Here is a 64,139-nt window from a genome sequence, read left to right as displayed (position 1 = left end):
AGGGCACAAGGCAGGAACCAACCCTGGGCAGGGTGCCAACCCACCGCAGTTCATTAAATATATCACTTAAAATATATACAGTAGATAATATTTAGTTCCAGAAGTATAGTTAGTATGTATTTATAATGCTTTGGTGCAAAACCTTGGAAGGACAATATTTGTATGTCCAGGATATCGCATTATTAATTTGTTTTTATCTCCTCCATTGTCAGCTGACCATAATTCAACATGGTTTAATGGACAGATATTGTTGGTTTGCATTTAAGTTAATCAGTTTCTACTTTGTTTTCTGCATGTTTAAAGAAACCTGTGGCTTTATGTGTACTAATTCTGTATTTAGTAATTTGTAAAATGTATCCTTGCATTTTATACTTGAAATTAAACTTGCTTTTTTACGTAAAAACTTGTCATAGCACTCTGCCCCTGTATCTCAGTGAATAATGCTATACAAAAACAAACTGAATTGAATATAATTGTTCTGTCTTGGTTTGTTACATAGTAACTGTGTGAATGATTTGAGATTAATGGATTCCTTAAGCTCTATTAACACCACGACCAGGAAACAATCCTTTCACTATTCTCAATTCAGGACATGTGTTGATTATATCTTGTTTTCCCACTCTCTGGTTCCCTCTATAATAAACATTAACTTTCTTTCTTTCTTTCTTTCTTTCTTTCTTTCTTTCTTTCTTTCTAATTAGTTAGCTAACCTTTGTTATTTTTTCTTTCTCCCTCTTGAACCAAAAATGGGTCTTACTGCAGTACATCTGTGTTTTAATTCCTTCCCAGGCATGATTTCATGTTTGATGTTTAATAGTACCCTCTTTTACAGCCCTACATTTAATAAATATATGGTTTCTTTTAACAGTGGATCTACTACTGATCCAGCTTTCACCTGGCATGCTGTGAAGAGATTTTTGCATGATAACTGTATTGATTTTGTGAGTGACCTGGTCTGGCAGGCTTGTCAGTCAGTCATTTAGTTAGAGAATTCATGTCCATGTAGTACCAACTGTTCCAATGGGATTAATAAGGGTTTCCACCAATATTATTCTGAACTGTCATTCTGCCAGAAGTCCATTCATTCAAGTTTTCTTAATGATTTCACTTCATGAAGCTCTTCACCTCGGATGCACCTGTGACATTAGGGAACGTAAGGAGGTGCTGAACTCCATTAGCTCCAAGAATTCTTTGAGTGTGGATGATTTCTCCAATATCAACACCTGAAATAATACTGCTTTAATAACTCTTCTGCTTAAACCATTATGGACTGCACTGATCTTTGAAATACTAGCTATTATCTCTGATAAACTCAGGTGTCAAGGTCAAAGGTCTATGCACCTTGACTTTAAACTGACAATTCAAACGATACATTTTGACCAGACTATTACAAATTATCACATGTTAAAGAATTTTTTTTAACTTTTTACTCCATGTCATACATGTTGTTCCTTCTCTGCCTGACCCTATTGTAGTAGTCACAAGAATGCTGAGATTTACACCGTCCAAAGATGATGATTTGTTTATTTTATTACAGTGACTGTAGGAACACACCGAGCCTTGTCTTGGCACACAAGCACTCTCATACAGGGACACTTATAAAGAATAAATAATAAAGTACCTATTAAACAAAGAATGCAACAAAACAAATTAAACAAATAACTTGTACACAGAACCCCTCCCCAATTCCACAACAGTGATAATAATTTACAAACACTGCACAATGTGATAACTGTGTTCCAATTGTGTGAAAATATGTAGAGATTAAGAGTGCTCCCTGGATGAAAACGTTCATAAACACAGACAAAATCGCACAAACAAGTAGGTACAGGTCAAGCACTTAAATCCAAAATGAAAGCTTAATCCAATGGTGATTTTATTCCAAAGATGGGGTAAGAAGCATAGAAACAAATACACACAGATGATCGTCTTCTTGGCGACTCTGTGGGTACTTTTAAAAGAGACCGCTTAATTGTTATTCTTCGCAGCAACCCTTGCATGCTCTGAAGCTGCCCAGTGGTGTAATAGTATAGGGTGGTCCAGATCAAATTATGCAATTTACATTACGCTATACCTTATTAAGTTTATTACATAGAAAATCATCCAAAAAATCTTGGACCATCAAGAAGTGTATGAATTGACAACATGAAGAATCATCTTTGCGCTGAACTGGAATTGTCCCCACATAAACCAAAGTCATCCAGATGATCTGGATCTGCATAATTAGATCTGGACCACCCTGTATCGTGGCGGCTTTACTGCACTGCTACACTATAATGCTACTTTATTTGGATGTGAAGAAGATGTTGGATATAATGAACTATTCATTTCTCTGAAGAGTGTTGAAGGTATTGAACTTCAACCCCTCCTTAACAAACATTATTACAATTTTCCTCATTTCCAATTACTCTTATTTCCTCCTTTTTTATATTAGCAAAGGTGCCAGATAGGGCAACCCCCTCTCCACACTACTCCTTAATCTCTCTCTTGAACCCTTGTCAGCTATGATGTGCTCTTCCAGAAACATCTCACCAATTTTATGAATAAATCCCATCAAAAGTGTCCTTGTATGTTGACCAATACTAAAAATGAATGCTTCATCTGACCTGCCACATGTCCTTAATCATTTTCACAGTTTTGAAACTCTGTCTGTTTCTACATTTCTTCCTCTTAACCCACTCCAACATTCCTTTGTCATCCTAGCCTCTATTCACTGGCTGGATTCTTTAAATATCTACGTATAGACACCTCCTCTCACCAGGACCCAGCAAGTCAAAACTACCACCGTGCTTTGAAAGATGTTAACAATTCCATTTCCTTCTGGTCACACATTCCTCTAAATTATAAAGATGATTGTCCTTTCTTGTTTTAATTAGTTAGTTCCATTATCCCCCTTCTTTTCACCCTATCAAGATATTGGTCTAAGGTTAGATCTCTGTTATTCCTTTATTATAGAAAAATAAATGTAAGTGAATCAAACAAGCTAAGCTGATTTGTTCAAAATCAAATAGGGGGATCTCTCTTCCAGATTTAGAATTATACCAGCTGACATTTATGGTCAGTCCAGTCTGGAAATGAATCAACTCACCCACACGTCCTCAATCATGGTTTTCAACAGAAATGAATTCTACTCTCCCATTTCAATGTAAAAAAAAACTTGTGACAGTGGTTGTACCATTATTTCTTTAGTCTTTCACAACACTACTTTTAATATCAGAGAATCTCCTGTCTTTTTTACCCTTAGGGCTGTGCAATGATATTCATACATTCCAAGATGATGTTGGTATCAGAAAGGTCCAGTCCCTCAAATTTAGGTATTTGATTCCCTCAGCTAAGATCAGTCCGGTATTTACCTTTTATTTTTAGGCTATTTTCCTCTTTTCTAGATTCAAACTGGTATCTATTTTATATTCACTACATGTCTTTTCATATTTTTCATACTTTCACATAATATTGGCTAAATTCCTCCCTGCCATTTTTTAATTGGGTTTGTGACTTTCCTAGCAGTCAGTTATAGTGCTGGACCTTCATTTTCCAAAATATAAAAAATCTCTCTATTATATAAAAAAACCCTGGGACAAGATGTGACTGTTTCAGAGAGATACTTTCAAGTCCCGCAAGATGAGACTTTGTGCCAAGAGATTTAACCACGTCCGGGGCTGTGAAATAAAAGACAAAGAATAGATGACAAAGTACAACATTGTAAAGAGGTTCAAAAATGTTGGTGCAATACACATGCAGAGCAGGTTACAGATAATGAAAGTACTAAAATTCAAAAGTCCCAAAAAAATGATAGTAAACATTGCATTTGCACAAACTAATGGAAATTATTACTCAGTGAAATAACAGCACAGCGGAAAGAGATTGAAAATATTGTTCAGATTTAAACTTTAAGTCGGAGACTTGTAGATCATCTAGTTTGGGGAAAAGTAGTGTTTCTTCCCAATGAAGAGGCCTGTCCGCAAGAATGAAAAGATTTGTTGTTTGGTGAAAGCAAAATCCATATATGCGAAATAGCTGGAGTGTAGCGCAGGCTGGGGGGTTGGCGAGGGAAGCAAGCAGGGGGCAAAGCCCCCTAGTACCTCAAAAAATCATAACCACTAATGCACGCAAGTTAAAAACATTGATTATACCCTACTCCACAATGGATCCAGCCTCCAGTTCCTTATGTCACTTTGATACTGCAAGTCTTTTGTAACATTTCTTTATGGGCTTCTCCCTTTGTAGCATCTCTTTAGCCTTTGTTGCAGACTCCCTCTCTTCAATTCCTTCTCCCTGTAACCCATTGTCTCCTCAAATATTCCTGTTGACAGATATTTCCATCTTATCTTTCTCTTCTCTCTAGCAGAGGCTTATAATGTTACACTGGAAACATCATGAAGTTTCCTCTTCTCTCAGTTACAAATTTTCTTCTATAATCTCTTACATTTAGAATTTTCTGTTGGGACAGTTCAATTGCTTATCCTGCTCCACAATTCAGATTTGGACTAATTCAATCCTGTTAGTTAAGGACAGGGAGTGGATTGTTCGATAAGACATCTTTCTTTCTTTTCACCTCTGTCCTCATTTCCCTTTCATTCGAGAGAAGCTCCTATTGTGTCTCAAGCTCCTCATTCCTGTGTTACCTTCTGACCTGAGAAGTAATCTTTTTATTTGTCTCTCCTCAGGATAGGTAGGGCTGTTTTGCATGACTGCTAATGTTACTCTTTATTGCAATATTCAACTAATTTTCTTACTACATACTTTATGTGCATTTGAATATATATTTAACATTCTAATAAAACATTCTAGTAAAACTGTATAACCAAAAAACCCACTGTACTGTACTTGCATTTGTCCCATTATAAAAAGATTGGCCATTTCCTGCCATTGAATGGCATCCTATCTAGGGCTGATCCCTGTCCATCATTCATTATTGTCTGGAAAAACTGTTTACTTTCATAAACCTGCCTATGTATAAAAACTGAATGAAAGGTTTCTCTGCCATGAGCTGTTTTCCTGTAATACATGGTTGTTTTTCCTCATACTAACTGTGGCAAAACAGTGAAATAGAAAATGTAACAGCCTTTAATTGCATAAGCTCTGTGAAAATGCTTGTTAAAACATGTATAATCAGTTCACAATGACTATTCACTGAAGGGGTTTAGAGATAACAGTTTGCTGTTAGAAAGCTTTTGTTTTGGGCCAGTTCAGTTGAAACATAATTAGTAAATGACTGTTCCTTGGAATTCCTTCAGGGATGAAAGTTGCCATACCCCATATTATTGCCACCACTGCGCAATTAAGAAAGGCAACTCCATATAGGATCAAAATGGGGAAACATGTTTGATTACTATGGCAACCTGAATGCCTCATACCTGCCATGCAGGGCAATTTATTTTCAAGAGCTCTGTCCTTCATTTTGATTTGGAAAATGTATCTTCCTACCTGAAAATAATTACTAGGTAAGACTAAAATAAAAACAGCCATGCATACTTTTTTTCTAAAAGTGAAGTTCAGTATAAATAATCAATACTGCCTATTTAAATAACAAGCTTTAACATTTATTCCAGTTTTGTTAAACACATAAATTTATATACTTCCAATTACAGAAAAAATATGTCTGAAAGTTTCTGTTAGTTAAAAGCAGCATACAACAGGAATGGGTATTTTGAGGAAAAGATGGATTTTGTGTTAAGCATACTTTTGAAGATGCATAGTTGTTAATGGTGCTGCCTCTCCAGAGTTATGGGTTTGAATCTGAGCTTAGTCTTTCTCTGGGTGAGGTCTAGTCTTGTTACCTGGTGTCAAACACTTGCTCCTTGGGGAGAGATTCAAGGATGTGCTAGTGGTAATTCCTTGCCAATCTATAGGGGGGCACTATATTCTAATGCCTCTTCCTTCATCTACATACCTGATGATTGACAGCATTACTGCCTCTGACGTTCATCCACCTGGACCTGCCCTTTTCTGCCTGGCCTGTACTTAGTCGAAGTGTCACAATCTTGGAGGAGTCAGTCTTGAGACAGTGAAGAAGACATTTTTTTCCCTTCTTAACACGTTTATACTTTGTGTATGCTTTCAATTATATGGGGTTTGTCTGAGGGTGCCCCAATTCCTTATGCTTGTTTGTGTTTTTTATTACACTGGATTTACTCAAACATCCCAAAGAAGTGAGTTTTAACTTAAAAGGTAACTGTGAACTGGTTCATGTCAGTTTGCATGCCACTTGATTGACCTGACTTTCTTCTATAGTTCGTTCCTGGGTTATGCCCAGTGCTACCAAAACAGACTTGGACTCCACAAGGCCCTAAAATTATATTAAACAGGTTTAGTAAATGAATAAATGGGTAAAACGTGTATTTGTCTCTATAGGAGAATCATTTAATATCATTTCTATTTTAGCCTTTTTGCAAATTACTTGAAATGCTGTTAATAAAATCTGAATATTCAGGCAATGACCACCACAATGACAACCAATTTCAAATCACTTTATCCAATATGAGGTTCATTACTATTATCATGAGCAGCACAGTGGGGTAGTGGCTACTACAGCTGCATCATGAACCCATTGTCAAGAGTATTAGTTCCTCACCCACTTGTTGTCTGTGTGGTATTTAGTGTGTTTCACTGTGAGTGCGTATTTGTTTGTGGACACCTATGATGTTGTTGTCACATCATCCAATAATGGCTCCCACCTAATAATGCCAGGATAAGCACCAGTCCACATCAACCCTGGACTGTATCAAGTGGGTGCTATGATGTTATATGTGTCCTAACATAACTTTCTTCCATTTGAAATCTTCAATTATGGGTGGCAGAGCATTCTGGGACCTCATAAATATTTTATTTTGAGGTCCGGCTATAGATGAATGGAAACATTAATGGAACACCATTCATCTCTTTGTCAATCGTGCATAGTTCTGACTGTAGGCTTCTTCAGGTTGAAAAATACTTTATTGCATTATGGGTGATATTTGTTTAATTTGGCAGCTGCCCATAGATTTGCCACTACAATATCATTTTCAAAATTCAAAATATTTATAGGTTGTTAATGCACCCCTGAACATCCAACCATCTCTACATTCTTTCACTTGCTTTCCTCCCTTAAGTACAGTTTAATGATCCACATAATTCAAGAGCCTTCCTCAAAGTCCAAACAGTTTAGATTTGGCCAGTTTTTATTACCTTCATTACTGTTTGTTTCAGCTATTTTCTGTCATTGCTTCCTAAATTGTGATAAAAAATGGATTGGTAGTCACCCCATGATTAAAAATATCTATATTTTTTTAGCATTTGAGTCATCCACTTAACATGCATTCCATTTAAAATCATTAAAAGCAGCTGCTTCCTGGAATCCCACTGATACACTACCTTATTATTTATTGGATAACGTCTCCTACAGGTGCTTTAGTTAGCCTCCTTTGGGGTACAAACTGGCTGCTCTATAAACCAGGACAACTTTAGCAATGTTATTACTCTGTTCCATTTTTTAGTCAAGTGATAGCATCCAACAGGCTTGAAATAATAACATCCCAAAACAGGCATTTTTGAATATCACTTAGCCATTTGGTTGGTTTCCATAACAACAAGGCTGCAGCAAAGAGGAACAGTTAAAGTGATTCTGTATCTATAAGCAACCAAGTTATTAAAATGAAAAATGTTTTAAGAAGTACATGAAGTACTTGAGAAGTAATTGCGCCTCTAAGATACTGCATGCAAATACATCTGTCTGGTACTACAGCATGTTCCGATCACTTTGTGCTTTCTATAATAAAGCCTGAGATGCATCTTATTAGATCATCCATCCATTCATCATGTTAATCAGGTTTCTTTTCCATTTCAGGATTATATGGCATCAAACATTACACTGATCAGCCACAACATTAAAACTACTGGCAGTTAACATGAATGACATTGATTATCATGTTACAGTGGCATCTGTACATGGGTGGAAGCAAATGAACAGTCAGTTCTTGAAGGTGATATATTGGAAGCAGGAAAAATGGGCAAAATTTAAGGATCTGAGAGACTATGACACAAGCTAAACTGTGATGTCTAGACGACTGGGCCAGAGCATGTCCAAAGCAGTGTGTCGTATGTGGTCTTCCCAGTATATAGTGGGTAGTACCTACTAAAAGTGGCCCAAGGAAGGATAAGCTGCAGGGTCCTGGGCAACCAAAGCTCATTGATGAGTAGGTGAAACAAAGACTAGTACATCTGGTCTGATCCCACAAAGAGCTGCTGTAGCACAAATTGCCTAAAAAAACTTAATGCTGGCCATTAGAGAAAGGTGTCAGAACACACAGTGCATCACAGCTTGCTGTATACGGGGCTGTGTAGCTGCAGACCAGTCAGAGTACCCATGGTGACCCCTGTCCACCACCAAAAGCACCTTCAATGCACATGTGAGTGTAGTAACTGGGACATGGAGAAATGGGAGAACGTGGCCTGGTCTGATGACTCACATTTTCTTTTAGATCATTTACTTGGGGAAGAGATGGTAGCAAGATGCACTATGGGAATAAGGTAAGCCAGCAGAGGCAGTGTGATGTTCTGAGCAATGTTGTGCTGGGAAACCTTGGGTCATGGCATTCATGTTACTTTGACATGTACTGCCTACCTAAAGAATGTTGTAGACAATTCATGACAACAGTATTCCCTGATAGCAGTGGCCTTTTTCAGCAGGATAATGCACCCTGCCACACTGCAAACATTGTTCAGGAAGGGTGTGAGGAACATGACAAAGAGTTCAAAGTGTTGACTTGATCTCCAGTTCCCCAGATCTCAATCTGGTTGAGAATCTGTGGGATGTGCTGGAAAAAACAAGTCTGATCCATGGAGGCCTCATCCTACAACCTAAAGGACTCAAAGGATCTGCTGCTAATTTCCTGATGCCAGAAAAACCAGAAAACATTCAGGTGTCCTCTGGAGTAAATGCCTCAACAAGACAGAGCTGTTTTGGCAGCATGTGGAATACCTACACAATATTAGGCAGGTGGTTTTAATGTTGTGGTTGATTTGTGTATTACAGGAGGGAAAAGGGGAAGAAAGGAACCATGGCCTAGATGGGATGCCAGTCAGTTGCAGAGCACAACTCACACATTCTACCTTGACAAGCAACTGGGCAGTGTTTTTGAAAACAGGAGCCCAAGTAGGAGAGAATGTAGGACAGAACATGCACATTTCACACAGAAGACAATCCATATGGAATCTGAAATCAAGTCAAACCACAGTTAAAAGTCAAAAATATCTACAGTGACACCATGCTAATCATTTGTTAAATTAAATACTTCACGTCTTTGTACATGATAAAATTCTTATTTGGGATCAATTCAGCAGACAGCTTTGTCACTCAGGAGCATTTGGACCCCTGTCTGGCTCCCAGGTTAGATTCCTATTTTTATGATCCTCCCATATTCTCATGATATTTATCATAATTCATTGATATACCATCAGGATGGCTTGTGTTCATTTGTATGAAGTGCATATTGTAAAGACTCAGATCCATTACTAACAAACACAGTAGAACTTTATTGCATTATATCAAGAAATGCACCAGTGCTCCCTGTGAAATGATGTTTAAAAACTGTACATTATTCCGAAAGGAAAACCTTTTCTCCAGTACCAGCATCAGAGAAATAAAAAAAATGATGTGAAGAGATTATATAATTGAATGCCAGCTTACACTCTTAAACAAGAACAGCTGAAGGAAGCCTATTGCAAAAGCTGATAGTCATTGTTCTCTTTGGCCAATCATAAGGTTCAGAACTGGAGTAAGCTTCTTTCTGTTTGGTTTGGTTTCTAGAGTTACAAGGTCAAAAAAACAAATGTTAGATATTTTTAGATCAAAAAAAGTAATTTTCTTCTAAAACTCAACAATCAAATAGCCATAATGAAGTAGGAAGCACTTGTTTCCTCAGCAGCCCCGGGGCAAGATGGAGACTACCATGGGTGTCAGTAGAGGAGGTAATTATAAATGATCACATTTCAAAGAGAGTGACTGCCACTCTATTACATATATAACCTTTGATCATTTTATTTTTCAACAGATGTACTAGAGCTGTGCAGAACTCCTGCTTTATTTTATTGTTGTCCATTTTGCAGATTAAAAAATTCATATACGAAAGATGAAGTAAGTGTAGTTTTTTTTTTTTAATTACGCTCAGTAACTACTTTAAATTACTGGGTTATGATCTGGCTGTCATAAGACTTCAATAGTGTCTGAGAAGAATTCAAGCATGGGGTCTTGCACAACTCCTACCCCTCCAACATACAAAGCCTGTCTTACATTTATTATAAATAAACACACACAGCTCCTCTCTGCGGCTGTAATAGTCCTTACATAAATTGTTTGAATACCTGACAATATCATATTTTGTAGTTGCTTACATTTGGCTTGTATGGTTTAATGATACATCAATGTATAATTTTCAATGACAAACATTTTCTTGTAACTGTAGATATTTAAAAAGAAAAAATCAAAACGTAATTTTGAGATTTAATACAGTGGTGATCCCAAAGGAAATCAATGAGTTTGCTGACACTGTTTCAGTCATTTTAAAAATCAACACATATGAAAAAGCACAAACTAAAAAAATTAATACAGACCACGATAAGCTCCTTGAGCATGGTGAAAGGCACTATATATAAATAAATGTATTTTATTATTATTATTATAAGTGTCATAAGAAACTCAGTTAACAAGAAAAGTACATTTCTCCTTGTAGGACACTACAATGAAGCATTTTAGAGAAGTTGTAGCTATAACAATATCAGTACTAGAAGGTTGGTTAAAAATAATAATCCCTCTTGCCTATTCACTGAGTCATTTATTTGTTTTTGTTTTTTTAATACTATCACTATTTACAGCAAGTACTTTATTGTGATACTTGAAACAGAGAATCAGATCTCTCTATTATTATTGGGTTGAGCTCATATGCAGCTGCATAGCATGTGGACAATGAATATTTAGAAACATACAAATACATTTATCAAAAGTTTCAAAATATTGATTGCTATACTCTTGACTTTCATAAATATATATATATATTTTTTTCCTAGAAACATATGGAAAACAACCACTTTCCAAGTTCAGTGTATGTAGAGATACAACACTATTGTGCCCAGATGGATCAAGTCAATATCTCTGCTCCTGCTGTTATTAATAATAGCAATGAGCAACGGGGTTGTGTGTTACAGATAATCTCCGGATACACACCATATGGCAAAAGGTAGAATGTAAGAATAATGACATCCTTTTAATATTCTTTATCTTTAAGTGTGTAAATGTGAAAAATAAGTTACAGGATAAACCACAGGTCAAGTGAGGTAAGGGTAATGTGAATACTCTGCTCAGTATTTGTAGGTTAAAAGTAAGTAAATGCAACCACTTTAACAATAAAGCAACTTCAGTATCTCTTCTAAAATTAGCCATAGCACAAAAGCCTGTTAGAAAATTGTATGTTTGCATTTTTTCAGTCAGTGGATGCAACATATATCTTTTGGTATCTTTTGAATGTCTCCCATCAGGAGAGTGGTTAACCAGTAAAATTATTACAGTTTGTAAGACACATCTGCTACTTATCTTATTATATTTGGAAAACAGTTACATTTTTAGTTTTCCAGCCTTCTATTATCTTTAACCAGAGGACATTTCTTAGCACTGGGTCCTCCCTTTGACCGTGTGTGTATATATATATACATAGTATATTTATAATATACATATCACTTGTGGGTGGAACAGTAGCACAGTGATTAGAATTGCTGCTTCAGGGATGCAGAAGCTTAGGCTCAGATCCCACACCCCATCATTGTCCATGCCCTCTTCACAACGAGTTTCCTTCAGCTATACTGATTTTTCTTCTGTATCACCCAAATAAAACACGCTGATTACACTGAAATTGATTTGTGATTGTGTTAGTATTGGGGGTGTTCATGAATGGCTCCTACAATTGACTGACACCCTGTCTGGGGTTTGTTTCCTCACAGGGGGCCATGTTGCTGGGTTAGACCCCACCTGTGAATTGGATGAAACAGGTTTGAGAATGTTATGTTATGCTTTCTTCATGTTTTGGCACATGTAACATCATTACACTTCAGGTATTATAGCCAAGCATGTGCTTAGTTATGACATATGTTATGTTGTATATGAACAACTGGGGAGCAGATGTATTTTGTTAGAAGTCTCTTTGATTTCTTTACAGTGTGAGATTTTGCCACTTTTTAGAAAACCAAATAAGAAGAAAAAAATCTGTTAAATATATGAAGATAAATACAGGAAATCTAGCATTTTAAAAAAATTGCATTAGAAAAATTCAAGTTAGAAAAGAAAGGAAAACAGCATTAAGAAAGTAAGAAATAAATTAGAAACATTTGTAGGGTTATTAAAGATATTTATTTTGTGAAAAAAAAAATTGGTGCTTGGTGAGTATGATAAAGAATCAGCTTTGGTATTGTAGCTTTGACCTTAGTGTGCTTTAGTTCATGACTCTGGGCTCTCACATTCTTTAGAGAGCTCAGTGTAAATTTACCTAGCAAAATAAATTTGACCTTAATGTTTATCTAGCATATAGGAAACGTAACATCTGCAATTCAGATAACTGTGTTCAGAATGGAACTCCTTAGATCAGATTTAACTTTAAACAGTTAAAAATCACACAGCATATTTCATACTACGTTTTATGTATTCATAAACTGACATATATATCAGATTAGAGTTGACTCCATATATATCAAAATGCATTATATACTGTATGTTACTTTGGTAAACCCACCATGTATTCTTCTTCGTCTACTTCTTCATTTTTTCCTACTTCTATGTGGGGTCAATGTGCTTGATCAACCTGCACCAAACAGCTTGGTCCTACACCTCCTTGCCAGTCAAGCCCTTTTCCTTCAGATCTGCTTTTACTTTATCCATCCACCTCTGCTTTGGCCTCCATTACTTTCTCTTTTCCCTGTTCTTCCATTCACTCGTTTGCCCACATTTTCCTTGTCTCTCCTCATCACATATCCATACCACTTCAACCTACTTTCCTGTACTTTCCTATATATCTTTCAATTTTTTGTTGTACCTGTGATTGTCTCATTTCTTTCCTCATTCTTCCTCTTTTTGTAACTCCATTACATCCATCTGAACATTTTCATTTTTACAACATCTAACTTCTTCTCCTGTGCTCCATTACTGCTTATGTCTCAGCTTCACACATCATTGCTGGTCTTACCATTGTCTTAAAAACCTTACTTTTAACCTTCACTTTAATTCTTTGATCATACAATACTACTGATTCCTTCTTCTAATTGTTCCATCCACACTGTACTCTATGGGTTATCTCTGCATCTACAGTATGTTTCCAACTTATGAATCTTGATCTGTATTAAACTTCATATATTCTGTCTTCTTCCTATTTATCTTCAGTTCCCTATCTTCCACCTTCCTCTCAACTTCCTTTTTTCTGTACTACAAAAGACAAGGTCATCTGCAAAAAACATGCACCAGGGGGAACTGGTCTTTTGTCCCATGAGACAACACATCCATAACCAGATCAACAAGATAAGAACTTAAAGGAGATCCCTGGTGCAGATCTACTTTAGCTGGGATCTTGTCCGTTAGCACAGCACTGCTTTAAAACTGAGTCCTCGCTTCCTCATATCCTGGACAATCCTAACATACTTCTCTGGTGCTCCTTCCTCTCATGTGCACCTCCAGACCTCTTGACGTGGCATTCTATCATAAGCCTTCTCCAAATCGATAAACACCAAATGAAAAACTTTCTATTTTTCTTCATGTTTCTCTATGAACTGTCACAGATCAAAGACTACATCAGTTGTTCCTCTCTCTGACATAAAACCAAACTGCTCCTCCCCTATGGTGGTCTCTTCCCAAAAGCTTTTTCTCTATAACCCTTTTCCTAATTTTCATTGTGTGTGACATCAGCTTTATTCCTTTATAGTTTCCACAATCCTAAATATCACCCTTCACCATATACTGTAAATGAGTACAATCACACTGTCCCTCCACTCCTCTGGTATTCTCTCCTGTTCATAGATCTTCTGTATTAGATCACACAACACAGCTACCCCATCTTCTCCTACACTCTTTCACACTTTTTCTGGGATTTCATCATCTCCTGTTGCCTTTCCATTTTTCATTCTTTTCAGTTCCTCCTTTACTTCTTCCTCCTTATTCTTGTTCTTAGGCCTTCATTTGGGGCTTCATCCAACCCTACCCTTGGATCTTCTTCGTTCAACAACTTTTCAAAGTACCTCGAAGTACCTCTATTCTTCATCCTATCATGCTTATTTAAGAACACACCTTGCTCACCTTTCTGCTTTATCTGACTAAAATCCTTTCCAGCCTTGTTCCTGGTCTTTGCTATTTTATAAATCAGTCTCTCTCCTTCTTTTGTTTCCAATGTGTGACTTGGCTCTTGCCACTACCCTCTTTGCCTCCTTATTTGTCTGCCTATACATATCTCTATATTCCTCTGTCCCTGATTGGTCTTTTTTGCCTCATTCTTAACCTTTATCATATCTTGCACCCCTCTGTTCCACCACCATGTCTTTTTGGTACCAGGTGGGCTCCTTCCCGTGGTCTTACCCAACACCTCCACATATTCTTAATACAACTTTTGCTGTTATTCTCCTACTATTCCTCCGCACTCTCAAATGACTGCACTTCCTTTAAAACTTTCTTCCTAAACCTGTTCCTAGACCATTCTTCTTTAAATCTTCACCACTTTATCTTAGGTGTTGCTGCCCTGGTTTAATTCTCACATAATATTCTGATTCTGATCTCCTAGTCAATCACCACCATTTTAAGCTGCACTATCACACTTTCCCCATTAATGACCTTACAATTCTTTTTGTTCAATTTATTAGACAAAGAACACCATAGATGGATGAAAGTGTTTTAAATTAAAAAATATCTGTAAGGTGGAAGAGCATGGAAAGAACATAAACTTTCAAAATAAAGTAACCCTGTTTGCTTCACTAGACCCCTCTGCACCACATAAGGTCTGAAATAAATACCAAACACGCTGCTCATCTCCTGCTCTGTCTTACTCTCTCTGAAGTCTGACCAAACAAGTTCTATACCGGAGAAGCCTTTATCCTAAATCAACTTATGAAGTTTGGCTATTATCTCCATGTAGCTTTCTAATTGTCTGCCCTTTTTGATTATAGTGCCAGAACTGGGAGCTTGTCTGTGAGACTGCTGGCCAATAAATAACATCTTTTAGTTCAGTAATTATCATCTGTAACTTTTTCCAAGTAATAACTGCAATGTGATTGATTGCTTACATGTGAAGATCTCCATTTCCTCCAGTGTGTACACCATATTGAACTGTTTTGACATTTTATGCTTGATTCAAAAGGTTTTTACATCATTAAGGAAACAATCTAATTTTATCTATTTTCAAGTACACAATTATAGCCAACAAAAGTGAAATTGTTTTAGAGGCTTCCCATATTTTGAAGATATTCATTTACTCTGCCATGAGTGCAGGGCTGTATGGTCCTAGTTGTCACATCACATCACATCACAGTTGTAAAAAATCTGGACTGCCCTGTCAAAAGTAAGAGGACACATTTACAAACATGCCTGCACTATATCACACAGAGGGAATGACTAGACTACCCACAGAAAGATATTTAATTGGACTGTGTGTCCTGGGGCCTCATATATAAAACTTTGTATGGATTTCCTCATAAAAATATGCACACGGCAAAAAACAGGAAAATGTGTATACTAAAAAAAATCAGACTTATAAAACCAGGCGTATGCACATTTTTGTGCAATTTACCTTTATGAATCATAATTAAATTGTAAATGCGTGTTCATCAACACAACTCAATTCTAACTAATGTCAGACATATGCAATCATGATGCTACAGATGTTCAATGAGACCATGCCATCTGCATTCAAGTGTATCTTGCTGTGCTCGGTAGTTGAGCATGCAAGATCTCCACTGCATTCCACTGCCTCTCCACTGCATTCTGGGTGTCCAGCAAAGGTGTAAGGCACCAGCGTCTGAGCAGGTAGCCACTATCGTCTGGCACATGTAATGACATGATTGCTGATACAATGAATAATATAGGTCATATGAAAACCTGAGGGCTCAATCAGTTACTTTACCAAAAGCCAGCCATTACGTACTGTACCATCACATCTGTCAAAACTAATTTTCCTGGAAATAAATGAATCACGGATTGACCTAACCTACAGAAACAAAATGTTTGTCAGTCTCATCTTGGCATTCACACAGGACTTGTGAATTAGTGAAATGCAACTGTTAACAAAGCAGCTTTATTCTTTCTAGTTACACTTATTGCAATATGAGAGCAATAAGTACTCTGTTTACATTAGGAGAACAGGGCACTGCTGTAAATTGCCATTTTATGTTGGCAAAAATATGTTATATTTTATGTACATGCACCCACACCTTATAAAACTGGATGTAGCGCATTCTTAGTCAGCTAATGGCTTCCAGCACAACGGGCATGAAGGAGTGAAGCTTGGATAAGTTACTCCTGTAAGCCAGTTCCTTGAAAAGACACAACAGGTAGGATATATAAAGTGACAAATAAACAAAAATGTTCTTCAGCACAAATATACAGCATTAGCCCTGTTAAAAGGGAACTAAAATAGGATTTCGTCACTTTTGGTGCATAATTTGCTTGCCATGTTATCATGCATTATAATAATAACTTGGTAATATGATTTATTATGTGCATAACTCATCATTTCCCAATTTCTCTGAAATGTTGCATACGCATTGGTCAGAGTTGCTATAAATATACATAAAATTTTGCATCAAGTTTTATTTTATAAATCCAGACGTTTGCATGGAAACTTCCATACACACATTTCAGGCCTCTTTTTGTAATAATAAATAATAATAATACATTTGATTTATATAGCGCCTTTCCCATGCTCAAGGCACTTAAGACGCAAGCTTTGTAAATGCAGCCTCAGGACTTTGCAACCATCAATAAAACTGTGCCACCATACTGTATACCGTACCCACACTTTCTTTATAGATTTTTGAAATGATATTATCATCCGCAATTCAATTATAAACTAAGAAAACTAAATGATGCCCATTCCATTTTTCTAACTCTAAGAGCAACAAAATATTTTTTCCGCACAATACGTTTGCGAAAGGACTTGGTGGTAATTATTACTATTTAACAGAATCTACCCTTGAGTTTGTAATGAACACAAGGCTGAAGTTAGGTACGTATTGTGCCTTCTTCTTATTTGCTTCCTGGATCATGTTTGCTCGCACCCAGCCACAGTACTTTTTCACACAACTTTTGAAAACAGTTATTCATTCTGAAGGCAAGATATTCTACATTTACCAGTGCCTTTATCCAACATACAACATTTAGACACTACTGGTTCGATTCGCCCAGTGCCCCCTGCACCGCACAGACAGGTGAAGTGACTTATTTATGGTCACATAGTGTCATTATCAGGATTTGAACCCACAAACTCAGTTTAAAAGTGCAGTCTTAAACACTACGCCACAATGCTTGCAATCTACAACGTGTATATTAATTGGCATAATATAAACTTGTCCAGGACAGATTCCATTGTTAAAGCTGAGTTTAACATTTTCAACCCGTTCAAGTTTTGGTTGAAAATCTGGAATATTTATTTTTTCAAATAATGAATCAGTTTGCGGATTAATGTACACACTGTAGAATATTTTGCCTTGCTGTTAATATAGAAGAAGAAGCTGGTTTGTGAATAAGTAGGTGACTGCAAGCTTATACTGGATGTAGCTAGAAGTGAATAAAAAGGCAGCTGAATGTGCACCTAACTTAAAAGTAATTACCACCAAACCCTTTCACAAACAAACTGTGATATGCAAAAGTATTCAATCCCCTTGAAAGTTGTCATACTTTTATGCAAGACAAAATACTTGTACACATATTTATTCATTCCGTATTTTTTCTTATGCTGTAACAAAACATTTCCAAAGTCAAAATAAACTATTTTATGTAGACATTTAATTGAAGAAGAAAATCTCCAAAGTTAGTGTTTACATAAGTGTTTAAAGCTCTGTGCTTTGGAAGCTCCAGGTTTACACCAATGACAAATTAATTACAAAGGTGGCAGACAGTTGACAGTCATATTAAACATAATGAGGTGCTACTTTCTCTCTAGATATAAAAAGCCCCCTTCGTAGGGGCCATAGCCTTTGGTGGACAGTCTGAAAAAATGAAGACAGAGGAGCATTCTGCTGATGTGAGAAACAAAGTTATTTAAATGCACAAGGTAGCAGGAAATAATTATAAAAATATCAAGAGTTCGAATGTTCCATTGCACACTGCTGGATCCATCATCAGAAAGTGGAAGGTTCATCACAGCACCCTGACTCTTACTAGAACAGGCCGTCCCTCAAGACTGAACATCAGAGTTAGACATCAACTGGTGAGAGACGAGACTAGAAATCCAACCGTCACTCGATGTTTGCAATGCTTTTTGGCTGAAACTGGAGTGAAGGTGCAGGGGTCCACAATTTCAAGAGCTTTCCATTAAACAGGCCTCTACAGGCGGGTGGCAAGAAAGAAGCCATTCCTTAAGAGGGTCCACATAAAAGCGTTTTTCTAGTTAAATGTTGGGAGAAGGGTTTATGGTCAAATGAAACCAAAATAGATTTTTTTTCTCAGACTTCAAAGGGGTACAGAATGTGTGGTGTAAAACAAACACTGCCCATGCCACAAGAAACACCAGACCTACAGTGGAATATGGTGGTGGCAACATCTTGCTATGGGGATGTTTTTCATGTGCTGGGACAGAGAATCTTGTCAGAGTGGAAGGGACAATAGATGGGCCCAAATACCACACAATATTGCAGGAAAACTCGTTCCAGTCTGCTATGAATTTAAAGCTCGGGAGAAGATTCGTCTTTCAAGATGACAATGACCCTAAGCATTAGACCAAAGTGACACTGGGATGGCTCAAAAACAGACAGGTGAATGTTTCGGAATGGCCAAGTCAAAGCCCTGATCTTAACCCTGTTGAGAATCTAGGGCATTGTTTGAAAACTTCTGTTCAGCGATACCATCCCACCAACATAGAGGGTACCTAGAAATAACAACAACAACAACATTTATTTATATAGCACATTTTCATACAAACAGTAGCTCAAAGTGCTTTACATATTAAAGAATAGAAAAATGAAAGACATAATTATAAAAAAATAAAGCAACATTAACATCGAATAAGAGTAAGGTTCAATGGCCAGGGGACAGAAAAACAAAAACTCCAGACGGCTGGAGAAAAATAAAATCTGTAGGGATTCCAGACCATGATACCGCCCAGTCCCCTCTGGGCATTCTACCTAACATAAACGAAACAGTCCTCTTTGGATTTAGGGTTCTCACGGAAGGGCTTGATGATGATGATGGTCACGTAGACTTCTTCCTTTTAATCCGTCCATCATTGTTGGAGCATCATGAAGCTTTGAGTAGGTGGAGGTGGCGCAGGCCACCACCACAAAGAAACCGGAAAAAGAAACAGAAAAGAGAGTAGGGGTCAGTACCGATTTTAGAGCCACCATGAATAGTTGTTATGATGAATTGAACATACAGAGTATCAGGATTAAGTTAAATTACGATTAAAATGAAGTTATAAAAAGGCCATGTTAAAGTAATGTGTTTTCAGCAGTGTTTTAAAGTGCTCTACTGTATCAGCCTGGCGAATTCCTATTGGCAGGCTATTCCAGATTTTAGGTGCATAACAGCAGAAGGCCGCCTCACCACTTCTTTTAAGTTTTGTTCTTGGAATTCTAAGGAGACACTCATTTGAGGATCTGAGGTTACGATTTGGAATATAAGGTGTCAGACATTCCGATATATAAGATGGGGCGAGATTATTTAAGGCTTTATAAACCATAAGCAGAATTTTAAAGTCAATTCTGAATGACACAGGTAACCAGTGTAGTGACATCAAAACTGGAGTAATGTGTTCTGATTTTCTTTTCCTAGTTAGGATTCTAGCAGCTGCATTCTGCACTAGTTGCAAACGATTTATATCTTTTTGGGTAGTCCTGAGAGGAGTGCGTTACAGTAATCTAGTCGACTGAAAACAAACGCGTGAACTAATTTCTCAGCATCTTTCAGTGATAAAGAGGTCTAACTTTACTTATGTTTCTTAAGTGAAAAATGCTGTCCTAATGATCTGATTAATATGTGATTTAAAATTCAGATTACAGTCAACAATCACCCCTAAGCTTTTTACCTCCGTCTTGACTTTTAATCCTAATGTATCCAGTTTATTTCTAATAGCCTCATTGTATCCATTATTGCTGATCACTAAAATTTCAGTTTTCTCTTTATTTAACTTGAGAAAATTACTATTCATCCATTCTGAGATACTAGTCAGACATTGTGTTAGTGAATCAATAGAATCGGGTCATCAGGTGCTATTGATAAGTACAGCTGTGTGTCATCAGCATAGCTGTGGTAGCTCACGTTGTGCCCTGAGATAATCTGACCTAACGGAAGCATGTAGATTGAGAATAACAGCGGACCCAGGATAGAGCCTTGTGGAACACCATATTGGATATCATGTGTCTTCGAGTTGTAATTCCCACAACTAACAAAATATTTTCTCCCTGTCAGGTAGGATTCAAACCAATTTAAGACACTGCCAGAGAGGCCCACCCATTGACTAAGGCGATTTCTAAGAATGTTGTGATCAATGGTGTCAAATGCAGCACTCAGATCTAAGAGGATGAGAACAGATAAATGGCCTCTGTCTGCATTTACCCGCAAGTCATTTACTACTTTAACGAGTGCAGTTTCTGTGCTGTGATTTGTTCTAAAACCTGACTGAAATTTATCAAGAATAGCATGTTTATTTAGGTGGTCATTTAACTGCATAATGACTGCCTTCTCTAGAACTTTACTTAAGAAGGGCAGGTTAGAGATGGGTCTAAAATTTTCAAGAGCGAGGGGTCAAGATTATGTTTCTTAAGTAGGGGTTTAACTACAGCAGTCTTAAGACAGTCTGGGAAGACCCCAGTATCTAGTGACGAATTTACTATGTCAAGAACATTATCAATTAGCACGCCTGATACTTCTTTGAAAAACCTTGTTGGTATCGGGTCAAGGACGAGGTGGAGGGTTTTAATTGAGATATTATTTTTGTAAATCAGGTAAATCTATCCTAGTGAAAGAGTTTAATTTGTTTATAACAGGATGTTGGGGTTTAGGGGATCCTTAGTGTTGGGGAGATATACTATGTTATTTCTAATATCATTAATTTTTGATTGAAAATACAGCGACAGCCTCACAGGTTTCACTGGAAGCACTTAGGAGGCATTCCTTTGAGCTACCTGGGTTTAGTAGGTGATCAATTGTTGAAAATAAGACTCTAGGATTACTAGCATTGTTATTTATAATATTAGAGAAATAGCAGCGTCTCTCAAGACGGACAGTGTTATTGTATTCTGTTATTTTGACTTTTAATATTTCGTGGTGGATAGTAAGTTTACTCTTCCTCCATTGACGCTCAGCTCTACGGCATGTTCTCTTTAAATCAGACACTCTTTGGGTCTTCCATGGTATACCAATGCTAGAAGATTTTTTCACTGTCTTTTCAGGTGCAACTATGTCAACAGCAGCTCTCACTTTAGAATTAAATCTTTCCACCTTACTATTTACATTGTCCTCGCTATTATAGCTGGCACTATAAACGGACTGATTGCTTAAAATGTTTGTAAGTTTTAAAGCTGCTGCGAATCAAAGAAGCGTTTTTAACAATATGCTTCTCATGAGTGTTTTTATCATTATTTCTATATTAAAAGTAGAAGAAAATGGTCTGATAGACCAATATCAATGATCTGTTTTATATCAACTTTCAGTCCTTTAGTAATCACTAAGTCTAATGTATGACCTGCTTTATGTGTAGGCTGATTTATGAGTTGTCTCAAATCAAAAGAATCCAGGAGGTTCATAAATTCTTTTACTTTTAGATCACACTGATTATCTATATGAAAATTAAAGTCGCCAACTATTAGGAGTGTGTCATAATTAGTAATTAAAATTGACATTAAGTCAGAGAATTCCTCAAAAAACGACGCGTTATATTTAGGAGGTCTATACACGGATAGTATTAGAACTTGAGAATCTCCATGAATAACAACGGCGAGATACTCAAAGGACTTGAACTTACCAAAACTGACATCTTTACATTTTAATCGGCTCGAGTAAATGTTAGCCAATCCGCCCCTTTTCCCTGGCGGTTTGAATGAGTAAAACTGTAATCCGGAGCGCAGATTCGATTAAAACTGACGCGCATCTGAATTCAAGCCATGTTTCATTTAGTGCAATAAGATCTATTTTTTTTATCACTAATAAGATCGTTGATAAAAAACGTTTTGTTAGTTAAAGCTCTGACATTTAATAGTGCCATATTTAATGTTTCGGAGGTGCAGAGATGAGTACTATGTGCGTTATTGTTATTTGGAATAGGAACTAAATTATTATTATTAGCGCGCTCTGTGTATATTTTTTGTTTAATCTGTGATCTGTTTTTATAGTTTTAATACATTGTTCCTCTAAAATAGTGATTTTAATTAGATTATTGGAGTTTATGCCGTATTTCCTAGGTTTTCTACGTGCATTGAGATTGCTTATTACAGTATTAATGGTGTGAACTTTAACGGAAGACTCTATTAAACATTCATCATGTCCTGGCACAGCAGTATTATTTCGGAAGGGGTTAAGAGCAGAGATAGATAGTCAAGAAAAACGAATTACCTTCGATATGTTTTCGGAGAGGACCCGGCCGAAACTGTTCGGATGCAGGCCATCACGCTTGAAGAGACGCGGCCTTTCCAAGAAGAGATTCCAATTGTTGATGAAGCCGACATCCTTCTTCTTGCAGAAACCCTGTAGCCAGTTGTTCAACCCTAGCAGACGACTGTAGTACTCGTTGGATCGTCTGACGAGAGGTAGTGGACCAAACGAAGATCTTTGCCGATGGGGTCCTCTCCTTCGTGTCTCTAATCAGAGCTGCGAAGTCAGCCTTCAGGATTTCTGATTGTCGGTGCCTTATATCGTTTACGCCGGCATGCAAGACGATTGATCCAACTGCCCTCTCCTTGTGTTTCGTAGACTGCTGGCGCACGTTTCATTACATCTCGGACACGAGCACCGGGAAAACAAGAAACAAACGATTTTGCATTAGGGCATGCGACATTAAGGTTTCTAACGATGGAATCACCTACCACTAATACATCACCAGGTGCCGAAGGCGAAATGGGGACGCGTAGAGGGTCAAACCAGTTCTGAGATAAAATGCTCGCCTGTGCCGATGGAGGTGCTCTGGCCTTGAACCCCCGCCTGCATAGCTGAAATCCACCGAGGTCAGCAGCGGCGTCGCTCCTACGAGACGCGGGGGTGAGGTCGGCACAACGCGGGGTTGATGTTTCGCCGGTTCCAGATGGCAAGGACGGTTTATCCAACAGCCGGGCCTTCAGATTTCTCAGGTATTTCCGTCGGGACAGGAGTTTCTGAATCTTTTCATCAAGCATGAAAAATCATGCCAAGAAGAATAGGGAAGAATCACGCCTGAGCAATGTGCAGAACTAGGGCATATTTACATACCCCAAAAGAATGAAGGCTGTTACTGCAGCAAAAAGGTTCTTGACAAAGTATGAATATGCTGGGCTTGAATACTTAAGCAAACAATCACTTTGGAGTTTTTCTTTAGTTATTTGGAGTTTGATAATGTTTTGTTACAGCACAAGAGTTCACTTTAAAAATACCAAATGGATAAATATGTGGACAAATCTTTTGTCATGCAGAAAATTAGGATGACTTTTAAAGGGATTGAATACTTTTGCACGTCACTGTATGTTTGTGAAAGGGCTTGGTGGTAATTATTTTTACCAGTATTTTCCCTTAATTCTGAAATGATCACAGGGCTGAAGTTAGGTACGCATTCGGCTGGCATTTTATTCACTCCCAGCTACTCCCAGTATAAGCTTGCAGTCAGCTACTTATTCACACAGCTTTTGCAAAGCAGCTTCTTATTATATTATAACAGCAAGGCAAAATATTATACAGCGTGTACATTAATCGTCATCATTACAGACTGATCGATTATTTGAAAAAATAAATATTCCACATTTTGGTCCTGCACTGGTCAAAATTGTTAAACTCTAATTTAACAAATGAATCTGTCCTGCCCAACGTCATTTAACACTTTACAGTGTCCATTAAATATCACAGTAAATCCCATTTATCTATATTGAAGTGGGAATACTTTGTCAGTTTAACCCTGATACTCACACTGGGCAGAACAAAACTCCGCTGCATCTTAAAAAAACTTATCTGTCTTTTCACAAAACTGTGAAAGGTAAGGTGGCCCAATATGATGTAACTGACCCATGCAGGTCCTAAATGTTAAATGTTCAGCTTTTCAAAGAATGGACACGTTTAGTCAATTAATATACACGTTATAGATGTGCAAGCATTGTGGTTAGGGCTTTGCACTTTCAACCCTTTGTTCATGGGTTCAAGTCCTGGGACTGACACTGTGTGACCCTGAGCAAGTCACTTCACCTGTCTGTGCGGCGCGGTGCGGGGTCATCGGGCATAATAAATCTAACTAGTAGTAACTAAGTGTTATGTTACATAAAGACGTCAATCGTAAATGTTGAATATTTTGCCTTTAGAATAAGTAACAGTTTTGCAAATACTGTGTGAACAAGTACAGCTGCGGGTTGCAAGCAAGCATGTAGATGGGACCGAATAAGAAGATGGCCGAATACATACCTAACTTCAGCCTTGTGTTCATTACAGACTCAAGGGTAGATTTTGTTAAATAGTAATAATTACCACCAAGTCCTTTCGCAAACGTATGGTGCGGAAAAAATATATAGTGCCGTTTAAACGCAAATGTGTCACCTAGACACATCACTTTACACTCCATGACTCTACCGGCCCTTGAGTTCCTGTTTCTTGCTCCGCCCATTTCCTGTGAAGATCACGTGAACAACCAATATAGTTCACACGTAGAACCGATATAGTTCATACACAGAGTTGCGATAGGGTACGCATGCATAACAAATATGTTTCATACGCAAAACCGAAATAGTGCACACATACAACCAATAGAGTTCAAGAGCAAAATCGACAGGTTACCCACATGAAACCACTATAAGACGTGCATGAAACCAATATAGTGCATACGCAAATCCATTGTTAGACCGTCACAGAACGCAAGCCAACATAGTTCAACCGAAAACCAATGCAGTTCACTCACAAACCAGTAACAAACGTACTGGAACCAGTGATATACACATGCAAATCAATATAGTTCATATGCTAACCAGTGATATGCACGTACAAACGGATATAGTTCACACACAAACTGATAATATACGGACACGAACCAATATAGTTCATATGAATGAAACCAGTATTGTACGCAGGCAAACCAATTAACTATGCATGCAAACCGATAGTAAATATTCATAAACCAATAGTGTTCCCACGTAAACCAATAGATTACACACAGAAATGTATGATTTATGGCCTGTTTGGCCCCTCATAGTAATAGGTGCTTCAGAGGACAGTAGTTTTGAGAGCAGCTTAAGGGTGGTCAAAGTAAGAAGTTGCAACTGTAAAGAGAAGACTTCAAACTGCAGATTTGACAGATCATGTGGCAGTAAAAAAGCCATTTCTAAAATTGCAAGATAAGAAAAAGAAACTTGCCCCAGTGGACTACTGAAGACTAGAAGAAGGTCTTGTGGACCAATTAACCAAAATTTGAGACCCTTGGTTCATCATTCAGGGTTTTAGTATGTTGTTAATTAAGTGAAAGAATTGTTTCTCAGTAGGTGACACTAACTGCATGATGGTCTGGTGCCTTTTGCTGAATCCGCAATCGGCAACTTGCACAGAAATGACTGGCTATTAGTGTATACCTGTTTGATTAGGGGTACTACAGCAATATAATGACCCCATGCATATCTCCATACTATGCCAGAACTAACTTAGAAGAAAAGAACAATACCAGCAGGCTTCAAATGGATAGCACAGTCTCCATACTTAAACTCCATCAAGCTGGTTTGAGATGAGCTGGACAGATTAGTAAAAGCAAAGCAACTCATTTGAGGGAACTTCTGAAACAGAACTAAAAAGAACCTCCTGAACAATATTTGATTTCCATTGTAGAATAAAATGTCATAAGTGTGCTACTATAGTGGCTGCTATAATGAGTTAAAATATTAGATAAAATTAAGATTAGATTAAGTTAACCAAAATTATTCCAGGATTTCTTTTTCATATTTAATTGTTTATTTGTCCTATGCTTTAATTTCAGAGTACATTGAGGCATTCAAATGTGTAAATTTCAATTAAAATTGAAAAAGTGGGGGTGTTGTAAAACATTTGATAGGTATTGCATATAAGCTAATATATATATATATATATTATTGGATTACACACATGGGCTCGTATCCTGGGCAGGACTGAAAAGGCACCTTTACCCAGGTGGGAGATCAGTGCAATGGAAGGACTGGAGGAGATGAATATGGGTGAATATTTTTTTCCTCAATACGCTAAATGTCATCACCCCTGGTTTAGCATTCCCATACGTACAACTGCAGGGCATGCTGGGACCTGTAGTCTAATACGGCAGCCCTGTTGAGATCTGTTGGGTCATCCAAGGCGAGCTGGGTTCACAACCTCTATGTTTAGGGACTTCCATTTGACCTGGAGGTTCTTCCAGTAGGCTAGATGTAATGCCTGAAGAAAGGGCCTGAATTCCCTCGAAAGCTTGCATATTATCATCTTTTTAGTTTAACCAATAAAAGGTGTCATTTTGCTTGACTTCTCACTACATTCATAATGGCTAACACGGTACAACTCCCTAGTACTAATGTCAACAACATGAAACCATGGATCCATCCAACAGTTCAGGAAAGTGATGGTGGTGTAATGGTGTGGGGGATATTGTCCTGGCACACTTTGTGCCCCTTAGTACCAACCGAGCATTGCTTAAATGCTATAGCATATCTGAGTATTGTTGCTGACCATGTCCATTCCTTTGTGACTGCAGTGTAGCCATCTTCTGATGGCTATGTCCAGTAGGATAACATGCCATGTCACAAAGCTCAAATGATCTCAACTGGTTTCTTGTACATGACAATGAGTTCACTGTACTCAAATGGCCTCCACAGTCGCCAGATTTCAATGTTGTGGAATGGGAGATTCGCATCATGGATGTGCAGCCAACAAATCTGCAGTAGATGTGTGAAGCTATCATGTCAATAAGACCAAAATGCCTGAGGAATGTTTTCAGCACCTTGTTGAATCTACGCCATGAAGAATTACGGCAGTTCTGAAAGCAAAAGGAGGTCCAACCGGCTACTAGGAAGGTGTACCTAATAAAGTGGCCTATGAGTGAATATATATTGTATATTGCTTTCTACTATATATACAGTATACATCTCTTTTGAGGTCTGCTGGTATTATACTACTGTCACTATTCTGATGAGACATGCAAGTAAAAATGTTATTGCGCTAGGTACACATGACAATAAACTTCAACTTGAACATGTTTTTGGATGAAAAAGGAATCTTTAAACCTCTGATGTCAAAATCACAATTGAATTTAAGTCTCAGTACCATTTATTGTCTTTGATTCCAGTCAAATTATTTTAATGTCTCCTTAAAGAATATAATTTGGGTTGTTGACCAAACCTACAGATTGGGATAGGGAATCTTTATATTGTTAGGGTGGTTCCTATATAACCTTTATAGCTATATTTTTGCTCTTCTTACTATCCAGTTATGTACATTGCGCTACCAAAAACATGAAAAGCATATAGCATTTTTTTTTTAAATCCTTTCCTCTAAAGTAGGAATCAATGATTTGTAAGCACTGGGAGTTGCTTTCTCCTCTGCCTTATACCACATAATCCCAGCCTTATCACTCTTGGTTTACAGTCCTTAAAATACATTGTGGGTTTCAGATTTCCGTTTCCATTTCAGGGGTTAATTTTAGAAATAATTGCTAGGTGTGTTATTATGGAGTTGCCAGCACGTTTTGACATTGCTCCGCTGAGAGGTGTGCTCTTTTGGCCCAGGACAAGCTATTGATTAAAATCTTGCCCTGTCTGTAACAGCAGGAGTTGCTTTTTCTGAGAGCATACAGAAACTGCTCATTAAAATGGATTTAGAGGGAGTGACAGCAATGTGCATATGCTTCACTATGATACTAAAATCGGCCGCCTCATAGCTAAACTGTTTAATTACTGCCTATGAGGCATTCACTCCTTCACTCCACATTGAAGGTTTTCTGAATCTATGAGGAGGCTGAGTAAATTGACTGTATGTCTGACTTTATTGGTTGACTGGAGTGACGTTCACTAAATTCCCTCTGAATTTTTTTATTCTTGCCTTTCCTTTCAAATTGTTGGTGTGACTTTCAATTTTTATTTAAAATATATTTCATTAAAGTATTATAGTATTTTTGTCAGTATTTAGAACAGCCGTCATTAACTGGTCAATGCCGGTTATTGTTAAAATGATTTTATTTTTTTTTCCTCTCATAGTTCTTGATATGAAAGCTGCTGATTTTTAAAAAAATCTTGATTTGTTGTAGGTTTTCTCCAGATTTTTACAACATCTTAAGGATATGCATGTTAGGTTTTTTTTTTTTTTTGTAACTTGGCCTGGTTACGAGTGTGAAAGGTGGTTGAGAAACATACAGTATGTCAGTGTCTTATTGTGAATATTAATGAATGGAGGTAATATACACATGCATATAAGTTACTAGAAATATGATAAAATTGATAGGTTTTTCTGCCCCTATGCCAAATATTTCTGCAATAGAAGGGAATGAACTAATTGTACAATGGCTATTAAATTTTTTTATCACATGTTACACTTGTACATCAGGGTGTCTTCTTACACCGTCAGAGGTAATTACAATTACCACAGGCCACGAGGGGGCACTGTTGCTGACTAACTTGTCTCTTTTTCCACCAACAGCACTAAGAAGTCACACAATGAGGGTAGCTGAATCCACTCCTACCAGTCCAAGGACTATAACAGCAGCACACTCCAGGAAGGCAGCATCTCGTTTGGGTACACATTACCCACCAGACGGAGCTCCATCCTGAAACCTGACTGCTTTTCAGAGCCTTATCATTGTAGCCAGCAGCAGAGTGCATGTTTTGTTCTGTTTTGTGCCACCAGACGCCTGTTATTTTGCTTGAACTTACTATTTTAATAAATAGGTCAACCTGGTTGGCACCCTAACATTTCATGTGGACTTGGTTTATTCTCAGTTGACAACTCAATGTAAGCTTTCATTTAAAATAATGGTGTTTGAATATTGCTTCAAATTTGTTATACAATATCTAAATAAATAAATAAATAGCCTCTGGACTTTTTTCTTTTTTTTTTTTCTGTCCACCCTGGCCATCGGACCTTACTTATTCTATGTTAATTAATGTTGACTTATTTTTATTTTTTATTGTGTCTTCTATTTTTCTATTCTTCATTTTGTAAAGCACTTTGAGCTACATTTTTTTTTGTATGAAAATGTGCTATATAAATAAATGTTGTTGTTGTAAACAGGTTTACCAAGGATGAAGTTTTGGTGAAGTGCAGTAAAACATTTGCATCAGTAAAAGAAGAGAAACGTGGATAGTAGAGAAATTTGTTGTGCCATAGTATTAACCATGGGTACATTTAGAATAAGAAAATTAGAGACTTTCAATATGTTTAGTCATGGCAAATATCTATAGGGATTGTTTAAAGCCACAGTAATGTTGTTAACATACACAAGTGTTTCTAAGGTTTTTGACCTTTCATGTTCTTACTCTCTCTTTTTCTGTTGTAAAATTCAGATGCAACTACATCTCTCCTTCCTAGGTGGAAGATGGACTCTACTTTAGGTGTGTCATGTTATATTGTAGTTTATAAGGATGAGCTGTGCTATGCCCAGGTTGCTAAGGCTTCTGGTCTTTCAAGAAGTCTACAGTGTTTCTCAATACCATAGTTTAGCAGCAGTGAAACTGGACACCAAAACTCTAGGGAAACAGTGGCAAAAACTGGGACGTCAAAAACTAGTCTGCTTTTTGATTATTAGCCATTACTGTGTCTGTGCAATTGTCTGTATAAAGTCAAGCTGTAATGACATGTACTGTCTACTTAAGCTGTTATTATACAAGTTTCATTCTAAAATATCATTTGCATTGTAAAAATCCTCTGACTTTTGAACAATGTGGCTTTCAACCTGCATAACCGATCTTGGAATCTTCTCCTCTACTAATTTTCGAAGGCCAACCTGGAAATTGATTGGAATTTGCTCTTTCACACACAACAGGGGTCAATGATATTCACACATGGAAGCTTCTAAGATGTTCAGAGTTGGGGGATCATTTAAGGTTAGCAAAGGTCTGCAACCGAAGGCGGCAGTTTTTTTGTTTGTCTGTAAAATAGATTGGTGAGCAGTGATGCACAAAGATGTATTTAAGACACAATGGCAACACTATGGATTGAGAAATGAAAGTCACCAGAGCCAAATATACAGTAGCAAATATACAAAGACACAACAATACAAAGATTTATGCTAGTGCACATTTGCTATCATGAACTTACACTAACTGCAATACAATGTATTTCCTGTATAGCCCAGAATCACACAGGGATTGCCTCAATGCTCTTTAAAGGCCTTGACTCCCTGTGAAGACAACAAAAAACTTCCAAAAAAACCTGTAGGGAACAAAATTGGAAGAAATCTTGGGAAAGGCAATTCAGAGAGGGACCCCATTCCAGGTGGGTTGGGCATGCAATGGGTGTCAAAATATAGGGTAAACACAATGCACAAATGTAAAACACAAGTAATCCTCTTTGAAGAGCTAGATGGCCACCTCAGAAATACAATACAATCATACAAACTACAAGGCAGTATTTCAAACTAATGTTACATTATTGTTCATATTTCAAATACATCAACCTGGGAATTACATTAGGTCTGTACCTGAGAAACTGCAGATTGACTTTGTTTGGCTTATTGAATTAGATGTATACATGCATACACTCAAGTCAGAAATTTACTAGTAAATTCTTGATGGCTGCCTGTGACATGGTTGATAAAGGTGTTTCCCTAAGGCACTTTTGTGGAATTAGTTGACGATGGACAAGTGACCAATAGGGCTGATGGTTTATGCTTAAGGTTGCTTAAAGGTGTGTTATACTGGTTGGAGCACAGTGTTGACCAGTAGCATTGGTGATCACACGCATGTCCATTTTAACTAAAACACCATATGTGATAATAGCTTTACTGTGCTTTGAAAAGGGTACTGGGAACTACTGTGTATGTATCTCTCTCATTAAAGATTTAAAGGAAAGATAGTCAAGATTCAAGCCAATATTTATACCGAGTAGTAATAAAAAGTCTGGAGGCCATTTTTCTGAGTTCTACTCTTGCTCACAATAACATTTTATGAATATCAGAGTGCAAAAAGATGATGATATCATGTTGATGAAAGTTAACCTTTAATTACATGATGGATGACGAGAAGAACCTTAGTTACTTTCAAATTGCATGTTTGTATTTACTTTGGAATAATTTCTTTCATAGCTTTCTTCTATATATTAGATCTAAAAAACTTTTATATGATCCATAATTTTGTTATAAAAATTGGGGAAAAAGGATTATTGCCAGAATTGCACACGGCTTTTCACTTGCCAGTTCTTTTCAATCCAGTTATTAGTTAGAAGTGGCAAAATTCATTAGTCCTGGCCAAAAAGGCCAGTGAATGATTTGTAGGCACCATTCACTCTGAAGATCAGCAGTAAATCAAAACTTTTAGAAAATAGTCATATTGGTTTTTTTTTCTGCATTTATATTTAAGATAAGTGAGTTTGACAGTCACAAAGGGAAGCCACAGGGAACACCACAGTATATAGGAATATGAATAATTCTTTTTTACATACAGTATTTCATAACTCTTGAGCGTTTCAATGAAAACAGAAGGACGTCGAAAGGACAACAACTCCATACTGAAAAAGTTATTTTTCTGCTTATTGCTTATATTTTGAGTGGCTTGATTGGTTGATTAATTGATAGACAAATACACTGAGGGCACTTAGAGGTTTGTGGAGACACTACTGGAAATAACACAGAAAGCCAGGAGATAACAGAGGGTGTCTGGTTCTTTAAAGACAAATGCCATAGATCAGGAGCATCACATGCACAGAGGCACATGACTTGATGGCCCTGTTGACCCCATAGCCTACTTGGAGTGCCTGAAGGAGCCCCACTACAATTATTTCTGTTTGTTGGCATCATTTAAACAGTATAAAACATAATTTTTTTTAAAGCAGTCTGTATATTTTGCTGTAATAATGGAACTGCCTGACAAAGGGTCCTAGTCCATCACCCAATCCCACTCAAATACAATCCATACTTTCTTTTTGTACGTGATCCTAAATTAAGTCACCTTTAACACCATTTTGTAAAGTAAATTTAGTTTTTTTTCAGAGCGTTTTCCACTGGGCTTTAAAAACAGAGTGCAACTGTACAAGTGGTATGAAAACAGTGCTAAGGGGCACATAAGGTAAGCTGCTTGTGCTTTTAAATCACAAAATTAAATTATGTTTTTTAACACATTCTTCTTTATCATGGTTTAGAGAACAATGATGTGTTGCATGTTGGTTGAACAATCAAGTAAGAGTTTAACTGCTTTTTTTAGGGCAATACATATAACAGTGGCATTTAAGTATTTAGGGCGGGTAGGCCACTGTGCTACCTTTCCCCAAGCAGATGGTGCTGTTTTGCAAAAAATGAAATAAGTAATTTGCTTTTGTCAATGTTATGACGTTTCATAAAAATGTTTATAGCAAACTCAACTTAGTTGTCAAAATCAAATTTGTACAATTTTCCAGGATATGCTGAATGCAATTTCTCATCCAGAAAAATATTTATTTTTGGATTTTTCTGTGTGGCTGCTGTGGCTAGTTTATTTCAGCAGTAGCAAAAAATGAAATCTAAGCAAGTAAAAAGTATTTATATTGTTACATTAAATCTTGTTTTCCTTATTGAAAGAATTATTGACTAATCAAAAAATTTGTGTTTATGATTATTTAGCTTACTTTAAGAAAGTAAATATTGCTTGCCCCATTGGTGGATTTTTTTTTTGCTAAATAAAAGCAAAACAACTCCCACTTATAGTTTTTTGTCTCGTTTTTGCATATGTATTTTTTGTAGTGTGGGTTGCTTGAGTGGGTTATTCAACCCAGTGTACCTTTGCTCATGTGTGCTCATGTGCGCTCATGTGTAGCCTGAATTTTTCAGTTTTACTTTGGGGCCTGAAGGCTAAATGTTTAAAAGCATATCTCACTATTTTGGAGTAATCGTCGTCACATCAATTACTTATGTATAAAAAAATTGGAAATAAATTACTATTTATTTGTGTATCTGTTTTCAGTGTGGAGCATTTGTGGTTGATGTTATGTTTTAACTGTTTTTTAGTGTCTGACAAAATGTTGATAGATCAACATTTAGTGTGACTTTGTTATGCCATTATTCATCTGACATTTTATCATTACTCATGTTGGTATCTTAGTACATCGTGAAACAGTTTTTTTTCTGTCCCTCTATCCCTCATGCAAGACTTACCGGAGGCTGCCTCTCTTGAATGCAAGCAGCCACTGCTCAATCTTCCACAACTCCTTTATCTGCCACGTCAACTGTCTGCACCTTCACATCACCAGTTCCACCTCACAGCACTCACTTGAGGTCAGAAGAAACACCATCTGTACTTATTTGCCCCAGCTTTGCGAGCCAAAGGAAGCCTAGATCCTTCCCAATGTTCAACAGCAGCCACATAGTGAGGCCAATGGATTTAAGTGGAGGAACTGATCTTCAGGTGTAAGGGCTTTACTTTAAGGGCTTTACCACCTCTCTCTGTCTTTGCCATTCATACACATACATACACACAGACACACACATCCTCTGCACAGCTTTTCATGATGGCTCTACCCCTTCTGACAGTGCCACTGTCTCTTCCAGTTCTTTAAGTCTCCACTATAACTTTTATTCCAAAAATGCCATTTACAACAATACTACTAGTGCTACATTACCATATACCGATGATGAAGGCTTATTAGTTTCTCCTATTGACGTACACAACATTATGAAGAACTAGGATGCCCCTTATTTTTAAAATGGATAAAACTAAAATGTAATTTATTGCTTGGTCACAAGACTAAAGCTTCTTTGGGATGAAGAAGCTTAAGTCTTATTACTGCAAGAACTCAGCTGAGTCCCAGTATACAACACGCAATCACAATTAAACAGTTCAATCTGTCCCCTCCAGGAAACACCCGCTTCATCCTCCCACGTCAAAGAACTGCATATGTGCCCAACCAGCTGATCTCATTCAGGACAGAAAAGAAGGCGTTTTTTATTGAAGCCTATTGCACCAATTATTTGATTCCTATTATTGACTCCTGTTGCTACCTTTCAAAACACAAATGTGAGACACCAAAGAATAATATTAATAACTGGATACATTTCACAGTTCAATAATGTACAATGTGATCTTGAGAAATTTTAAATCAAAACCTAAGGTTCTTCACGCTTATTCTGCTTTAGGACAAATGTTCAAACTGTGCAGGTCTACTGGGAATTTTCAGCCTTTACCACTAGTCATATACTCAGAATCCAATGATTCCCTTGACACTTTTCAGACATTATGTTCTCTTCATGTCACAAAAGGTAGCTATTATTAGCTTAAGTTGTGCAGAACTGCAGATATGTTTAAAAAGGTGATAAAAATGATAATCATAATGCAGATTGCCTGAGAAAATCAAATCAGTGCCCCCCGAGATTTCGTGTTTCCTTTTTAGTCGTCAGTGATGTAACATTTGGTAGATGCTCTGCAGGGCACCAATTTGCAGGGTGTGGAGGAGGATGAATTGAATGCTGCTGTTCTGCTGTCAGCACAGGTAGAACTGGCAGAAATGATTAGCTTTCACCACTCGGAGTTCAAATGATTGTTTGAGTATGAATTTGTGCTCTTTACTCAGAGACACACACAAAGAAGAGACTTCCTGGGAAAATGTAAGCAGTTCTTCATGTAAGAATCCAGTAGTTTTATAGTGCTTGAAATACAAGTTTTACACAGTTACATGCTACAGTATAGACAGTATAAAAATAAATTTTTAAAAAGTCCCTATAATAGAACAGCAGAAATACAGGACTTAATAGAAACATCATTTTTCTACCCTATGAAAGATTGTGTGCAACTTGAAAAAAGAATTTCTAACCGAGTAGCAAACTATCCTTCCAATTCTTTCATCAGCTCAGGTTTGTGAGAAAATGGCAGTCTCCTAATTGTAACATGTAGGAAAATCTCACAGACATGCATGGCATCAATAGAACAGCATGACTTACAGAGATTAACTCTGCTTCGAAGACTTACAACAACATTTGAAGCATTGAACCAACTTGGAAAAATGATGTGCATGTGGCTTTTATATTACTGTGCTGTTGTAAAAATTAATGTGTGGTGGATACTTTCATACATCTATATCCATAACATTAATCAATCTCTTTTCAAATACTTTAAATTCAGTTCAGGGTTGTGGAAAGTCAGTGCTTGTCCTGGCAGCATTGTGCATAAGGCAGGAAAGAATCCTGGATAGGTTCTCAAACCACCAGATACTAACAGGTATACCCACACTCACTCACACCAGGCCAATTTAGGGTGGCAACTAACTTAACATACACTTCTTTGGGATATGGAAGAAAAACCTGGTAGAAAACACAGACACGGACACTGAAGAAGGTCAGTTCCCTTAACCTGTCAGAATGGGATATGGCTTTAGACTAAGAATGCAAATGGATGCTCTTGTTTCCATAGCATAGTCAACGGAACTGCACATTTTTGAAATGAACCAACTTATTAAAAAAGTTTGAGCATCACTCTTAACAGCTATTACAGGTTGTCATGTAAATATAGTAGTTTTAGAACATTTTATTAAAAGGGAAGACACAGTGTTGCAGTGATCAGTGCTGCTTCACAGTAACGGGAACATTAGTTCAGTTACTTGCTTGGTCACTGTGCATACTCCCACATCCAGCACATGTTCATTGGCCATCATGAATCGACTCTATGTGAGTAAGTGTGGGTGTAAATGAGTGTATGTGTGTTCTGAGATCTCATGTGTGTTCATTCCTGCCTTGTGCCTGTTGCGTCCAGAATATGTTCTGAATCTCCAAAACCCAGAATAAGGGAACTCAAATGATACATCTATGGATGGGTAGATTATTAAGTCATTTTCATAGAATATTTTGTTGTATTATTTAAAAACAATTGTCAAATAAATCAAAAAATGATTAAACTACTTCCAATGTCAGACTAAAAGATTCATCCGTCAAATCATTTTCAAACTTGGAAAATCTGGACAGCAAAGGGCAAAAGTCAGAAAACAATCCTGAACTGTGTGTCAATCCATTGCAGGGTGCAATCACACAGACAAGGAGACGTACCCCACTGGCCTACTTAAAGATGTAGATTTAAATTGAATAACTAAATTGTATACTCGATTTTGGCTTATAGATGTAAGCCAATGAATTTTTATTTCATTCAGCAGCCTGCAAAGTGAATCCTATCATCAGTAAATGCGGAAAACAATATGGTATGAGACAATGTTTTTGTACCTGCTGCAATATAAATAACTGAATGCTAAAGAAAACAGTGCATGTCAGATCAAATGCCACATCAAAATACCACAACAACCTCAATGTTTGGATCAAATCTTTTAAGGCTACTTGCATTGCATTGCTAATTGTATTGTACAATGAAATCTTCAGTTCTATGTTGCACAAACACTGCTATCACAGGTTAACACTTCCGCATGAGTATTCTCTGCATCTCCTCTCCAGAAAACATGATCTCAAAAAAGTAATAATTTTGTTCTACGTATGAACTGTTTAAAGCTAACATCCCAGGTTTGTAAACTTCCAAGCAGTAGTTAAGGTTCCTATAACAGTGATACACACCCAAACAGATACATTATGCCCATAGTCTTGTTCTGTATTTATTGTACAAAAAATAAAATAATTAGTTGTTATTTAGAAACAACAGACATTAAAGAGTTTAACAGGGGCAGGGCAGCCACACAGCAATTCTCCAAAGGAGACAGAAAGAAAACACCTACTGGCAATGAAAGAGCAGTTCTGTATGTCAGTGTTGGAAGATTGGGACACTAGGGGGCGGCAAACCTTCTCACACTGCACATGAGAGCAAGAGATATATAATTTACATATTCATGTTTTAAATAGGAAAGATATTTGAAGCATGTTTTTTCCCTCATTTTTATAATGAAGATAAGATAGCAGAACCGTTATTTCATATACCTTGACAAGATTAACAAATGTGCTTTATTATTAACACACTCTTCATTTAATTACTAGGTGTCATTCCACCACCTGTTGCATAATTTTGCCCACCTAAATAATTCACTCTTATGTTGCTTTTTTAAACCAGTCGCATTCATTGCTAGATGATCAATATTTATTGCATCTATAGTGACATTTACATAAATACAAAGTATATAACAAAACAGTCAAAACAACACCAAGCATACAAATTGAAAACTGCATAAAGGGTAATTACGGAAAATCAGACAGGGATACTGGGAGACTAGTGCATAGCACTACACATTGAATGGAAGAAGACTGAGATATCTGTGATGAGTTGTTCAGTGGGCAACAGGTTACCAGACAGAAAAAGGTGGCACAAAACATGGAGTTTAAATCGTTTACTGGCCAAAAAGAGGGAAGCATATAATCCTAACACAATACTGCGGCCATGCTAGTTTTTAAAGGCAGTCTGGCAGAAATCTAATCATTGTAATCCAGCTCATTAAGCAACAGCACATGGTCCCCAAATGAAAGGAGTTCTATCATGTGGCCCTTTCAAGAAAAGCATCGCAAAAGCTCTGTCATCAGAGATGGCTATGCTTTGATGGCCTATAATGTTGTGAAATCACATCACAATCCATTCCAGTTGGAGCATTTGCACTGTGGTTACTACTGGTGGCCAGCCGTGACCCCAAGACGTCTGGTTACAAAGGCCCTTATAAGTAGTGGTGGGCAAATTGTGAACAATTTGTTCTTTTTGAATGACTCTTTTTAGTAAATCATATGAATTGATTCATTATCGCAAAAGAAGTGCAAACCTGTTCTGCATGACACTGTCATCATCTTCCATTTTGTTGTTGCTACCCACTGATGGATGTGCGCAAGAACCGCCTGTCTCATTCGTTAACAAGTCACTATCCAAGAATCAATCTAATGGTTCGCATTCATTTGACTCGTCAATGAGTCTAACAATTCTCATTTATTTAATTTGTGAATGAGTCAGTACTCAAAAATCAATCTAAAGATTCTCGTTCATTTCATGGACAAATAATTGCAACTGCACAATTTTCATTTGCTTGTGATTCTGTAATGTAACGTCATATTTTAATTATCGTAAATGTGTTATCATGCTTTGTGTATAGAAACAGGGCAACGGCATATGCATTATCATGTTAAAAATATAATGAATTATTTTTAGACATAATTAATAACAAGCAACATACCAAAATCTGAAATGAATCTATAAATCATCACATTGTATTTTTGTGATGCGATCAGAGGGGAACACCCACCCCCTGGAATTACTACAAATGAATAATGAATCAAAAATTAATCAAATGAATAAAAAGTTTATTCACTTAAACTGGTAATTCGAAATAATTAATTCAGTAAATTGAACCAAAAGGCCTATCACTACTATCTGCAGACGGGGCTGCCTTTCTTATGCTGTGAGCAATAGGAGTTCTCATATACTCATCTGTGCAAGGACTGCTAGTAAGCGTTGCAAGCATAGTATTTCCTAGTAACATCAACTGAACTCTCTTCAACTCAGTCCCCGCCGATTTGTGCAGCACTGTTACTACACTCCAGCCATTCACAGTGCAAATCCTGCTGACTATGCCAAGTATTTTGTCATTGAATTACATCATGATCCATCCCAGTTCAGACATTTGCACTGTTTTCCACCTATAGTTTACTGAAATTTGGAATCAGATGATGAAACACAACTGGAAGATGAGCCAATCACCAAAAATACACCCTTAATACATCCTTAATCAAACCAAAAATTTTAAACTGTTACCCCAAAAACTATTATTAAGAAACAAAAACAGATTTTCTAAAATGAGAAATCTAATTGAATCATGCACCAAATAAACAGTAACTTGTTTGCTATTGTCAGGAATGCCAGGGGCGACGACCCGGCCGGGACGCCTTGAAGGACTGGAAGTGGGCGTGCGCCCATCTGGGATCACGTGGGGGCCACCATCCTGGTTGCTTTGGGGGCCACGGGTAGAGGGCTTGGAAGCCCAACCCTGTAGGGACCCGTGGTCACCGCCAGGGGGCGCCCCAATGCCTTGGGGACCCTGGACCACAGCACTTCCGCCACACCAGGAAGTGCTGGGGGGAAGAAGAGGGACACCCGGAGAGCTTCCGGGAGAACAGCCGGCATTTCCACCACACTGGGGCGTGTCCAGGAGGGAATGCCGGCAAGCACCTGGAGCTCATCCAGGACCAGATAAAAGGGGCCGTCTCCCTTCATTCGGGGCTGGAGTCGGGTGGAAGAATGACGAAGCAGAGAGAGAGTGGAGGCGGCTCGAAGAAAGGCATTGTGTGTTGGCCAGGACTTTGGGGACATTTGGGGGTTTGTGTGGCACTTGATTACTTGTAAATATTGTAAATAAACGTGTGGTGGTGGAATACAACATGTTCGCCTGTCTGTGTCCGGGCCGGGTCCACACTATGTAATTACGAATAACCCAGAAACCATAGGTATTGACCCTTATACTGTCATTACACCTTGCTGTTATATTTCTACCAGGATTCCACTCTAGATGTAGTTTACATTCTTGTTTGATGTCTGTTTTTTTCATTTTTGATCATTTTACTAGGCTGACCCTCCTTTTAAGGCGACCAACTTTTAAGTTGACCACTTCTTAAGGCAATTCAATATGTAGATCAATTTGATATTTTATACAAACTCATTAATTTGGTTATATTGCATTTGAGCGGTATTACTTTAATACTCGTAGTTTCTGTTATTTTTGTGATGAAATTTAAACTTTTCTTCTATATTAAGGTCGCCCTTTTGAACCCCCCTGATATTTACTACGCGGTGTGGCATTTGTACTCCATTAACATTAATTATTTCCAGAGACATAATTTTGTCTATTTTTCCAGCGCATCGCACGCAAAAAGCAAATGAACGATGGGAGCACCAGATCACATCATGTCGCTTCGTACCGTAAGCTGCAAGTAGTAAGTCTGTGATAAGCCGAATACCGCTACACTTTCCACTCACGGGACGGAAGGACAATCCCGACCGCTTTTATATAGTAAGAAAGAAGAAGATATCGCAACAGTTTGGAGTAGAAAATCATCTTTTACCTGGAAAAACGAAACTACAAATCCCATCGTGCATTGCAAAATGGACGGGGCGTGTGTGAAACTCTGCGCCTGCGTAGCACTCACGGGACGGAAGGACAATCCCGACCGCTTTTATATAGAAGGATGTATGTTATTGTTACTTTTGTTAATTATTCGCATTATTCTTTGTTTTTGATTTTGTCTGTAAGCCTTTGTAATGTGCCTTTTGTTTTGTGGGTGGTTCCCCAAGCAGAGGCCAGGGATTGCCCTCAGCCATATAAGGGCGGAGAGTTTTCCACAGTTCCTTTGAATGTGCTAGGCAGCCAGTGAGTGTTTATTGTGTCTTTTGCTTGTTCTTATTGTGATTACTGAAGTTTGACCTTCTGTCTTCTTGGTGTTTTTTATATACACCATTGGATTACTGTATTGGGACTTTGTGTGCTTTTATATTGCCCTTGTTATAGGCAACTCCTTTTGCCTTGCGTGCTCTAGGGAGCTTTCTTTTGTTACAGAGCATTTTTGATGAATACATCTTTTTAATTTTTTAAAGAGGATGGGTTTGCCCTTATATCTAGCCAGTATTTGATTGTATACCCCTCCCCCCTCTAGTGAGCATTTTTGGAACTGTTTTGGACTGACGTAATTTGGGACTCTTGAATATCATAACAATTGTGTTTCTCAGGCTGGTTCGTATGGAGACCATGGGGTTTCCTTAATGAAAAGAAAATGGAGTTGGAAAAGGCATGAAGATTTAACATCCTTAAACCTAATCCAAAAAATGATACCAGTGAAAGGGAATAAAAGCATGCAAAATAAGCTTTGTTAAAAATTAATAAAAATCCTGATCTTTAGCACAGTGTAGTAACTGCTAACCTGTGATGTCTGGATTACAAAGGTTCTCTAAAGCAATTTCCTACATCAATAGGAGTTCTCCTACACTTGTGGGCACAGTAATTGCTTGTGTGGTATATGGCCAGCAGTTCAGTACCACCAAGCTGCCAGATGGAGCCTTCACTGCGACATGGAAGGGCCCGCATTTCAGCAGGGTATCATGGACAATGGAGTTTTACTTCACAGTCCTGCTGGATACCCTGGAGGCTGCCAGGGGACGCTGCAGGGAGGCTCAGGGACGTATATTTTCCATATAGCCCAGAGTTTTGATCTGACCCGGAAGTTCTAGAAGGGCACATGGACTGAGGGGCAGAAGCACTTCCAGGTCTTTAAAAAAATCCAAGGACTTTAAAAGGACTCTGGGAAACCCCAGCAAGTTTAGCTGATTTGGGAGGATGGGTGATTATTGTTATTGATCATTATTATTGAAGATTGTTTATTGAGTATAGTGGAGGTGGAGGTGCTTTGTGCACTATATATTCCGAATAAAATAATTTATTGGACTTTTATCTGGTGTCTGGTCTGAGGGTTCAAGGGGACGACAGCACCTCCTATCTGTCACACTTGTAAGCACTGGAAACAGAGCTCTTCTGTCATTGTTTAGCTTGGTAAATAAATCACCTTTCCGTCTCTTGTCAGGACAGCTTCCTTGTGACATCAGCTGAGTTCTCTCTCATTCTGCTACTACCTTTTCTCACAGGACCACCAAAACAAGGTCTCAAGAATTTATAGACTCACTCCTGTTCCTGGAAATTCCTGGAAAGGAATTCATGTCAACCTGTGACAAGCAGTCCATTGAGGCTAAAGAGATTAGAAGAGGTTGGGCAGGTGCTCATTGGTGGAAAAAATATAGGCCTATAATGAAGTGGGGAGGAGAGGGGAGAGATGGGAAATAGGTGGTGGTTTCAGACCATAGCTTTTTGGTGCTTTTTGAGATGACAGCAAATGGACTAACCACTTGACACCAAGATTGGAGACACTGGGGGCAGCCCCAGACAGGGGTAGATTTGTACTTTTCTTTCATACTTTTCTTGTTCTCACTTTGTTGTGTGCTTTGTATTCTTATCTTCAGCACTGGTTTTATACTTATTTGTTTCATTGGTGTTGTGGCATCCGGCCGGGGCTGGAGGCCGTCCGGGACGCCCAGGAGGACCGGAGGAGGGCTTGTGCCTCCTCCAGACCGCAAGGGGGTGTCCGCCCTGGTTATGTTGGGGGCCTCGGGTAAAGGGCTTGGAAGCCCAGTCCTGTAGGGACCCGTGGCCACCAGTGCCTGAATATCCCTGGAGCCCAGCACTTCCGCCACACCAGGAAGTGCTGGGGGAAGACGACAGGGGACACCCGGATGGCTTCCGGGTGCGCAGCCGGCACTTTCGCCACACTAGGGTGTGTCTACGGAGGAGTGCCGGGAAGCAGCTGGAGCCCATCCGGGTTCCTATTTAAGGGGCCGCCTCCCTTCAGTCGATGGCGGAAGTCGGGTGGAAGAGGACGGAGCTAGAGAGAGGACTGGAGGCGGCCAGGAGAAAGGCACAAAGAACTGTGAGGCCTGGACTTTGGGGGAACGGTGCAAGAGGCACTGGGACGTGCACTGAACTCAATATTGTAAATATTAGTAAATAAACGTGTGTTGGGTGAACAATGATGTCCGTCTGTGTGTGCCCGGGTCCGAGTCCACAGTGTGAATCTGGGTTTGGGGTGTGCCCACTACTGTTACACATTTAACACAAGCCCAAAGTTGTTGGATCTCAGATGTATAAAGGTCGTGCTGGAGACAAAATTTCATTTTCCTAACTGCCATTGAATAGATATGACAAGTATTAGGATGAAGGATGAAAAATCCCTTTTATAGATGACAGAGAAATGGACAGAAATAAAAGCAGAGTTTCCATATCCTTCAGTCTTCTGAAGTCTTCACAATCACTTCCTATACCTTTCACAGTACACCCTGTACTCAAAGAGAAATGCATGAACCGCATGACATTTCATAAAGAGACAAAGTCTAACTCAAATTGAAGGTCGTGGAGTAAGGGGGCATTGCTGGACCAGACATGATGAGTTTGTTCACCACAGGCTTATAACAACAAGTCTAATCGTTGAGCCACTGAGTGACACTCTAATATGAATTTAAACATATAAAGTTGCAGAGCAATTATCCTCTTTAAGAGAATTCATACAAAGGTCAAGCCTTATCTTAGCTGGAAAAACATAATAAAAAGAAGTACAGTTATGGAGCATTTTGGAAGCCTCAAAATGCATATTTCTTTAATTGTTTACTATATGACATTTAAAAAATATATGTGACAGTACTTGGACATTTGTGGCTGCGTGCATATTTTTGACTACAGCATAGCAATGTCACATAAAACATCATTCAAATATTCCATTTTGTTAAATACACAGTTAATAAAAAGCCATGGTGTTATTTATGTAGCTCTTCATATTATTTCACATTCTGAAAAATGAGTTTTCTGATCAAGGAATTTTTTTGTCAACAGAGACACCTAGTGGCTAATTTTATAGTTTCATTTTTCAGTTAACGTGGCCCATAGACTGCCATTGTAAGGTTTTTTTTATCATTTATAATTAATATTTCTGTTAAGAACAAAAGTTATTGGGGCAAATCAATACGTGTGAAAAAAATGCTAATTTATCCTGTAACTAGCACAGCAGTAGTCAAAAAGTGACTCCATTTCGCAAAAAATACAGGAAGCCAATGAAAGCGTTGTTCCTGATTTAATGAAAAATTAATATTTGAGCATACTAAGATTTTTGATATTAGGCAGCACTAAACCATCAAAATTAAGATGAGGCAGAGATGAGTTTGAAGAAAACAGGTCTATGGGTCACTTTTTGCTGGAGCTTCAGTGAGGAAGATTGCAACCTTGGTTTAAATTAAGTGGATTAAAAAAATGAATGAATGGATGATGACTGGAAAATGAATCTTATATAAATGTATCCATATGTCATGCCTTATCAAGCAGAAAGTAAAACAAAAAAATGTCATTTAAATGTCTTCCAGCAGAAATACAAAGATAAAGCCAATTAAACATCTCTATTGAACAGTGTTAACAGATTACAGAAAACTGGCACATTCAAAACATTTGAAGTTTTTTTTTTCTCTTTACAAGAATTATGCAGCTGAAAGTATAACGTACAAAGACTGCTATTTCACCCGGAATGACCACAGGAACTCTGGTACAGTAGAAGTTTTTTATAAAGAATACTGAAGCAGTATTGTAGGGCATTTATTATGTCATCAGACTGAATGTACCGATTATTAGATTGTGAGCAAAAGGATGGAGGCAGCCTTTGAGTCTGAGACTCAAAGCCCTAAGCTGTATACTTTCTTCAGTCCCAATTAACAATCCATCCATCTCACACCCTGTCCTCTCCTTTCACAGGCAGTAGGGGAGGTTTGGTTTTATGGTGAGGGGGAGTGAGGCTCCAAAGAACAAAAGAAGAACAAAACGCACTTTCATTCAATGGAAAGCTGGCACAGCTACACCCCAGTATTAATTAGTATATTAGTAAACCCAACACAGTATTTTTTAATTGAAAAAAGCAGCTTGCTTTATGCATTCTTATTTAGTAAACATATCACTAAATAGATTATTCAAAATATTTAAATTACGTGTGCGGGCTCACAATAACACTGCAAATATGAATAGAAGAATCTATTGACAAGAAAACATTAAGACTTGAGAATCGTGTGTACACAGCAAGTGCAGGCTTTGATTTGTTAATCACATGCAGATGTCTAATCTGTGCATAAATGGCATATCTTTTAAGTTAGGCCTTTATTAGTGAGGGGTCTGCATTGTTTCTTTTTTCCACTACAGAATTTACCAGATTCACAGCCCATGTTGTAAGAACTGCTAACGGTCAGTATTATCCATACTTAATTTCCCTCCATACCGTCTCCTGGAATAATGATCTTGACATTATGAAAGTACATGGCCCAATAAACCTTTAGAGATATTTTGGCAGGACACTTCTGCTCCTGGACCAGAGAGACCAAACTGAAATGGATTCCTGTGATAGTTCAGGCAAAAACAAGAATTCCCCATTCAGCTTATGGATGCCAAGGCTCATTCACAGAGCCAGGTCATTGCTTTTGTTTATCAGCAAGCAACTAGCACATAGCAGAGCTTGAAAAACCTGCATGAAGACACCATGGGAGCAGGCTACTTGTGAAGTAAAGGGTAATGGTTAGTTAAGGTTGACTGATGTTTGGCAAAAGGATTGGTTGTGTCCCAACACATGACGGTCTTGAACTCCAATGTGTTCTTTGATTCAATGTGGGCACATTACCATGATTGGAACTTCAAGGGGAGAATCAGCCCAAGCTCTGTGATATTAGGAGACCCCCCTGAGTGAAATTTTCGATGCATCCTCCTTTGTTCTCCTTTCCTGCTTTCTGCAATAGACTCTTGCAGTGGAGCTCCAGTGCTCCACTCCATTGAGAAGGTTGTCATTTTATGTTATAAATAAGTGATAGCACCTGGTTGCACTATGATTAAGATTAGGGTTGGGTTGAGGGTTATCTGACTCAAGTCAAGTAAACCAAGAGACAAGAACCTGCAATCCAACTGGCTATCAAGCAGAGTTACTGAATTGCAGAGCTATGGAGTTCTGTACCTTGGCCCATCTTGCTTTCTGTGTACTTGTTTAGCTACTTATGAATCGGGCAATCCTAGATGTGATGTCCTTCAGGTGATGGACATGTGTGGGACGTCCAAAAAATGATTATACCAAGTGACAGGAATATAAAACACCATTCTATTAGCAGAAATGTTTGTGCAAAAGCTTAGAATTACTGGTTAAATATGGTCAAAGTGAACTCAGGATTTATGAACATACCAGCTGTAACAGCTGTAATGTATGGGCTGTGAGAGTTTTCCCATTTAATCTGGTCTGTCTTGTGTGGCAACTCTTGATTGCTCTAGAGCAGAGATGAGCAACATCGGCCCTGGAGAGCCTCAGTGGCTGCAGGTTTTTGCTCCATTCCAGTTGCTTAATTAGAAGCCTATCATTGTCAATAACAACAAATCTTATTTAATTTCATGGCTGGTTAGAGCTTTAACTCTATCATGTCAAGTTGTTCTTATATCATACATTTTTTACCTTTCCAAGCATATCATCCAAATGATTTGGAGCCTTAAACAGATTAGAAATCTTAGACCTTCACTTTTTTCCCTTCAGTTTACTTCCACATATTTTATTAAATGAGATTGTTCATGATGAATATATACAGATGTAAGTGCTAACATGTTAGATGGAGAACTGCTGGTTCCTTTGTCATTTGCATTTTATTGATAATAAGTAGCAATTAAAAACATTGAATGCAGCTTTTTAAGACTAAAATAAGCAATTAAGGGTTGGAAATGTTAACAAGAGAGACAACTAAAATGAAGCATTAAAATGTTTGAGCATTCAGTGCTGCATCAGCAATAATTGACCTCTCATTAAGAAATCAAGTTGGAACTAAAACCTGCAGCAACCGCGGCCCTCCAGGACGAACATTGCTCACCCATGCTCTAGAGCAGGGGTAGGCAATGTCGATCTTAGAGAGCCACAGTGGCTGCAGGATTTCATTCTAACTTTTTTCCTAATCAGCGAACAGTTTTGCTGCTAATTAACTCCCTTTTCATTCATTTTAATAGCCCTGTTTTTAAGGATTCAGTCCTTTGAATTGATTTGTTTCTTCATTAAATGACAGCCAAACAGAAATGAGATGTGAAAGGAACCAACAGATGACCAGCTAAATTGGAATGTCAAAACCCAGCAAATTTCACTCCAACCAGTTTTTTAATGATAAGCCAATTCTTGCTGTTAATTAAAGCCATTGTTGAATATCATGACATGTTGCTGCTCTCGTTCTGCCACAGCAAAATGTTGATTTTTTGTTATTTCTAAGACCACCATCAAGATGTTTTGGTGACTTCAGCAGACTAACATGACCGAGACCTTCACCTTTCTTTATTTTCAGGGGGGTATTCCAGAAAGCTTGGTTAACTTACCATTTGGTAAATCATAACCTCTGGGTTGATTTACCCCAAACCCGCATACCATGAGTATGTCGGTTTCAAAACACCTGAGAAGAGTAAGTTCAATCAACCTCCTGCTGGTTACCCAGAGTTAATGCGCGTGCACCGTGCATACATAAAGACGTTTTCAATGGATCGCCGATTTCACGAGTCCAAATGGAAGATCAAGGAGAAAAAAAGCGAGCGGCATATTTCACAGAGGTGGAGTTGGAGGTGTTAATGCAGGCGTTTGAAGAATTCAAGCCTATCATAATGAAAAAAAGTAATACGGCTGCATCGGCTAAAGAAAGAGAGTTGGCTTGGCAAAAAATAACGGACAGAGTAAATACGTGAGTGTATTAAATTGCAAAATTGACATCGCCTCCCTTTTAATATACTGTAAAATAATGAAACACCCCTTCCGCACCCTTTTCACTGTTAAATCACTTTGAATGCATTCACTTTTCCTGCCATTCATTTCTTTAGGTTAAAATAACAATGTGTATTGACTAGGAATATATGGTTTCTTATTTAATAAGGTGTAATCCGTCTGGATGCTGAAGAACTTTGAGCCAAGTCAAAATGAAACATAAAAACATACTGCAAAAAGGTAATAGTTGATTATACAATCACTGAACTATTGATTAAACACGATTTAGTATATTCTGTCTGTCATGTAGCTAATAGAAAGCAAGCTGAAGCCCGTCTAACTGGCGGGGGCCCACCACCACCTCCCCTCACCCCATCTGAGGAGCTGGCTCTGTCCCTTACTAAAGGGCGACCAGTGGTTGCTGGCATTCCAGGGGCACGTCACACACACCATGCACCACAAGTAGCATGGTGAAATGTAAGTTTACCACTATGATTTGTTTTCATTATATGACTTAATAAATTACTATATCTGTCACTTAAAGGCTTCTTCAACATGCTTAATGTTTTTATGCAGGCTGACTTTATTGAACTGCATATGCTGTGTAGGCTACTGTGTGCTTAGTTGTATTACTGTGACATGTTTTTTTCCTGCATTTTTGGTTTTTCTTTGATAATATTGAGAATTTTATGGGTTGTATTTTCCTATAGATACTGATAGAGGGATTGTATTATTGGACCCTACAGAAAGGACACAGTCTGTCACAGCTGTAAGTGTTTTGTTGTCAGGTACCTTTAGTTGCTTTTAGATATTTTTTTTCTTTTTGCCAGATAATGTATACTTGCATATTTCCTCTATAGGTTGAAGATGACGATGAAGAAACCACATCTGCTGTGACAGAAGTGGACAATGCAGGTGGATCCACTGAGGTATGATGCATACCATTATAATGCATGCCCCCTTTTTACATTAGAGTAACAAACTGTCATTGTCCTTTCACAGTACATACCTGGGGATTTGCCCACAGATGACGGTCCTTCAACCTCAATGCACGATCTAAGCAGTGTAAGAATTTATGTGCAGTTGTCCATATTTTAATGTTATTGTCTGACAGAATCTCATTCATTTAATTATTTTTGGCTTCCTAGTTGCCAGCAAAGGAGCTGTATAAGGTCCATCTTCAAAAACAAATAAGAAAAAGTGACATGGAGATGGACCTTATACAGCTTCAAATGGAGGCGAAAAGGCTATCCATAAAAAAAGCAACATTAGAAATAGAATTACTGGAGCATCGCCTTAAGGTGACAACTTGTGTGATTATTAATCTGTTGCATGTTAAACGTGTGTGTATGTGTGTGTGTATGTACAGTGGTGTGAAAAACTATTTGCCCCCTTCCTGATTTCTTATTCTTTTGCATGTTTGTCACACAAAATGTTTCTGATCATCAAACACATTTAACCATTAGTCAAATATAACACAAGTAAACACAAAATGCAGTTTTTAAATGATGTTCTTTATTATTTAGGGAGAAAAAAAAATCCAAACCTACATGGCCCTGTGTGAAAAAGTAATTGCCCCCTTGTTAAAAATAACCTAACTGTGGTGTATCACACCTGAGTTCAATTTCCGTAGCCACCCCAGGCCTGATTACTGCCACACCTGTTTCAATCAAGAAATCACTTAAATAGGAGCTGCCTGACACAGAGAAGTAGACCAAAAGCACCTCAAAAGCTAGACATCATGCCAAGATCCAAAGAAATTCAGGAACAAATGAGAACAGAAGTAATTGAGATCTATCAGTCTGGTAAAGGTTATAAAGCCATTTCTAAAGCTTTGGGACTCCAGCGAACCACAGTGAGAGCCATTATCCACAAATGGCAAAAACATGGAACAGTGGTGAACCTTCCCAGGAGTGGCCGGCTGACCAAAATTACCCCAAGAGTGCAGAGGCGACTCATCCGAGAGGTCACAAAAGACCCCAGGACAACGTCTAAAGAACTGCAGGCCTCACTTGCCTCAATTAAGGTCAGTGTTCACGGCTCCACCATAAGAAAGAGACTGGGCAAAAACGGCCTGCATGGCAGATTTCCAAGACGCAAACCACTGTTAAGCAAAAGAACATTAGGGCTCGTCTCAATTTTGCTAAGAAACATCTCAATGATTGCCAAGACTTTTGGGAAAATACCTTGTGGACTGATGAGACAAAAGTTGAACTTTTTGGAAGGCAAATGTCTCGTTACATCTGGCATAAAAGGAACACAGCATTTCAGAAAAAGAACATCATACCAACAGTAAAATATGGTGGTGGTAGTGTGATGGTCTGGGATTGTTTTGCTGCTTCAGGTCCTGGAAGGCTTGCCGTGATAGATGGAACCATGAATTCTACTGTCTACCAAAAAATCCTGAAGGAGAATGTCGGCCATCTGTTCGTCAACTCAAGCTGAAGCGATCTTGGGTGCTGCAACAGGACAATGACCCAAAACACACCAGCAAATCCACCTCTGAATGACTGAAGAAAAACAAAATGAAGACTTTGGAGTGGCCTAGTCAAAGTCCTGACCTGAATCCAATTGAGATCCTATGGCATGACCTTAAAAAGGCGGTTCATGCTAGAAAACCCTCAAATAAAGCTGAATTACAACAATTCTGCAAAGATGAGTGGGCCAAAATTCCTCCAGAGCTGTAAAAGACTCATTGCAAGTTATCGCAAACGCTTGATTGCAGTTATTGCTGCTAAGGGTGGCCCAACCAGTTATTAGGTTCGGGGCAATTACTTTTCACACAGGGCCATGTAGGTTTGGATTTTTTTCTCCCTAAATAATAAAACCATCATTTAAAAACTGCATTTTGTGTTTACTTGTGTTATATTTGACTAATGGTTAAATATGTTTGATGATCAGAAACATTTTGTGTGACAAACATGCAAAAGAATAAGAAATCAGGAAGGGGGCAAATAGTTTTTCACACCACTGTATATGTATATATATATATATATATATATATATATATATATATATATATATATATATATATATATAAAAGCAATGTAATACAAAAAACACATTTTATTTCACTTTCATTGTTTTTCAGGAAATAAAGAAATGAACCACACCGCAGACCAGTGCACACAATTTAATAAAAGTAATTCTGAGAAATCCTGTCCCTCAAAAGTCTTCCATCTCTGTTGTATGGAAAAATCTGTAGGGGTTCCTCTGGGCCATCTTCTTCAATACAAGGAGGGTGGCTCTCTCCTCTTATAGTGGCAATGTTGTGAAGCACAACACAAGCCACTATGATGTCGCATGCCCTCTCTGGACTGACCCGGAGCCCACGCAGACACTGAAACCTAGACTTGAGGATCCCTATGGTCATCTCCACCTTGGCCCGTGTACGGCTGTGAGCCAGGTTAAAGCGTGTCTGTGGTCCAGGATCAGGTTCAGGGTAGGGTGTCATTAAGCAGGGCAGACAAGGGTATCCTCTGTCCCCCAGCAAGTAACCATTGTACTGTCCTGTAATGATTCAAGTGTACAACACAAATATAGTGCAAAGGAAAAAAAAACAATATTTCATAAAGCGAAACATACCCTGCTGAAATGTCTGGCATAATGATGACTCGTGGAAAATTCTGGCATCGTGCACAGATCCTGGCCATTTTGCCTCAACATTAGTAATAATGTGGGTTGCCTCACATATTACCTGTGGTTGAAAAGTGGAAAACTGTAATGAGTTTACTGATTTTAACAAGGCAAAAAATTAAGGACACAAAATCCAGTTCTTACCTGCACATTGATACTATGAATAGATTTCCTATTAACATAGTCTCCCTCATTCATTGAAGGAGCTTTAATAGGAATGTGGGTGCCGTCAATGCACCCAATTACATTTGGAAACCCTGAAATAGAAAGTCATATAGGGAAGTATCAAGTGTGTGCAGGATGAATACATCTATAGATATAAATAGTATGACTACATATTAAATATGCGTCATGAATTTTACTACAAAGGACAAACCTGCCACTCTGTGGAATTCCTCTTTAATTACACGCAGAGGTTTATGGCCAGGGAACTGTACAAACGTGTGGAAGAAGTGTTTCAGTGCCAGACATACTGTGCGAACGGCTCTACACACAGTTGCCTTTCCCACATGCTCTGCATCGCCCACATTATACAAAAAATGCCCTGAGGCAAAAAACCGAAGTGCTATGCACAGAATGTTTTCTGTGCTAAGCGCAGACCCGCGGTTTGTGACATGTGCAATATGCGGTGCCAAGAGATGGGTCAAGTAAATTAACGATTCTTTTGAAAACCGATAACGCTCTTTTAAAAAATCATTTGGAAATGAAAAGACATCAATCTTTTTATTTATCGTCATTAATCGTCTTATTACTCTCTCCCGGCGGAAAAAACCTCTGATAATTTGTGCTTTCACGTCCACAGGATCGTCATCAAAAGGGCACGCCATGCTCAGTAACCTTCTGAAACAAAGTTACCCTGGAACATAACCTGCTCGGTGGCAGGTTATCTTCAGAGAGTAAGCTGCTATGGTTACATACATACCCAGAAAGTTACCTCCGTTTTTGGAACCGAAAGTTGAGGTTATCCACTAACTTACCCTTAAACTTACCCGGGTATGTCACATAACCTGCTTTCTGGAATACCCCCCAGGTTAGCTGGTCATGTGGCGGCTTATTTTGTGTCTCATTATTGTTTGGCTGCTCATTAGGGAAAAGAAACAACTAAGGGGTCTAAGTCATGGCAATTAAAACGAAGGCCAAACAAGTTAATCAGCTTCAAAAACAGCTCACTAATTAAGAAGATGGTTAGAATGAAAACCTGCAGCCAGTACTGGAGTTGGACATTCCTGCTGTAGAGCAATGATAGTTACAAGAGTTGCCACACAATGCAGGCCAAATTAAACTAGAAAACACTCACAGCCCATACATTAGTTGTTTGGGCCTTTTGATTACAATATGGCTCAATACAGTTCTAAGTTGACTGACTGTTCTTTATATCTATTCACCTACAAATGATTCACAGTACTTGTCCTTCTTAAATACAGTGGTACCCATTCTCAAATGAGCTTACACAGTTATACATACAGTACAATATCCCTGCAATTTAGTATTTAGGTTTTTTCAACTTGTCTTTTAGACCACCATTTTCTTCATTTCTAGCCCAAATAGAATATTCTTTTGGTTTTCTGGGTTTGTGAGGACTTAAAGTAATATCTTTAGAAGAGTGTCCAGAATACAAAGCCAAAAACCTGCTGAAATAAGTCAAATTAAGTAGCTGTATTGTCCTGCCATCCATACACTGTATTATTACATACATTGACATGAAATAATGTTCCCCAGGACTATGATGCAACTTGTACATAAACAAAGGAAAAGAGCAAGACAGGTCAAAAACTATGCTATACTATAAATAATAGATAAGTGAATAGTAATAGTAAAAATAGATCGAAATAATTAAATAATAACAAGAACTAATTAAAAAGAAGCAAATAAATAGGCTACTAGGAGCAGATCTGAGGGCAAAGGGACAGCACAGAGTTCAGAGTCTGAACAGCCAAGGGGTAGAAGCTGTTACAGAACCTGGCAAAACTGGTCCAGATGCTGCAGTCCCTTCTGTCAGATGGAAGTGTGACAAAGAGACCATGGGAGGGGAGGGAGCAGTCCTTCACAATGCTATAGTCTTTATGGATTCAATGCTTTATCTCAAAGTGCTCCAGGCTTGGCTAAAATGAAAAATCTTGTGTGTGAGCAAGGATAATCCACAACTAGCAATGAAATTAATAACTGCTGCCTCATTCATCAAGCATCATAGATTTGAAACCTGATTCTAGTCATTACCAATGCAGAGCTTTCACTTTCTCCCTGGCTTTTCATTGGAATTGCACCCTCACTCTGAAAGATGGGCGAGTTAGGTTTATTGGTGACTATAAATTGATGCTGTCTGTGGGTGAATTGGCCCTGTAGTGGAATGGTGCACTGCACTGTCCAGGGTTTGTTTCTTTCTTGAACTGGATGCTGCTGGGATAGACTTTAATTCCTCATGACCCTGAATTGGATTAATTGGGTTAAAGAATGTTATAGAATATTCCTCACAGCAACACTGTTATATATGCACTTCATCAGGTGAACGACTGTGCATATTGCCTGTTTAGCTTGCCGAGCCTCACATATGTACCCAGGTGTAGAGCTGCTACGTAAAACTGGGTTGGGAAGCAAAGGTATGAGTCTGAGAGAGGACTATTATTATATCAGGTAGCTTTTATCCGATTATTTACATTGGAGTAGGTTAATGATGTTGTTTTGCTGTCAACTCAGACACACCATTAGTCAACTCAGTATTGGTGGCCAGCCATGAATCCAAAACATCTGAAATGCAACAGCCATCAGAAACAGTATCTTACCAGCATGAGCCTCCTTTAGTTCAGGCTGAAAAGGAACTGCTTCTGAGATCCTTTGTAATGCAGACTTTGTTACCATAGTCCAAATCTGCAAACTGAGATGGCTTGTGATAAGTGTGAGTCCATGACAAAACAGAGGTAGTCCTAACTTTACCTGGTGTTGCGGCTGATGACACAACTTGTAAACAGGTTTTTTAGGATCACATATACAGAATACAGTGAAATAATTGAAAACATTCCAGAGTGTTCTTTAAACTTACATAACCTAGATTATCTATAAATTCCAAGGATAATTTAGATTACTCTAGGTGGTTGAGTTTTTAGCTACAAAGCCCTCAAGTTGTAAAATGATTTGCCTGTAAGTGTAAGGGATTCCCCACATACCTCTACATTTAAAACTCATTAGTTCTGCAAAGTGTTCCCTTATTAAAGCCGTTAATTAGGCTGTTCATACTACAAAAATGTCTGTTATTTTTCCTAAATAAAATAGTAGCAATGAATCATTACCAGCTGACCCTTTCTCATTATTTTATGGTATCCTGCTGTGATGGTGGGTACTAATGTTGCTTTGACTTCCTCAGGATATGGAATGAAATGTTTGGTAAACTTTAGTATCACCAGTGATAGGCACAACATCAGATCATCAAGTTGTACTACAGTTATGGATCTCAGCATTTTCTTTATAATGTTCGTAGGATGCCAGGAAGGATAAATGCAGCTTGATGGTGTAGGCTCCAGATCATTACCCAAAGTTGATGGATTTCACTATTTGAATGAACTTAAACAGATGTACGCTTATAGATGTAATGGTTGAATGGCTATGTATCATTTAATATTTTTTATTTGATTATGTTTGCAGTAGTAACTTGTATAATATGTGCTCTCCATTTTAGTTTTGTACAGTGTATTTGATTTGACAATTTTCTGTTGATGGTAATTGGTATTTAAGTTTGACAGGCATTCTTCCAAGATCTCCCTGGTGTCAGTCAGTGAGGCATCCTTTGTTGTTTATTTGCATTATAAGTTAACTTGTATATTGATACTGTGCTGTGATCTTCTTTATTCAGCAAAAAGTCTTGTACATGCTCCTAATGGCAGCATTTGATGCAAAGTCCACCTGCCCTTCGTGTATATACCGTGGCTATAAAAACTGTTCACCTTCTTGGACGCTAGTGTAAAAGAAGCACCGGGCTTGACATTGATTTTTAGAAGACTGCTTCCCGCATTGTGTTGTAACCTCCTCGTCGTTTTAAAAGATTGTTTGTTTTTCTATTGTTTTACCTTCACGTTTTATTGGATTATTTATTTAATGACTCTTTATGAAGAACTTTGGATACTGCACTTTATTTATTTGAACACTCTTTTGTTTGTGATTGTTAATAAAAGCACTTTGCACTTTTTACATCATCCCCTTGCTATGTTGTTGCCTCACTGTCTACCTCATCTCGGTTATAACTATCAATGGTGTTGGGTTCAAGGGCTCCCGGACAGCAGATGGGAGCATGGAGCAGAACCCGCATCGTCACATTTGGTGGCAGCGGTGGAATGAGCTAGCAGTGGGGACAGAAGATGAGACTGAGCAGCAAGCGGGATTGGTGACAGACTTTTAAAGAACCCATGTACCCATGCCAAAGGAGAACATTTTAATGGACAGAGCTTTTTTAATGGACATTTATTTATTGAGTGTTTTGTCTTTTAAAAGGTTCTTATTTTTTAATGTCCTGTTTTTATGAAGGGGGCTTGGGTTTGTTTTATTGTGGGATTGTTTTAGTGTTTTTATTATTTTAGTGCAAAGTAGATGTAGTGTGGCTGAGCTGTGGACCTGGACCGTCAGTGGCACTGGGTTGGCAGAGGTGTGGAGCCTTCCTGTGTAACTGGTGGCTTATGGGGGGTGGAATGTGGTGTAGCAGGTCCACAGCTCACGTAAAGAGACGCTTTTTAAAAAAATAATCACCGTGCTTGTGGCTTAGAGAGGGGGCGTGCTAGTGTGGATGAAGCGGTTCTCGGGGCGATTTGCGGTGTGGGCGTTTCTCACCTAAATGCACAGGTGAGGAACTGTCCACATCGTAGTTATTCCTGAGAACCGTTGATTGCCACAGCTGCCACTTCCATTATAAAGAGAAGCTCGAGACGGTTAAGGAGAGAACAAAAAAGAAAAGAGAAGGAAACGGAGGTGGCAGGAGGAAGAAAGTGAGGAGAGAGAGAGAGAGAGAGAAAGTCAGTGCAGGAGAGCGAGCAAGAGCAGGCTCGCGGCAGCTGAGCAGGCAGCCTGGGTGTTTGGCCGACACCAGGGAGTAGTAGTAGTTGTGGTCACTCCTGCAGAGTTTGCTTTGGAGGGCGGGAGTGACCGGAAGGTGAGTGACTCTCCGCAGAAGGCAGTGGGAGTCGAGACTTGGGACGTGGTGTCACTGTCAGAAGGAGCCGACCGGAGCCAAGGATCGGTAAGGCAACTGACAGCAGGAGCAGGCACTGAGAAGGTCAGCTGCAGAGAGAGCATCTCGCCTGTTGCAGGGCCCAAATGGGAGAAGCAGGTGAGACGCTAGTGTAGAAGAAGCACCAGGCATGTCTTTGTTTTAAGACTGCTTCCAACAACGTTTAACCTCGGGTTTTAAAGGTTGTTTTTTCTATTGATTTTAACCTCCATGATTCACTTTTGCTTTTATTGGATTATTTATTTATTGAAATTTTGAATCACTGCACTATTTATTTGGAACACCTTATTTTACTGTTTTAATAAAAGCACTTTTGCACTTTGCACCATCCCTTTGCTATGTTGTTGCCTCACTGTCTAGCTCATTGGTAGCATTACCGATGGTATAGGGTTCAAGGGCTCTCGAACAGCTGATGGGAGCATGGAGCTGAACCCACATCGTCACAGAGCCATGCCACCTTCTGCCTTAGGTCTTTGTAGAGTTGTTCTTTGGATACGTACATGTTTTGAATCTATACTAATAAAAGGCAAAGCCCTCACTCACTCACTCACTCACTCACTCACTCACTCACTCACTCACTCACTCACTCACTCATCACTAATTCTCCAACTTCCCGTGTAGGTAGAAGGCTGAAATTTGGCAGGCTCATTCCTTACAGCTTAAAAGTTGGGCAGGTTTCATTTCGAAATTCTACGCCTAATGGTCATAACTGGAAGGTATTTTTCTCCATTAACTGTAATGGAGTTGAGCTGGAATGACGTGGGGGGGCGGAGTTTTGTGTGACATCATCACGCCTCCCACGTAATCACGTGAACTGACTGTCAACGCAGTGCGTAGAAAACCAGGAAGACCTCCAAAAAGCGCTTAAGAAAACATGCATTTTATAATTGAGAAGGCAGCGAAACAATAAGAAGTGAGCGAGTGACATATACTACCATATTCATGAGTGTTGCCAGCTCGGAAAGAAAGCAAGGTGTAAACCTAAACTTTAAATTAAGTTCATAGACAGGCTACCGCTGGCGTTTCACATACCCACAGGTAATGCGGGATACAAGTTTAATGAGAGGACGCAGGATATAAACGAGAGTTTTGATCACTTTGTAACTAAGTTAAAATTGTAGGTGAAGGGGTGTGCTTATGCAAATTCCGAGAGACTGTGTTTGTGGGGGATTGAGAGTTAAGGCGGGTGTGGGAGTCACGTCATCATCTCCTCTCCCACCTCATTTTGCTCTGAGCTGAGCTCCGCGGCTAACGCTGTCTTCCGAAGCAACACAATCGTGTTACGTTATTTTTAAAATCTTTCCTTTTCTTAGCGCAAGCACAGCCGAGAAGCTTCGATGCATGTGCTCTATAACACGTTAAAAAATAATGCATTTAATCACACTTTGCATTACAAGCAAAGGGGAGCTTTTGTCAATGCATGATTTCCTGGTACACGGATTACATTGATCAGCGCATCCCGATTCATTTTACCCTCGCACCACCTTAGTTTGAGAAGAAGTATGAAAAAATATGACGTTAACACAGAAAAACAGATCACCAATTCAGGCTTTATGAATAATCGATTAGCCATCAATAATTGTTTTGGTAAAGCCATCCTCCTTCCATTTTATAATTTTTCCGCCACTAGCCATGATTAAATGAACGGTAAAAAAGTAAGAGCAAAGCGAGGGTGACTTATTTAGGCAGGCATATATATGATAGCAACACTCATGACAATGTCAATCATGTTACGTTATTATTAAAATGTTTCCTTTTCTTTTTCATTACTTCTTTAACACACTACTTCTCCAATATATTTCTCCAATGTAGTGAAAAAAGTAGTTCCATTCAATCATGTCAAATGCTTTTTTTGCATCCAATAATAATAATATCTCTGGGGTGTTTGACTTTGCTTGTGAATATATTACATTAAACAGGAGTTGAAGATTGGAAGATAAGTGTCGGTCTTTAATAAATCCAGTTTGATCTCGTGATATTACCGAATGCAGCACTTTATCCATCCTTCTAGCTAAGATTTTTGAGAGTATCTTAACGTCATTATTCAGAAGTGAAATTGGTCTGTATGATGCACATTGTAACAAGTCCTTATTTTGTTTAGGAAAGACGGTGATCAATGCTTGACGAAAAATTTGAGGTAGAATTTGATTGTCTCTAGCTTCTGTAAATGTTGCTAATAAGAGGGGAGCTAGCTCATTGGAGAATTTCTTATAAAATTCTACAAGGTAGCCATCATGGCCTGCTGCTTTCCCACCTTGAAGTGACTTTATAACATCTGGTAATTCTGATAGCGCCAGAGGTTTATCTAGTTCCTCAGCACTAAAAGTATCTATTTGTGGTATCTGTAATGTATCCAGAAATGTATTAGATTGTGTGTTGTCTTCTTTAAACTCAGTAGAATATAAGGATTTATAGTAGTCTCTAAAGGTGTGCATTATATTTTTATGGTCAATGATTTCGTTTCCATTTGTTTTGATGATTACTGGGATTGCATTGCGAACTTCTTGCTTGTGGATTTGTTGTGCTAAAAGCGTATTAGCTTTCTCTCTGTGTTCATAGTAATGATGTCTTGATTTATAAATAAGTTGTTCAGTTTCTTTAGTTTGCAAGAGGTTGAGTTCTGAATGTAGAGCATGTTCTTCATCTATTCTAGTAATTTCGCTTCTTAGCTCTGATACTTTCCTGGTTTCTAATTTATTCCGGTGAGAAAGATATGAAATAATCTGTCCTCTTAAGAAGGCCTTTAGAGTTTCACAGAGTATTTCTGCAGAAACCTCTGAGGATGTATTTGTCTCTAGGAAGAAACTGATTTGTTTGGATATAAATTCTGTACAGTTCTCGTCTGCTAATAGAAGTGGGTTAAGACACCATCTGCGAGGTGAGTGTGTGGGGCATAATGATTTTAGCTCCAAGATCAGAGGGGCATGGTCTGAAATAACAATAGCGTCGTACTTGTATGATTTAACCGTAGGCAAGAAATTATCTATACTAATAAAAGGCAAAGCCCTCACTCACTCACTCACTGACTGACTGACTGACTGACTCACTGACTCACTGACTCATCACTAATTCTCCAACTTGCCGTCTAGATAGAAGGCTGAAATTTGGCAGGTTTATTCCTTACAGCTTCCTTACAAAAGTTGGGCAGGTTTCATTATGAAATTCTACACATAATGGTCATAACTAGAAGCTATTTTTCTCCATTTACTGTAATGGAGTTGAGCTCGACAGCCGTGGGGGACGGAGTTTCATGTGACATCATCACGCCTCCCACGTAATCACGCAGTACGTAGAAAACCAGGAAGAGCTCCAAAAACCACTGAAGAAAACATACATTATATTATTAAGAAGGCAGTGAAACAATTACAAGCGAGCGAGTGACATATAAAACCATATTCAGCGGCTCTGACGCAGTGCGCAGACAAAAAGCAACAGTTCCAAAGAGTGCTGAACAAAAACCGAATTACACTGCTACGCTCAAATAGACAAACCACACGCCGTGGCGCAATAGTAGAGGCTTCGCCTCTAGCGCCGACGTCCGAGGTTTGATTCCCGAGAGGGGATGCACTGAGTATGTACGCGCGCTTCCCAATTCATTTTAGCCTCGCATCTCCTTGGTTTGAGACGTATGAAAAATATGCGGTTAATGCAGAAAGACAGATCACCAATTGAAGCTTTATGAATAATGGATACTTTATTCGTGATCAGATTGTTTTGGTAAAGCCATACTCAGTGTATTCATTAGATGAACGGTAAAAAAGTAAGAGCGAGGGGAGGGTAACTTATTGAGGCACGCAGGCAAAACCACAATAGCACGCGGGCTTGATGTACTGTAGTGCGCGTCAACTCGATCTGAATTGCGCGATCACATTTGAAAAAATATATCTTTTCAAGTTCTATTTAGTCCATATGTGTCAAACTCAAGGCCCGCAGGCCACATCCGGCCCGGTGTGTAATTATATCTGGCCCACGAGATCATTTTATATATTATTGTTCTGGCCTGGGGATATAAGGCGCTGGTAACACAATAAACTACAGATCCCATAATGCAGCATTTCAGCTGCCTTGCAACACTTACCGTTTAATCAAGTCTAGCTTATGATGCTGCAAGTTATTGCGAAGCTAGCCCACACGATGCCGAAGAGAAAAGGTGATTCTGAACATAGAGCCTTTAAAAACCGATGGGAGGCTGAGTATATGTTTACTGACATTGCCGGTAAACCCGTGTGTCTCATTTGTGGAGCTAATGTGGCTGTAATTACAGAATTTAATCTAAGACGGCACTATGAGACAAAACATCAAGATAACCTGAAAGACCTGAATGCAATGCACAAGATACAGAAAGCAGAAGAGTTAAAGAAGAATCTGACACTTCAGCAGACGTTTTTACCCGTGCAAAATCACAAAGTGATTTCAAGTGAAGCTACTTTTATGGGAGACACAAATGCACCAGTGCAACTTGTCCCACTTTCCCTGTTGCCAAGTAATGTTGAACCAAGTCGGCACTACAGTGTTCCCAAATACGCACTTTGCTGATAAACTGAGTGCACTGCGCACTGAGTTAGCACGGCGCTTTGGTGACTTTGAAGAACAAAAAAATAATTTTGAGTTGTTTCGCAACCCATTTGCTGTCGATGTGGAAACTGCACCTGTGCAGATTCAGATGGAGGTGATTGAGCTGCAGTGTAATGGCACACTGAAGGCAAAGTACGATACTGCACGGCCCGCACAGTTTATTCACTCCATTCCCTCAGAAATGCTCCAGCTCCGTCTACATGCAGTTCGAACCTTGTGCATGTTTGGTAGCACATATCTGTGTCAGAAGCTCTTCTCAGTGATGAAGACTAACAAAACAGCACAGAGGACTCGCCTCACTGATGAGCACCTGCAGTCCATCCTGAGAATCTCCACAACACAGAACCTCACAGCAAACAGAAACGAACTTGTGGCAAAAAAGATGCCAGGCGTCCAGCTCTAAAATGACATATGAGCAAAGACAACTGAATGATTTGATTTGTTATTGCTGAAAAGAACAAATTTTATTTATATTTCCAGGTTTTGTTATGCACCATGTTCATATTTGAATTTGTATAATTTTGACAGGATATATTTTTATGGAGAGCAAAATCTTTTGGGATATTTAAAATTTAAGTTTATTTTTTATATAAAATTACATAAGAGTAAAGAAATTTGAATGTTTGTTCTTTTAACGTTTACTTTATTTCTAACTTGTATAATTTAGACAGGATATATTTTTATGGAGAGAAAAATATTATGTTATTTAAGGTTTGAGTTGATTTATTCCGGAATAATATTCTGTTGACTAAATAAAAATTCCTTATATTTAAAATTTAAATAGAACTTGAACAGATACGATAGTTCATAATATCCAGGCAGACCTGCACGTAAGAGCGGGAGTCATCCGTTTTAACAAGCAGCGTATTGCACTGATACGAAATAGCCTGCCCATTTAATTATTTAGGAATGGATGAATAAAGTAAGATTTTGTACAAATAATGTTTTTCATTTTTCTTCCTTCATGGATTCTGGCACCCCCAGCAACAGTTGCTCGCACCCCAAAGACTGTATATATGTATACATATATATACTGTATATATGTATATATATATATATATACTGTATATATATATATATATGTATATGTGTATATATATATATATATATGTGCGTGTGTGTGTCTATATGTATATATGTAGATATGTATGTATATATATGTTTATATATATGTGTGTGTATGTATATATATATATGTATTTGTGTGTATATATGTGTGTGTGTGTATATATATGTGTATATGCATATATGTAAAGATATGTATATATATATGTTTATATGTGTGTGTGTATATGTATATATATATATATATATATATAGACAGCAACACTCATCACTCACAACAGTGACAAAACAATTACATTGACAATCATGTTACGATATTTTCAAAATGTTTCCTTTTCTTTTTCATTACTTCTTTAACACACTACTTCTCCGCTGCGAAGCGCGGGTATTTTGCTAGTTATCTATAAAGAAATAATCAATTCTTGAGTAGCAATGATGCACTGGTGAGTAGAAGGAATATGTTCTTGAGTTTGGGTTTAGAAACCTCCAGGGTCTGATAAGTTGTGGTCAGTTACAAACTGTGTAATTGTCTTTGCAGTGTTAGATGTCATCTACCCTGTGACAGGAGTCCTATCTAAGAGTGGATTTAAAACACAATTAAAGTCCCCAGACATTATATTTTTATGAGTGTTCTCTTTGGGAATGGAAGCAAATACATTTTGCATGAATTCCTTATCATCGACATTGGGTGCACAAACATTTATCAAAATAATTTTACAGTCAATCACATATCTCCCTTCAGGATCAGATACTACATCTGATGCTACAAATGAGACTGTTTTCTTTGTAAAGCTAGAATGGAACATTTGGCCAGTCCAGTCTTTTTGCAGCCGGAACTGATCATTGCTTAAGTAAGTGGGTCTCCTGTAAAAATACTATTTTAGCATTTAAACCTGTTAGGTGAGAGAATACTTTCTTTCTTTTTAATTCATGATTCAGGCGTTTAACATTCCAGCTCACAAAGTTATCTGTCCCATCATGGAGACATTGATTCTGAATTTTTGATGTAATTTTATAGTCTTAACTGGAAGTGAGACAGCTTTAACCTTAATTCCAGTTTCCCCACGATTTATTGCCATGCAGCCTATTGCTACGTTGGTGGTTATATTTATAAGGATTAAAAGGATAGATTAGATATTGCCTGCTCTCCTTCTCTCCCCAACTTATCCCCCACCCCCCCATTTTGCCTCCCCATGTGAGGCTAGATCCCACTTCACAAAGTTCCAGTCCTCTGACATACCTAGAGACAGAGCATGTCTAAAACAAAACAAGCCCCCGCAGCAGTGTTTGAGGAATAAAAAGTAGAGATATCTATTGCCGATAAAGTCTAAATACTATATGCCTAAAATATAATTATTAACAGACTATAACCATAAAATATAATCTTCAGCAATCTTAAAGTATTAAGATGATAAACCCAGGGAATGGTGTTAAAAAGTGGTCTAGGATAAGCATAGTAAATCCTAATGCAATAAGAATAACAATAAACCAAGGGTATGATGTTAAACAGTCATCTTTTGGGTAGTAAAAAAAAACAAAAAAAAAACTCCTACTTTAATTTCTTCCACACACACGTCTATAACTGTAATTAAAACATAAATAAAAAACGTCTGAGTAGAGAAAAGAATGCATAATTGTAATACCCGTATCATTACAGGTGGATCAGACAGCAGGTGATATCTTCTTGCCATGCCATGACAGGATACGACTTACTATTGTGTTTCAAAAAAGTGTTGGGATTTGCTTTCTTAATTCCTTTTCTGCTTCCTCCTTGCTGGAGAAGACGTAGTATTAGCCTTGAACATCCACTTTCAGTTTGGCAGGATACAGGAGGCTGTATTTGATATCGGCTTTCCGTAACTGCTGTTTAATGTTGTAAAAGG

At 38.2% G+C, this 64,139-nt stretch overlaps 1 protein-coding gene and 2 long non-coding RNA genes across 4 annotated transcripts; 2 read left to right on the top strand and 1 right to left on the bottom strand.

Moving 5' to 3' along the window:
* Nucleotides 1–48,209: 48,209 nt before the first annotated feature.
* On the top strand, nucleotides 48,210–48,652 carry LOC120531827. Its single transcript, XR_005634164.1, has 3 exons — nucleotides 48,210–48,248; nucleotides 48,482–48,540; nucleotides 48,632–48,652. It is a non-coding gene; the product is annotated as an uncharacterized LOC120531827 (long non-coding RNA).
* Nucleotides 48,653–48,662: 10 nt separating this feature from the next.
* On the top strand, nucleotides 48,663–50,932 carry LOC120531819. Of its 2 annotated transcripts, XR_005634163.1 has the most exons (4): nucleotides 48,663–48,700; nucleotides 48,774–48,836; nucleotides 48,920–49,072; nucleotides 50,863–50,932. It is a non-coding gene; the product is annotated as an uncharacterized LOC120531819 (long non-coding RNA). The 2 variants fall into 2 exon arrangements; XR_005634162.1 differs by having other exon boundaries at nucleotides 48,693–48,836.
* Nucleotides 50,933–50,940: 8 nt separating this feature from the next.
* Nucleotides 50,941–52,430, bottom strand: LOC120536083 (putative nuclease HARBI1; the record flags this gene model as incomplete). Its single annotated transcript, XM_039764481.1, has 4 exons — nucleotides 50,941–51,281; nucleotides 51,357–51,468; nucleotides 51,552–51,664; nucleotides 52,397–52,430. Coding segments are annotated over 4 exons (600 nt in total), but the record flags the coding sequence as incomplete, so codon positions are not given.
* Between the last annotated feature and the right edge of the window lie 11,709 nt (nucleotides 52,431–64,139).

This window comes from Polypterus senegalus, chromosome 1 (genome assembly GCF_016835505.1).
Source record: "Polypterus senegalus isolate Bchr_013 chromosome 1, ASM1683550v1, whole genome shotgun sequence".
Lineage (NCBI taxonomy): Eukaryota > Metazoa > Chordata > Cladistia > Polypteriformes > Polypteridae > Polypterus > Polypterus senegalus.
The sequence above is the reverse complement of the archived record's forward strand: the minus strand, read 5'-3'. Positions and strand labels throughout refer to the sequence as shown.